Below are 72,089 nucleotides of genomic sequence, written 5' to 3'. Positions count from 1 at the left end.
TGAGATTTCCTGATCTGATTTACTGTTATTAGTCGTGACGGAAAAAGGCGATAAGCTCAATACCTGATGTGAGTAATGTAATCACTAACTCACTAGGTTGTATCAATTTATTAGTTATTAATGTAACGAAAAGGCACTTAAACACTTCGCATGTATCACGCGTGGCTTTCCTCTGTTCTCCGTTCTACTCTGGGCGGTAATGATTCGTTCTCTCGTGGTATCTGTATGGTGTCCTTCTCCTCCGTAGGTATATTGAATTCATGTGTCGTTTTACTTCCAATTCTGACACTATTCCCCATTACTTCGTAATGGAGAGTTCGAATCCTGGAAGTTCATGCGAACTTCTCATCGGTGCCCTTATTAAGGTAAAGGCACTAAATGATTTCTGTAGTTTCTTTACTCCTTATCCGCTTCTTTCTCGGAATCCTCCTAATGAAATTCTGCTGGATCCTCGTTGACTCTTTTATTGATTGTTGGAGTGGCTATATTTATCTAAGTGGTTTATACGAGAATGGGAATGTCTAAAGAATCTATGAGATTAATAAAATTTTGAATTTTTATGAAGGTGATCCTTTCCGGTCTTTCTATAATCACGTAGTGTGTACAGATTATATATAATCCAGATCAAATAGACCTTCAAATTAGTGATTCTACTCTAAAACCACAACCAAACAAGGAACATGAAATAGAGTGAAAATCACATATTCTAAGTCTATAAAATCTCAACTATATATAACCTTAACGTATACACTTAGTAATTATAGACCTACCAGAAAAGATCTTTTAAAATTTCCCCAAAAGTTTATTTATGGTACCTAAAATACTCCTATAGTATTTTAATTATATGATTGATTCTTGAACTTCTTGATATATGAAGTTGATAAGTTTTCAGTTTTGGTTCTATAGCATCATAAAATACTCCTATATATTTTAAACTTTATGTTTGGTTTTGGTATTCTTCTGGTACCTAGGTAAGTTTTAGACTTGTTGCAACACTACAATCACTCGCAAACACATGTTGGACATATAGCAAATAAATATAGTTGATCAGGCTATATTGATCTCAAATACTTTTGTTTTGTTCTTCTTGTGATACCCGTTCTAGTATATGTATATATATATATATATATATATATATATATATATATATATATATATATATATATATATATATATATATATATATATATATATATATATATATATATGTTACACCCCCAAACCAGGATGGCGGAAACATTCGCGGGTGGGTGACTTCACGTAGTATCATAACAGTTGAATATTGTAAAGAAAGTAAACACAACCATCATAAATATAATAAAAACTTACATTGTTGCGTGTAATACATGTTTCAAAAGAATATTACAAATATGATGATTTAAAATGTTTTGATAATAGACGCCTTAGCGTTCCTTGTCCAAAAGCTGATGGTTACCTGTATTACTGATTCCCTGAGAAATACAAGTACTTTTGAAATAGTGTCAACAATTAAGTTGGTGAGTTCATAAGCGTTTTTGTACTGAAATTTGTATGTCCTTTAGTAAAAGTAACTGAACGTGTTTTCCAGAAAATCCAATATTTTCTACATATAGTTTGAAAAAGTTCCATAGGCTGGAGTGCAATAGTATCTTTCGTGCTCAAAATGGTGAAAGTGTATTTATACTCAAATAATGTATTTACTGAATGCATTCAAGAGTCTCGTAAATCAAACTTATTTTAATACTTCCGTGTGAGTTTTATGACCATGCTATTGACCCAGACTGCCTGTAACAACGTTCTTCAGGCGTTGCAGTGTTATGACGTTTGTCACCCCAGACCTGCCGGTCTAACTGTAGCTAACAGTTTAGGTGCGGGATTGTCAATCCCGTATAGATCTATACACAAGTATCACGCTCTCCTTCCAAGAGATTATGTTTTATAATACAGGACTTGAAATGCATACTCGAAAGTACGTTGAAGATGAGTGTCTCACAAAACATAGTATCAAAAGATTTACGAAAAGGAAAGTCTATATTTCATGTAGATGAAAGTATTTCATTTTTACAGTGTTTATGTAAAGATGTAATGAATAACTCGTAAACTATACCCATTATATTTATTCGAAAGCGTGTTCCATTTGATAACATAAACTTGGTGTAATATCAACTTTGCATGTGAAGTGTAACATTAGTATTAATGTTGTTTAACATCCATAACAAAAATCTAGATAAAGTATTTGAAAACATTTCTAACGACGTGTATTCTGAGTATGAGTTTATCTCGTGTCTCACTTGTATTCCCCCCCCCCCTAAAACATGAAAAAGACGTGAAAATGTAGGGGTATGAACTTACCTGGAAAGTGTGGTGATTTGAAGGAAACGAGTTTTTCTCGGGCATCACTTCGACCGGAAAGTGGTGTAATTCTCGGGATTCTCGGTGCTTCGGACCTTCGTCGGGGCTTGGATATGTAACCGGGGTGTCGGGGTCGTCTCCGGGTGCTAAATGTGGAGTAGAACTGAGAGAGAAAAGGGAAATGAGCAATGAGAGTCGGGACCCTCGCATGCTATTTATAGGGTGAATTCTCAGGATTCACGTCGTGAACATGGGATGGTTCACGTCGTGAGTCTGGTCTGCAGACACGACGCCCAGTGGTCTAGTTCTGGCACACATCAGTCATAGACTCACGTCGTGAGTCTCTCTTGCTCACGTCGTGAGTTTCGGATAAGGTTGGTGTGCGTGCCTCGATCTTCCGAAATTCATATCTCTCGCATACGAGCTCTGATTTCTACGTTCTTTATATCCACGCGTAGGTGAGAATATACTCTACAACTTTCATTTAGACTCCGTCGGCTAATTTTGAATTTAATTTTTAATATTATATTTTAAATAGGACGGGACAGGATAATTCTGTTAAAAATCCATAACTTCTTCATCCGATGTCCGTTTTTGTCTGTCTTCTTACCGTTGTACTACTATTGTCGAGACCTTCAATTTTCGTTTAGGTTGCGTTGGCTAAAAATCTCTCGATCTTTATTTCGAGTTTTTAGCTATCTACTACTGTTCTGAAACTTTAGAAAAATCATAACTTCCTCATACGAAGTCAGATTTGGGCGTTCTTTTTATGTATGCTCATGGTTTAACATAATCTACGACTTTCGTTTAGATACCTAAGGCTAAAAAGGTATTTTATTGAAATTTCGCGTTTTACGCTTAACAGTGTTTTACCGGTTTTGACGCGGATCTTTGATTGGTCATAACTTCTTCGTTATAAATCGGATTTGAGTGTTCTTTATTTGAACAATTCGATATCTATCATTTTATGCAACCCAATTGAGATTTTTGAACAATTTGTTTTTTACGCTATTTTTATTGATTCCAAAAATAGATTATAATACTTGACTTTAGGTCATTATATTGACTTTAAATATCGGGTTGTCACATCATCCCCCCGTTAGAGGAAATTTCGTCCCGAAATTTAATCTAAGACAGAGTTTATGGAGTAGGAAAAAGATGTGGGTACTTTTGTTTCATCTGATCCTCGCGCTCCCGGGTGTATTCAGGTCCTCGCTTGGCATTCCAACGGACCTTTACAATGGGTATACGACTTTGTTTAGTTTTTTTAATTTCCCGATCCATGATCTCTACTGGCTCTTCTATGAATTGGAGATTCTCGTTGATTTCAATTTCGTCCAGAGAGATAACGAGGGTCTCATCGGACAAGCACTTCTTTAGGTTCGACACGTGAAAGGTAGGGTGTACGTTATTGAGTTCCTGCGGTAATCGAAGTTTGTATGCCACCGGGCCGATCCTGGCAAGGATCTCGAATGGTCCGATATACCTTGAGTTTAGTTTCCCACGCTTTCCGAAACGTATTAATCCCTTCCAGGGTGAGACTTTTAGTAGTACCCGGTCCCCAACCTGGAATTCCAAGGGTTTCCGTCTTTTATCCGCATAACTCTTTTGTCTGTCTCCTGAAGCCTTCAGTCGCTCCCGGATTTAAACAATCTTCTCCGTAGTTTCCCTTATGATTTCTGGTCCAGTGAGAGTGCTGTCGGTTGCTTGTCCTCTTGCTAGTTGCGTGTTACCCACTTCAGCCCAGCACAGAGGTGATCTGCACTTGCGGCCATAGGGGGCTTTGAATGGAGCAACCTTGATGCTAGTGTGATAGCTATTGTTGTACGAGAACTCGACCAATGGTAACTGGGTGTCCCATGCATTACCAAAATCGATCACATAAGCTCTTAGCATATCTTTCCAAGGTTTGAATGGTCCTCTCACTCTATTTGTCGGTTTGTGGGTGGTAGGCGGTACTCTTGTCTAGTCTCGTTCCTAGAGATTTTTGTAGTGACTGCCAGAACCTCGAGGTGAATCTACTATCTCAGTCCGAGATAATAGATATTGGTACACCATGCAGTCGCACAATCTCCCTGATGTAGGTTCTAGTCCGTTTCTCCAGCTTGTCTGTTTCCTTTGTTGGTAGGAAGCATGCAGATTTGGATAACCTGTCGACAATCACCCAAAATGGCATCAAGTCCATCCGTTGCCTTGGTAACTTGATTTTTAAGCCCATTGCAATCTGCTACCACTCCCACTCAGGTATCTCCGGTTGTTATAGTAAGCATGCGGGCTTTTGCTCTGTAGTTCATGATAAGACTCATCCTTGGCTCATCCATCCTCACCTCATGTATAGGGGTTGTATATAATTTAAATCAACAAAACCTTCGGTTGGATGGCTCTGCCCCAAGTCCACAACCAGACAAGGAACAGGAAATAGGGCGGAATCACACATCCTACATCTTGTTGAGTCTAAATTATATGCCACTCTTTCATATACAACTAGCAGTGATAGATTAACCTAATGAGTTCTTATACTCTATTCTTGAACTTGACCTGCAGTACAAGTGGTCTTCCTCAGAGATCTCTTGGGTATGCTACGGGTGGTTACTGACTTCTGAGACTTCTTTGGTGCATTCTGTTTCAAGTTTTCTATCTATTGATCTGGCTAGAAGGTGTGGTACCCCTCGCATGGGTACTTCTGAAGTTTTGAAGTGATAGACGATATAAGGGTTTGCGTTATGGATTTGAAAATTTTCATCTGACAGCTGATTAAGGAAAAGTTCTTTTACACGGCATAAAAAGAAGTTTATGGTAAGGATTTAGACGAACCATGTCGGATGAGGATGTCGGAACTTATCAACGAAGTAGATATTAAGTTATTTTGGAAGAGATGATTACTAAGATAATGAACAATTCTACGCACATAAGTTTTCAGCGCCTTCAGTTTTATTCTGTTATTTTGCTATGAATCCCCTTTTTATTTCAAAATTTGGCGAATACTAGTAATACGAGGGTTCTGATAATTTTGAAACTATGAACTTTCATGGAATGATTCCTACTAGGTCTCTCTATCATTGCTTGGTATACACAAGTCATATATAATTAAGATTTGGTAAGACAGTTGAATGAGCAACCCTGCCCTAAATCCACAACCAAACAAGGAATAGGAAATGAGGCGGGATTACTCACCATAAATCTACAAATCTTAATTATAAATGACCCTAATGTATACACTAAGCCATCATAGCTTACCTAATAGGGTTCTTAGTTTTATATGAATGTTGTAATTTGGTTCGAATGAGAGAGTAATTTTAATTATAAATAAATTATTGGGGTTTGGAAGCGTACCAAACTATAGAAGGGTTCTTTTATGTTTCCCCATTCTCTGGGGTCAAATTCCTCCTGATCCCCCATCGTTCTTCTCTGTTGGACAGTCCCTCTTGCAATGTCCTTTCTCACCACAGAGATGACATATTGGACTTGTTCCAACGTTGGTAGTTGAAGTGATGAGTTTGACCGGAGTCCTACAGAAACGGGCGGTGTTCCCCTTCATGTTGCATCTATTGCAATGCAGTACTCGGCAGACTCCATGATGATGGTAGCTGCACTTGCTGCAGTCTGGGAGGTTTCCTAAGTACAGTGTGGTCGGTATTGGGATAGCAGGGCTGATGGGGTTATTGACTGCTCCAACTTGTTGCCCTTTTGTAGGTCCTTGAGTTGAACAACTCCCTTTCTTGTTCTCGAACTTTCGTTTCAGACTATTAGGTTTGAGGTTCGGAGTGTCTTTACAAGTAGGCACTTGTTGCTGAAATTGATTATCACCACGATCGGGATTGCCGATCGCATTTCTACTAACATTTGTGTTGTTAGCATTAAGGTGAGCCATGACAGCTGCTACGACTGAGGTGACTGCAGCTTGAAACATAGCTACATCTATCTGAAGGATTGGTGTTTTATCGGAGGGTTGGTTACGTTTCTTCGTAGGCATGATTCAGTTACAAGATGAGAAAATGAGCTCGTGAGCGATTATGGTTGGCTTTAGATGTACTCCAATAATTTATCCTAATATAAATTTTTCGTTTCGTCATACTGATCTCAAAGATTCGACCTACATCCCTATGATGCAGTCCTGGTAAAAGAGTAGAATGAAGTTTCTAGAATGGTTACCAGACGAGTGTCATCCGAACGAAGTTATCTTTGGTTGGTGGATACTACGATTCAGTTTTCGAAAAGATTTTAAAGTAATTCATAATAAAGTCTACAATAAATCGACTTATGAATTTGAGAAGTAATCACTCTTGATTGAGGTTTCGTGATCCGAATTATTGTTATTAGCCAATACAGGAAAAGACGATAAGTTCGAAACCTAATGTGAGTAATGTATTCATTTACTCACTAGGTTGCATTATTTATTAGTTATTATTGTGACAAAAAGACACTCAAACACTTCGCATGTATCACACGTGGTCCTCCTCCGTGCTCTGTTCTATTCTTGGTGATAATGATTTGTTCTCTCCTGATATTTATAGGGTGTCCTTCTCCTTCGTAGGTATATTGAACTACTGTGCCGTCTTACTTCCGATTCTTACACCGATCTCTATTACTTCATAATGAAGAGTTCGAATCCCGGGGGTTCATGCGAATGCAAGTTTTTCGTTTTGTTATGTTGTTCTCGATGATTCGACCTACATCTTTCTTATGTATCTATAGTACTGTAAAAGCATTTAAGTTATTAAGACAGAGTATTGACGTTAACATTTTAAGTTGGTTCAGGTTTTTACGCGGAGGCATCTTTTACTATAAAGATTAAAAGATGAAACGATTGTAAGACATCAAGAATGAACATGAATTTGATATCTCATAACCAAAACACTTAGTTCGATAGGGATCTTGTAAGGAATTGGAATTTGAAGTTCAATATAAGTACGACTTGTAACAAAATAATGTGAAATTGAGTGGTTATTTTTTAAAATGTAAGAAGTAAATGTCGATTGTATAGGTGTATTAAGTACATAGAGTTTGGAAAACTTGACCTTAAACAGGTCTACAATACACCACAATTCTGGGAAAATCATCGACATTAAAATGACCTACCGAAAATGGATTTTCGCGGTCGAACTGAAAAAGCATGAAAAATAACTCTAAGACATCTTCGAAGACTTAGACTATAACCAAGAGAGTAAACAGAGGGCGAGTAGAGTATGATCTACTTCATACTAGATCCGGCCCTAGATTTGGCTAACTGGTGTTCTCTTTCAAATATATGCCCATCTTGTACAACATGATGTTCTCGTAATCATTGCACTTTGGCTTGCAAAGCCGCCAGTTCTCCCTGCAAGAAATTGGTACGATCCCTTGTTGCGTTATGATTGTCTTCCAGGTTGCGAAGACGAACAACATCGACACTAGTGGTAGCCTCAATCTGTACCACTCGGTCGATGATAGCTCTTCCCTGTTCCGTGTTGTGAGAAACGCGACGAACCAGCACGGGAGGTGCTCTATCTGCTGAACCTCCGACTTCTAGATTGTAGAAGCTTCGGTCTCCTTGGTAGGGGAAATTTTGACCTTGTTCATGACTCTACCTGTCTAGGTTTATGGCCCACAGAGGCGTCGGGCCTTGAAAGTTCTGATGAGGGTTAGGGTTCTGAGTAACTAGAGGTAGATTGTAAGCTTCTGATCCGGAATCGTCGCCTTCGAGAAAGTCTTCAACAAAATCATCGTCTAGGGGAATTGCAGGCTCATCTTCTGGTTCGGCACTGAGCCAACCAACATTCCCTTGATTAGGAAAGTACAGATCTCCGGGAGAATGGAATCCAGCCATTGTTATCTAAGCGAGAACAGGGATATAAGAATTATCTAATATAATTAGTAACGGTAATTATTCATTAGTGTGACGCGTATGATGTTTTAGTTTCTCTGGCTGATCACTTCTTGGAAACCTCTCCTTGTTTCTCCTTGTCTCCTCTACTGACTACTATGATGGAGTGGTTACACCTATCTGGGTTTGTCGTGCGAGAATGGAAGTGTCTAATGAATCTATGAGATTAAGGGTAACATTATGGGGCGATCCTTAGTGGGTCCTCCTATAACCGCGCAATGTATATAAGTTGTATATAATTTAAGATTAAATAGTCCTTCGAATAAGTGATGCTACTCCAAAACCACAACCAAACAAGGAACAGGTAGTGAAGCATAGATCACAAATTCTAAGTCTATAAAATCTCAATTATATAAAACGAAGTATACACTCCGGAATCATAGACCTGCCAGTAAAGGTTTTTAGTTTTTTTTTTTTTTTTTTTTTTTTTTTTTTTTTTTTGGGGTAAGATTTTATTTATTTGACGATTTCTAGATCTAACAAAATATCGAGGTTCACACGTTTATTTCAGTTCTTATAATACCATAAAATACTCCTATAGTATTTTAAATTTGTAAGTTTGATTCTAGTGTTTTCTTTGGTACGTTTTTGACTTGTTGCTCACTACGACCATTCCCCGACATACGTTGGTCATATCTCGGACAAATATAGTTGATCAGGCTATATTTATTCTCGATCTGATTACATACCCCGAGGGCTAATCGTAGCGTCTCAACTTGCCTTAATACTTTTGTAAAATTTTGGCTATGATACTAGACCGATGCATGCATGGACTTATACTTTTATAAAACTAGCATTTTATTTTCTTAAAAGTATAGTTTGTGAAAACGTTTTTTCAGAGGGTTTTAGTCCCTTTGCATTTATAGTTTGTATATCTTATGTGGTTCGATATACTTAGTTCACTATAAACAATGCTCTGATACCAATCTGTCACATCCCCAAACCAGGATGGCGGAAACATTCGGGGGTGGGTGACTACACGTAGTATCATAACAGTTGAATATTGTACATAAAGTAAACACAACCATCATAAATATAATAAAAACTTACATTGTTGCGTGTAATACATGTTTCAAAAGAATATTACAAATATGATGATTTAAAATGTTTTGATAATAGACGCCTTAGCGTTCCTTCTCCAAAAGCTGATGGTTACCTGTATTACTGGTTCCCTGAGAAATACAAGTAGTTTTGAAAAAGTGTCAACAATTAAGTTGGTGAGTTCATAAGCGTTTTTGTACTGAAATTTGTATGTCCTTTAGTAAAAATAATTGAACGTGTTTTCCAGAAAATCCAATATTTTCTACATATAGTTTGAAAAAGTTCCATAGGCTGGAGTGCAATAGTATCTTTCGTGCTCAAAATGGTGAAAGTGTATTTATACTCAAATAATGTATTTACTGAATGCATTCAAGAGTCTCGTAAATCAAACTTATTTTAATACTTCCGTGTGAGTTTTATAACCATGCTATTGACCCAGACTGCCTGTAAAAACGTTCTTCAGGCGTTGCAGTGTTATGACGTTTGTCACCCCAGACCTGTCGGTCTAACTGTAGCTAACACTTTAGGTGCGGGATTGGCAATCCCGTATAGATCTATACACAAGTATCACGCTCTCCCTCCAAGAGATTATGGTTTATAATACAGGACTTGAAATGCATACTCGAAGGTACGTTGAAGATGAGTGTCTCACAAAACATAGTATCAAAAGATTTACGAAAACGAAAGTCTATATTTCATGTAGATGAAAGTATTTCATTTTTACAGTGTTTATGTAAATATGTAATGAATAACTCGTAAACTATACCCATTATAGTTATTCGAAAGCGTGTTCCATTTGATAACATAAACTTGGTGTAATATCAACTTTGCATGTGAAGTGTAACATTAGTATTAATGTTGTTTAACATCCATAACAAAAATCTAGATAAAGTATTTGACAACATTTCTAACGACGTGTATTCTGAGTATGAGTTTATCTCGTGTTTCACTTGTATTTCCCCTCCCCTAAAACATGAAAAAGACGTGAAAATGTAGGGGTATGAACTCACCTGGAAAGTGTGGTGATTTGAAGGAAACGAGTTTTTCTCGGGCGGCACTTCGACTGGAAAGTGGTGTAATTCTCGGGATTCTCAGTGTTTTGGACCTTCGTCGGGGCTTGGATATGTAACCGGGGTGTCGGGGTCGTCTCGTGGTGCTAAATGTGGAGTAGAACTGAGAGAGAAAAGGGAAATGAGCAATGAGAGTCGGGACCCTCGCATGCTATTTATAGGGTGAATTCTCAGGATTCACGTCGTGAACATGGGATGGTTCACGTCGTGAGTCTGGTCTGTAGACGCGACGCCCGGTGGTCTAGTTCTGGCACACATCAGTCATAGACTCACGTCGTGAGTCTCTCTTGCTCACGTCGTGAGTTTCGGATAAGGTTGGTGTGCGTGCCTCGATCTTCCGAAATTCATATCTCTCGCATACGAGCTCCGATTTCAACGTTCTTTATATCCACGCGTAGGTGAGAATATACTCTACAGCTTTCATTTAGACTCCCTCGGCTAATTTTGAATTTAATTTTTAATATTATATTTTAAATAGGACGGGACAGGATAATTCCATTAAAAATCCATAACTTCTTCATCCGATGTCCGTTTCGTTTGTCTTTTTATCGTTGTACTACTATTGTCGGGACCTTAAATTTTCGTTTAGGTTGCGTCGGCTAAAAATCGCTCGATCTTTATTTCGAGTTTTTAGCTGTCTACTGCTATTCTGAAACTTTAGAAAAATCATAACTTCCTCATAAGAAGTCATATTTGGGCGTTCTTTTTATGTATGCTCATGGTTTAACATAATCTACGACTTTCGTTTAGATACCTAAGGCTAAAAATGTATTTTATTGAAATTTCGCGTTTTACGCTAAACAGTGTTTTACCGGTTTTGACGCGGATCTTTGATTGGTCATAACTTCTTCGTTATAGCTCGGATTTGAGTGTTCTTTATATTTCTGAAAACCTTGACACGATATCTATTATTTTATGCAACCCAATTGAGATTTTTGAACAATTCGTTTTTGACGCTATTTTTATTTATTCCAAAAATAGATTATAATACTTGACTTTAGGTCATTATATTGACTTTAAATATCGGGTTGTCACAATATATATATATATATATATATATATATATATATATATATATATTCTGCATGTACTTACACTTTTATAAAATATTGTTATATTTTAAAGTATAACTATTGGTCAGAGTGTTTTTATCCTAATGTGTTTATAGTTGTATATCTTTTATGAATTGATATACTGAGTTCTCTATAAACAATGCTCTGATACCAATCTGTCACACCCCCAAACCGGAACGGCGGAAACGTTCGGGGGCGGAGGACGTCATGTCAAGTATCACAACACATGCATTATAGTAATCAAAGTACAACAACCATTGCATTAATAATGTATAAGTTTTTACATAAGTGTTTAAACATTAGATATTCAAACATCTAAAGTAGATATAGCAAAAGACAAAAGACACATCACGACACTAGGCTGTCTTCTCAAAAGCTCCGGTAGTGTACCTGTCTACTGGATTCCCTGAGAATACAAGTTATTTTGAAAGAGAGGATCAACATTTAAGCTGGTGAGTTCATAAGTATATTTTGTTTTATGGTTGCTTTAGTTTTAAGAAAGTGATTGAATTCGTTTCAGAAAATCCTATATTTTCTACTTTACAACTGAAAAGTGGTTTTAATCCCATAAAACTGTTCTGTTTAAGTGTTATTGTACTTATAACCTAATTTGACATAATTTTAACTCGCCATAAAATTATAAGAAGAATGTTTTCTGTTTTGTTTATGGAAAATGATTGATGCAATAGTATTTCTTAAAAATACACTACTGGTGTAATAACTACCCTATTATTAAATTGGTTAATTAGGGTTAAAATGTGATAAGGTTGTAACCATGCTAATTGACTAGGATGAACACGACGACCTTCTGGCGTCGAATAGTGTCACATTTGTCACCCCTTGGCCTGCCGACCAAACTGTAGCTAACATTTGGGATGTGGGATAGTCGATCCCATATAGATCTATATACACAATGCCCGCTCTCCCTCCAGGAGACTCTGGTTACAAAACGTGACATAACAAGTAAATTGCTAGGCCGTGAAGTAGTGGCTCACATTTCTGGTTAATCTGGTTTAAGTAAAGATCGAATTTTATCCTTTTCTTAACAAAGTAGTTTAAACCTGATGTACTTATATAGTAAAAATAGATTTCTCGTTTGTTTCATAAATTATACCTATTATAATTTATATGTTCTATCTGGTTAGCATGATCTCTCATGATTGTACCCCTTTGCTCAGTGTGATACAAAGGTAACGATACCGACTGAAGTAACCTTTTATATTCCTATATGTATAATATATATAATTAAGAACGAAACGACATTCGGATAAATAACTCCACCTTAAGCCCACATCCAAACAAGGAAAATGAAATAAGGCAACTCATTAGTCCTAAGCCCTTTAAGTCTTATTTATATACCTATACATATATGAACATGATTTTGACAAATATAAGTTTAAAGAGTTTATAAAACATTTTAAAAGAGTTTAACAATGCTTAAGACGAGTTTACATGACTTTAAGTCATTTTGACAGTTATTTGGTAATCTTTTATTGTTAACACAATATTTAAAAGCATAAGAAAATCTTTTGTGTGATTGATATCATAGGTAAATATTAACACAATTTAATTATGTTCAACTTGTATTCCCCCCTGTCACACCCCCAAACCGTAACGACGGAAACGTTCGGGGGTGGATGACGTCATATGTAGTATCACAACAATTGCATCATAGTAATCATAGTAAACACAACCACTACATTGAATACATATATGAAAAGGGTTTACATCTGTTTAATTCTTGTCTTTATACATCAAAAATATAATCAAAATAAAAAGACGAGACTCTATACGCTCCGTCTTCTCAAAACTGTCTACTGATTTCCTGAGAATACAAGCAGTTTTGAAAGAGTATCAGCATAAAGCTGGTGAGTTTATAAGCGATGTTTTTGTAATGAAAACCTGTTGTGTGACAACCCGAAATTTTTTTGCCTTGCAAAGCTCAGCCAGTCAAGTCAACTGAGTGTCAGACTCATTTCTGCTATCATTTAGCCTCGTTTGGAGTCCGTTTAAAGGTCCAAAGGTCAGTAAATTCAAGCATTGAGCATAGAAATGGATCGCGTACACTTCTAGCATCAAATCCGGGCCTTACACTCCAACACCAGGAGTGTATGGACGCACACTGGGTGTGCGGCCGCACACCCCTCTCCTGGAAGCACACTCACGTGTACAAAGGAGGGGTTTAGCCTTCATTCATCCCTTTTCACTCTCCAAGGCTTAGAACTCGATTTCTCTCTCAACTATCATCCAATTTTCAGCCTAGATCTTCAAGAATGTAAGTGTTCTTCACTTGATTTGTTGTTAATCCTTCCAAACTAGTAGCACTCTTAGATTTCATCCATTGGAAATCATGTTTTGACTAGATCTTCAAATCTTCATCCATTTCACCAAGAACACCAAGAACACACACTTGTTCTTGGCGATTTTGGACCTCCTCGAGCTTCCGGATCGTAAGTACTCTTCCCATAAGCTTAGAACTTGTTAAGAACACGAGATTAAGGCCTTGAAACTGCCCAGAACTCAAGAACATATGAGTGTGCGGCCGCACACACTCATGTGGTCGTACACACCTCAAACATCCCCCAAACACCATCAAAACACCTCTAAAAGCTTGTATACCGTAAATACCATTCCCCAAGCTTGTTATTTACTAGATAAGAGCCTTAGAAAACGTCTAAAACAAGTTCATCAAGGAGTGTGCGGCCGCACACACTCCATGTGGCCGTACTCCCCTTTGTTAGTGCTTAAGGGCCTCCAAAATGCTTTTCTAGCTTCAACACTTGATGAACATCAGTCCTACAAGCCTCCCTACCATTTCGAAAACGTTTTGTGCACTCTTTATCATGAGTGTGTGGCCGCACACTCCCCTGGCCGCACACTCGCCTGGCCGCACACCCATGGCCGCACACTCCTCAAAGTGGCCGTACACTCCCCTAAATTGAATCACATGTGATTCCAACACTTGGTCAAAGTGTTTCCTAGTCCCGTGAGGTGTTTATTTGCATTTGGTTGCTTGTAAACACTATATTTATGTCAATATATGCCATTATATGTCATTTATGATTCGTTAAGTCTCGGGACTTCATTCGTGGAACTTCTCATCCTTACGCACGTACTCGTTTGAAGCACCCACATCAGGTGAGTTCATACCCCATAATGAATCTTTTAACTGTTTTTTTAATGTTTTAATGGGGGGAATACAAGTTGAACACAATGTTAATTGTGTAATTGTTTGTTATAAATATTTCAAAAGGATTTACTTATGTCAGTTATAAGTTGTCAAAACATTTCAAAGACTCTTTTCAAGTTAAGTGACTTTATAGTGTAACAAAACTCCGTTTTTAAAGTACTGGCATAACTTAGTAGATAAAAGAGTCTTTTCAATAACAGTTCAAGGAAAACATTACTAGTAAACTATAACAGGTATAGTTTAGAGTCAGTTCATACACGAGTCAGAACACACTATTATGAGAAACAATACACACTATACATTATACAAAAGAGTATACTATACGCTAGTACATAGTGAACATTACTACACTATACAAACATTTGAATACTATAAATAGAATGTGACATACTACTTCTCGATACGACACATCATTGTGGTATCACCTTGTAACCAGAGTCTCCTGGAGGGAGAGCGGGCATTGTGTGTATAGATCTATACGGGACAGACACTCCCACCCCCCGATTGCTAGCTGTCCCAGCCGTTAAGGCCAAGGGGTGACAGAATGTTACCTCACTACATATGACACCGGAGGGTTATCAGTTATTCAGCCGTCGATCAGCATGGTTACATACGAGTTCACATTCAAACCTTTAATTAACCAAATAAGAATTAAAGGCAAAACAGACTCTCCGAGGCGTATTGTTCATTTAATACCACCTGGAGTCTGCATTTCATTTCTTTAGACTCCCCGAGGTGTATTGTACATTTAATACTACGTAGAGTATGTATTTTACTACTTTAGACTTCCCGGGGTGCATTGTACATTTAATACTACCTGGAGTCTGTATTTTATTACTTTATAGCCAGCAGTGTCACTGCTGAGGTAAAACATTATTTTCCCTATTACATTTACTTTGTGATCTTCTCACATATTCATTAATGTATAAACTATATTTAGTTAATGATAGTCTCACTTGGGAAAATACACACTCATACAAGAAACACACATACATAACATTTGATGCCTCGGTAGAAGGCTACGTTTAGTAGAAAGGACCATAATGCTAACCTTATGATTCCTTAATGTATACATCAAAGGATACATATATATATTAATAGGATCCGACAGATAATAGGATGTGTGCTCTCCGCTTCATTTCCTGTTCCTTGTTTGGTTGTGGGCTTAGAGCAGATTCACCCAGTCTATTATCTATTCGATTCTAGATATATATGTCCAATATACATTGAGTCATCATAAGGGTACCAGGTATGGGCCAAGACATAGGACACATAATCAATGCACAGTTTTCTAGTACAAAACACATTTTCCAAATTAGACGTTTGGTATACAAAACTAGAAACTTACCAGTTAAGGGTTTAATCCATTTTATTAACCCAATATATACTCAAAGGACCTTCGGTGCCTAACTCTATAATACTTTAGTTTATACAGCACGGTTATATATCATTAATACCCAATAGGTAGTTGGATGAGTGATTTCCACCTTACTTCCCGTTTCTTGTTTGGTTGTGGGCTTAGGGCAGATTCACTCAATTAACTATCTAGTCAATATTAGATCATATATATCTAGTATAAACTAAGTGCTTATAGGAGTAATCACTGTGGTCACCATTTCACTATAGGAAATAAGGGCCTTCTTAAAGAATCTTTTCATTCAAATACAAAGGAACTATTACAGTTAACTCCGTGAGTACCAAGAGGATACACAAGGGTTATGTACAATAAGGATCTAACAACCAATGGGATGTGTGTCATCTGCCTCATTCCCTGTTCCATGTTTGGTTGTGGGCTTAGGGTGGATACACACAATCGATTGTTTGTTTACTCTGAGTTTTATGTAACTTGTATCCACTTAGTACACATAGAAAGGATTGTAGAGTCATTTTTACTCATCTTTCATCAAGGCAAGAAATATAGGATTTCCTGGAGGAACAGGCGAACTTTTCTAAACAAAACTTACAACTTACTACATTTTACTAAGCTTTCTACAACTACTTACATCACTAAAATCTTATGAACTCACCAGCTTAATTGCTGATCAACTCTTTCAAATAACTTGTATTCTCAGGAGCCTAGTAGATAGGTACTCGTGCTGGGAATTCAGAAGATGGAGCAGTATAGCTTCAAGTCTTGTTTGTTATTTGCTTATCTGTTCTATGTTTTGTGTGCACTCACTTTGTAAACACTTTCTTTCTAATGAAATGGTTGTTCATTACTTTGCTTACTATGATGCATGTCTTGTGATACTAAACATGACGTCCTCCACCCCAGAACGTTTCCGTCGTTCCGGTTTTGGGGTGTGACAGACTGGTATCAGAGCATTGTTTATAGTGAACTAAGTATATCAACCGATAAAAGATATACAATTATAAATACAAGGGGGCTTAAGTGCTGTGGATAATGGTATAGTTTAACAGTATAACGATAAGTTATAAAAATATACCTACTTGCTTATACATGTACATACTAGACCGAGTATCACAAGAAGAACAGAACTAAAGTAGTTAAAGGTTGAACACTGTCGTCAAACCTGAACAGTTATGTAATCATAGCTAGGATAAATATAGCCTGATCAACTATATTCATTCGAGATGTGACCGACATGTGTTTGGGAGTGATGTGGTGTTGCAACGGTCTTAAAACTTACCTAAACACCAGTCGGGAGAATACTAGATCAAGTACATTAGAGTTAGAATACTATAGGAGTATTCTATGATACTATAACGCGATAACAAGTTTGAAACATACCAAGAAGATAACATTTAAAATACTATAGGAGTATTTTTGGCACTATATAAAGAACATATGTGATAACTTAAAAGACTCTTACGGGAAGGTCTATAGTCTGGCAATGTATAGTTCCAGGGTTATATATAATTAAGATTTTATAGACTCAGAATTTGTGATCTACACTCCACTACCTGTTCCTTGTTTGGTTGTGGTTTTGGAGTAGGATCACTTATTCGACCGTCTATTTAATCTTAATTTATATATACAACTTGTATACATTGTGCAATTATAGGAGGACTCTGTAAGGATCACCCCATAATGTTTCACTTAATCTCATAGATTCTTTAGTCGCATCCATTCTCGCACGACAAACCCAGATAGATACGACCACTTCCTCATAAGTAGACAACAGAAGAATTCAGGAGGAACAAGAGCCAGTTCACGAGAAGTTTTCAAAGAGGGATCAATCGAAGTAACCAAAACGTCTTACACGTCAAACTAATAAATAATAATCATGGTTAACTAACTGAGCGAGTGGAAACACTGCTCACATTATGTGTTAGGATTATTTCCCTATATGCAACTGGTAACAGTTATTCAGGTAACAGATATTCATTCGAGGATAGCCATTTCAAATTCATAGAGTTTATTTGATATAGACTCTTTTATTGAATTGTTGCTAGTACCCTGTGGAAGTCAGGACCTGATACACTCAGAACTAGGATAACTTTGTCTTTTCAGCTCTCGACTTGTGTCCATTGCTATAGACTTATTCCATCTCATCTTTGTATTCTTTTAGCAAAGATGCCTCCTCACAAATCGAACAGACGCACTATTCCGATAACCACAACTCAACCGCCACTACCCCCGCCACAGTTCGACCTAGCTGCTTTTCAGGCAGCGGTAACGGCAGCAACGACAGCCGCCCTGACCCAAATTCGCGCAAGTGGTATCAGTGGATCTGGTAGCGGTGCTCACATGACCAACCACGGAGATACCCACGAACACCCAAGGGAATGTTCGTATAAAGACTTCATGAAATGCAAACCCAATTCCTTTGATTGGTTGTGGGCTTAGGGTGGATACACACAATCGATTGTTTGTTTACTCTGAGTCTTATGTAACTTGTATCCACTTAGTACACATAGAAAGGATTGTAGAGTCATTTTTACTCATCTTTCATCAAGGCAGGAAATATAGGATTTCCTGGAGGAACAGGCAAACTTTTCTAAACAAAACTTCCAACTTACTACATTTTACTAAGCTTTCTACAACTACTTACATCACTAAAATCTTATGAACTCACCAGCTTAATTGTTGATCAACTCTTTCAAATAACTTGTATTCTCAGGAGCCTAGTAGACAGGTACTCGTGCTGGGAATTCAGAAGATGGAGCAGTATAGCTTCAAGTCTTGTTTGTTATTTGCTTATGTATTCTATGTTTTGTGTGCACACACTTTGTAAACACTTTCTTTCTAATGAAATGGTTGTTCATTACTTTGCTTACTATGATGCATGTCTTGTGATACTAAACATGACGTCCTCCACCCCAGAACGTTTCCGCCGTTCCGGTTTTGGGGTGTGACATGTTGATGACTCTGTAAAAATGTTCGCATGTTTCCATGAAAATCCAATATTTCCTTTAGTAAGAGTGAGATAATATCAGTTCTATCTATAACCACTTAGTTCATGCTAGCCACGTATAAACGAATATCGAACAGACAGTTGGTTATATGGATCTGCCCTAAGCCCACAACCAAACAAGGAACAGGAAATGAGGCGAAAACCACATATCCCACAGTCTATCGAGTATTCTTCATACGTAACCCTGATGCTTAAGCTAAAGAGTTATAAAACTAACTATGAATGTTTGTTATTGTATCCGGTTGTAGTATATAAAACATATTAGTTTGTATGTTTGGTTACTACTAGATGTATTGTACGATGGATTTTGTATGAAAAACCTATGTGTACAATGTTCTGTTTGAAAACCCTGGTTATCACTGGTACATATAGTAAGTTTTGTTTGAAAAACTCTAGCTACCACCAGTGTGTATAATAGTTTTATTATTTAAATAAAATTGTGTATTGTATCTCTGGAATCCCCCAATGTAATGTATAATAGTTCTATTAATTAAAATAAAACTAATGCAGAATGAAATCTCGTAAACAAAGGTTAGTTTATACTTATTGTGAGTCGTATAACCATGCTTCATATGACCTAGTGACCTTTACGACGTTCTTCAAGTGTCGGTTAAATGTCATTTGTCACCTCAGGCATGCCTGCCTAACTATAGCTAGCAGTTCAAGTGTGGGATGGTCAGTCCCGAATAGATCTATTCACAAATCTCACGCTCTCCCTCCAGGAGACTCTGGTTATAATATGATAGGATTTAATTCAGTACACCTAAGGGTACAGTTTTGAAGTAGAGTCTAACAATTCTGTATAATCTACTTTACGTGTAATTCTGTATTGTTCTCTTGTATTTGAATCCGTTGAATACAGTATAAGGTAATAATTATACTTAAATAATTATTAAATATTGTACTCCTGTAGTAATGTATATCATAAACAATAACTCTGATACCAATCTGTCGCACCCCTAAACCGGAACGGCGGAAACGTTCGGGGGTGGATGACGTCATATGTAGTATCACAACAATTGCATCATAGTAATCATAGTAAACACAACCACTACATTGAATACATATATGAAAAGGGTTTACATCTGTTTAATTCTTGTTTTTATACATTAAAAGTATAATCAAAGAAAAAGACGAGACTCTATACGCTTCGTCTTCTCAAAACTCCAGGAGGTACCTGTCTACTGATTTCCTGAGAATACAAGCAGCTTTGAAAGAGTATCAGCATAAAGCTGGTGAGTTCATAAGCGATGTTTTTGTAATGAAAACCTGTTGATGACTCTGTAAAAATGTCGAACAGACAGTTGGTTATATGGATCTGCCCTAAGCCCACAACCGAACAAGGAACAGGAAATGAGGCGGAAACCACATATCCCACAGTCTATCAAGTATTCTTCATACGTAACCCTGATGCATAAACTAAAGAGTTATAGAACTAACTATGAATGTTTGTTATTGTATCTGGTTGTAGTATATAAAACATATTATTTTGTATGTTTGGTTACTACTAGATGTATTGTATGATGAATTTTGTACGAAAAACCTCTGTGTAGAATGTTCTGTTTGAAAACCCTGGTTATCACTGGTACATATAGTAAGTTTTGTTTGAAAAACTATGACTACCACTAGTGTGTATAGTAGTTTTATTATTTAAAGAAAACCGTGTATTGTATCTCTGGAATCCCCCAATGTAATGTATAATAGTTCTATTAATTTAAATAAAACTAATGAAGAATGAAATCTTGTAAACGAAAGTTAGTTTATACTTATTGTGAGTCGTATAACCATGCTTGATATGACCTAGTGACCTTTACGACGTTCTCCAAGTGTCGGTTAAATAACATTTGTCACCTCAGGCATGCCTGCCTAACTGTAGCTAGCAGTTCAGGTGTGGGATTGTCAGTCCCGAATAGATCTATTCACAAATCTCACGCTCTCCCTCCAGGAGACTCTGGTTATACTATGATAGGATTTAATTCAGTACACCTAAGGGTACAGTTTTCAAGTAGAGTCTCACAATTCTGTATAATCTAGTTTACGTGTAATTCTGTATTGTTCTCTTCTATTTGAATCCGTTGAATACTGTATAATGTAATAATTATACTTAAATAATTATGAAATATTGTACTCCTGTAGTAATATATATCATAAACCAAATCTGTCATAGTTTATATGTTTAGCAGTGTATAACTCTGAATTCGTAAAAGCTGTGTATTGAAAACCCCAAAATATACCTATTATAGTTTGCATGTATATTGTGTATTTGGTTCGTATATTGATATGAAAACTATGCAAATATGGTTGTACGTTGAAAACGTCCCTTATGCTCAACATAGTACAAAAGGGATAAAATATCTAAATATTTTATAAAAACGTGGAAATCATTTGTCTGTATCAATTGCATAAGTTTTATACTTGTTAAAATCGTTTTGTTTTAGTTCACAAAATCATTTGTGTTTGGCTTGTATTCCCCCTTGAAAACGTTTAAAAACCATAAAAGTGTAGGGGTATGAACTCACTGTTAGTAGTGTGCAAACGTCGAATCAATGAATTGGAATGATGACCCACGAGTTGTAGCGTGTGCAACTTAACGGAATCCTAATAACAATTAAATACATTTATGTATTTAAATTAGTGATTTCGCTAGATAAAGTGTAGAAAAACACTTGAGTTCGGTTAAGGAATGTTACCGGGACTTAATCGAATCGAGGAAAGCAGGATTTTAGTCAAATACACCACTTAGGAAGTGTGTACGGCCGTGTACAGGGTTTACGGTCGTGAACAAGTGTGCAGCCGTGAACAGGGTGTACGGCCGTGAACGTTGTACGACCCTTGAAGGAGTACGGCCTTTGAAGGTGTACGGCCGTAGACTGGTGTGCGGTCATTGAACTTGAAGGTGTACGGCCGTACACTCAAGAACAAAGATGCTGATTTCGATGAGAAACATGCTCTAGATGCTCTGAAATGACCCCGAATGGTGTTTTTCGATGCTTTCCGAAAGAATAAAGGTGCTTTTAGGGGTGTACGGTCAATAGTCTAGAGAGAGAAGGAGAGAGTGTCCGTTCAGAAAAGTGTAAATGAGGGGGTTGGGTCTCATATTTATAGGGGTTGTCGTTGGTCGGTGGTGGGGTCCACCCGACGCCGTCCGTAAACGAGTGTACGGTCGTACACGGGTGTACGGACGTGAACTCAAGTCCGGCCGTGAACTCGGTCTTGTTCGAAGGAATTACCGAAATTTCACGTGGTTTTGGTTCCGACTCGAATATAGAACTCAAAATATATGATTAAATGATTTTCCAAACCAAAGGAAGTTGACGGAACCCAATAAAATAAAATTTTATTAACGAAAATTAATTAACGGAAACTAGAAAAAGGGTTCGGGTTGTCACCCCCCCCCCCTTTAAAAGCATTTAAAACCATATAAAAATGTATATTATAGGGGTATGAACTCACCTTATGTTGGGGATTCGATTCAAGATTCGATATAAGATGATAAGTTTCACAAGTGAAGTCCCGAAGCACAAACGTGTCCTATTTAGCACATTAAGACATATATATGTATACATTTAGTGAATCTAACCTCAAAATTGTAAAGGAAACAATATATGGTGTAAGGAATACTTACACAAGAAGTTTTAGAATCGAAAATGGAAGGCTGAAAAGGGGTTCACAGCTAGCTTGATGGGTTGACAGCCCCATGAAGAGTTCACGGCCCAAGGATGATTCACGGCCCTAAGAATGGTTCACGGCCCTAAGAATGGTTCACGGCCCTAAGAACGGTTTACGGCCCAAGAACATTTGAAGATCTTGATAACAGATGATGAATCAAGGTTGAAATCAAAGAACTTCACATGAACAACAAGAAAGGAAAGTGTTTCTTACGATTTTGAGGAGATGGGAGAGTTCTCGGGTATGATACTTGAGAGAGAAGGGAGTGTTTTCGGCCAAGAAATGAAGAAGTGAATGGAAAATGAATCAAACTCATATATATATATATATATATATATATATATATATATATATATATATATATATATATATATATATATATATATATATATATATATATATATATATATATATATATGTGGAGTTCACGGCCAAAGGAGAGTTCACGGCCGTGAACCTCACTTGGTGGGGTTCCTGGCTCGGATGAAGTCCTTGGTTCACAAGTGATTCACTTCATAACATACAACCCTTAAATATACTAGGTTTAGAAACCTATAAATTAAATACCCTTACTATATTATGATAATAAGAGAATAAGTTTGACCTTTTATTGATATTATTGACTTACAAGATAGCAATTACAGGTTGTCACACATAACGCAACAAGGCCATGCTTGGCGCAACAACATACTCCTTGGCGCAATAGGAGTACCTCATGGCGCAATAGAGATACCCCATGGCACAAGAGGGAGTAGATTTGGCGTAAGAAGGAGTGCCCTTGGTGCAATAGTATCCTTCGAGGACCAACCCTTCAACAGATGGCAGAAAAAGGTCCCCTTTGTTGCTCCATATCACTCCTAAGTGCTCCAAATCTCTTCTAGGTGCTCCAAACCTCTTTCTACATGATTCGATCCTTTGGCACTTGAGCCGTTCCTTTTTCAGACGTTCCATTCCTTTCTCAGATGATCCATTCCTTTGTCACATGCTCCATAAACCTAAAGTGCTCCACTGTGATCTAAGTGCTCCATGTTGGACAAGACTACATACCCCAACAGTTATCAAAGTAAGGTGACTTTCCCATTCATATTTATGAATCATGGATTTCAGTTAGGATCGCTAGGTTCGGTAGAGGAGATAGTAACGAATGATTTCGAGGATGAAATTTAATTCAAGTGAGGGAGAGTTGTAACACCTTGTTTCAAGGTGTTTCATAATGCGGGGACATGACCCGAATATCAAGTATCATAAGGCTTCAAGCTTTATGAAAGAGAGATTTAGACCCATTTGGATGTGGGTAATGTAGATTCGGTGATCTAAGAGTTCAGTTTTGATTTAGAGTCAAATGGTAAAACAGGAAGTGGTGCTTCAAACTTCTTTTATGAATTATGGATTTTAGTTCGATGTATTTTAATTCCAAAATAATTTGATCGGGTTGTAGAGTTCCTCAATACCTTTCTGTGAATATAAAGATTGTCGAAATCGGAGTTGAAACGAAGAAGTTATGACTGTTTGAAGTTAGGAAGGTTTTGGGACTTAGTTTAGTACGTTGGGCATACTTGGAGTACGCTGGGTGTACTAGGCATACATGGAGTACGTTGGGCGTACCTGAAGTACAATGGGTGTACTAGGCATACATGGAGTATGTTGAGCGTACCTGGAGTACGTTGGGCATACGCGATCAGTGCCTAAACTCTATTTTCGTGGTTTGAGCCCTATTTAAGCTCCTTAACTTCCCCAAACCCATTCCATTCTCAGTTTCCACCTCTCCAATACCCTCCCATGAAAACCTAACCCTAGTTTGATCCTTTTGAGCAAAATAAAGTCTTTTGAGTGACTTGAAGTGTTCTTGGAGCATTTTGGAGAAGAAGGAGCTCATTTGAGAATTGTTGTTTGCATTGGAGCTTGTAGATACAAACTTTATTTACCTTGATCTCTCTTCTAGAGGTATAATGTTTGAATCTTGATGATGCATTTGTTAGATCAAACTAGTTTTGGATGTTATGATCTTTTGGTCATTTTAGTTCATGAAGTTTAGATCTTGAAAGTTTGTGACCTTGTTATGGATAAAGTTGGGAACTTTATACATCTAAACATCATTGTGATTAAGATCTGAAGGTTGGAGACTTGGACTTAATGGATTATATTGAAAAAGATGCATTTTCGGTCCCTTTGATAACTAAAGGCTAGATCTTGGTGGTTTGTACCATTGGATACTTTATCCATTATGGAGGTTTTAGGATCCATAAAAATGTAATATTGATCCTTCTATTTCTTCCATGCAAGTGCCATGATGTCTTAATGGATTTATAAGTTAAGATTTTGGTTTTTGGAACTTTTCTAGACATGGAAAGTCATAAAGGTGGAAAATTTATGACTTAGAATGATGTTGTGGGACTAGATCTGAGTGTTGGATGAAAGGACTTAAGAGATTAAGCACTTAATGGAAAAGTGCCATCTGACTGAGTATGTTGGGCGTACCTTTCAGTATGCTACGCGTACTCATATGGAGTCCCGTTTCTGGATGGTGAGTACGCATGGCGTACGAGTTGAGTACGCTATGTGTATTAATCCTGAAGTTTGACTTGTTGACTTTTACATCCATTAGTCGTTGACTATTTAAAAAAGTTTAACCTTGGGTCAAACTTGGGGGTTTTGGGCTTTTAATTAAGATTTTATCTGGTTCTGGTGTCTATGGATTCGCGGGTGCAAGGAGTGCAGAAAAGGGATCGTGTTGTTGTGTTTCAGGGTTCTTCGATTCAGGCGAGTCTTCTCCATGTACTTGTTAGTCGAAGGCACCAATACTGGCTCATTAAATTGTGTATGTAGGATGCTAGCTGTCTTTATGGCTCTTGCATATTTGTATGAGCATGTATGGTAATATATATATATATATATATATATATATATATATATATATATATATATATATATATATATATATATATATATATATATATATATATATATATTTGTGTGTGTGTGTGTGTTGACTAGCTAGGTCTTGCTTGTTGTTACTGTGATATATGATATCGTGTACTAAGATTGCTGATAGTGTCCAGGGTTGCTGATAACCCACCAGGCATGTTGTTTGCCCACTGATGTGACAACCCGAAATTTCTAACTTATGTATTCTTCATTTTTATCAAAGTTAGCCTCGTGTTTGCTATTTTGTAAGGAAGTTTTGGGTCTATATAAGTGCATGAGGCTTAGTATAATCAAGATATGAGTCTTAGGAAGGGTTAGAATGTGTGTAGCATCGCAAAAACGGGCCAAACACACCAAGCAAGGTGTGTGCGGCCGCACACCCGAGTGTGCGGCCAGCCAGCCGCACACAGCCAACCGCACACCCTCCTAGCCTCATACTCCAGCCTATATAAAGGACCCTAAGTCAATCTTACACCCTTTTCCCACTCCTTCAAAACTGGAACATTTTCTCTCAAGAGTCCTTCAAGTTTTCTTCTCCAATCGACAATACAAGTAAGTAAACATCCTTAGATCATTACTACAACACATTAGAGAGCCTTTTCCTCGAGTTTGATCCATGAAATCATCATCATAGATGATCTTTATGTGTGTACGGCCACACACACATCATGTGTGACCGCACAAACATCTTTTGGTCCTAAAATGGACTTAAACACTCATCTAAGCATAACATCGGCCAAAAACACCTTCTTAGGATCATCACAAAGCCTTGGAAAATCGATTTGGACACATTTGTATGGGAGTATACGACCGCACACAGGCCTGGCCGCACACACCTGGCCGCACACGCCATGTGCAACCGCACACACCCTTTTAAGGGTCCAAAATAGCAACAAACTCCCATTCCGACAAAGAAATGGTCAAAACACCTTCACTAGAACATTCCTAAGGCTTGGAAACACGTTTTTGACACACTTCATAGTGAGTGTACGGCCGCACACAGGCTTGGCCGCACACACACAAAACCCATGATTTGGTGGCCTTACAGTCCAATATAAGGCCATACACCCCTTATGTGCAACCATATGAGTTGGTAACACTAAATTCTAAGTGTTTTTATGTCCTTAAGGCATGTCCCTACCACCATTAGGGGTTATATACATTAATATATTCATATATGTGTAATTATATGTTAAATAGGATTCGTTTGTGCTCGAGACTCCATTTGACACCCAACAATCTTGTATCGATCTTCCATCCGAACCACTCACTACAGGTGAGTTCATACCCCCTAAATCAATCTTTGAAATGATTTTAAATGCTTTTATGGGGGGGGGGGGGGGAATACAATTTGAAGCATTCTAGTTATTGCATTAATCATAAGTGATTAATACCTAGAACAAACAAGAAGATTTTCCTATTACTTTCAAATTGTTATCAAACTTATGGATTTCAAACACTTCAAAACATTTTATTAAACTCTTTTAAATGCTAAATCCTTTATCAAAATCTTTTAAACTTACATTATTGTCAAACTCATATCTATACAGATATATTTATATAAGTAAGGTTTGAAGGACTTAGGACTGATATCTCACTTTATTTCCTGTTCCTTGTTTGGTTGTGGACTTAGGGTATCTTGTTATTTGTCTGAATGTCGTTGAAACTGTAATTATATATCGTATATATGTGTTAGGATATAAAAGCTTTCACTTCAGTTCAGTACCATTGGGTAGCAAAGGCATACATACAACAGTACTAGTTAACTATAATAGGTATAGTTAAGAGATCACTACCCATTATTTCTATTTCAACGACACGTGCAAGAGTCAGTACAGTTACGAGTCATTTCATACATACTATAATGAGAAACAATACATACTATACACTATATAAGAGAACATACTATACACTATACAAGAGGATATACTATACACTAGTGCAGAGAAAACATTACTACACTATGACATACTATACAAACATTTGAATATGATAATCAGAATGTGACATACTACTCCTCGATACTACACTACATTGTTGTATCACTTTGTAACCAGAGTCTCCTGGAAGGAGAGCGAGCATTGTGTGTATAGATCTATACGGGACAGACACTCCCACACCCCGACTGCTAGCTACAGTCCCAGCCGACAAGGGCGAGGGGTGACAAAATGTTACCTCACTACATATGACACCGGAGGGTCATCAGTTATTCAGTCGTCGATCAACATGGTTACATACGAGTTCACATTTAAACCTTTAATTAACCGACTAAGAATTAAAGGAAAACAGACTCCCCGAGGTGTATTGTACATTTAATACCACCTGGAGTCTGCATTTTATTACTTTATAGCCAGCAGTGTCACTGCTGAGGTAAAACATTATTTTCCCCTATTACATTTATTTTGTAATCATTTCACATAAATGATGGCTTAAGCTATATTTTTATAATGATAGTTTCACTGGGGAAAACTCTCACATTTACAAAAGAACAAACATACAAATAGTCGGGTCTTGGTAGAAGACTACATTTCAGTAGAAAATATAGGATTTTCTAGGGAGTTCAAACATTTACAAACAGCTACGAATATTTATACTACATTGTTACAAACATTTTTCATTCAAGCAATGACACTAAATACTTATGAACTCACCAGTATTTTATGCTGATACTCTCTTTCAAAATAACTTGTATTCTTAGGGAACCAGTAAGACAGGTATACCCATGCAGCTTTTGAAGGACGAAGTGGATCCAAGACTCGTCTTCATTTTGATTGTATATTTTTGGTGTCATTTAAACTTACAAAAGAACACACTTGTACTTAACTATTATATTAATTCAATGGATGTTGTTGCTTGTCTTTACTATTATGCATTGTTATGATATTGTATATGACGTCCTCCACCCCAGAACGTTTCCGTCGTTCCGGTTTTGGGGTGTGACAACTGAGACTGCTGATAGTCTCCAGGGTTGTTGATAACCCATCAGGCGTGCTGATTTCCCACTGTGACTGCTGATAGTCCCTAGGGTTGCTGATAACCCATAACTATTTATTTGTGTTGTGTTGTGTATGGTATTTTGGGGAAAATCACTAAACTTTGTGCTTACGATTTGTGGTTTACATGTCTTAGGTTTTTTTATATTAAAGGAGGGGCACGTCTCGATTACATCGCATCAATTGGGGACTTGTACACATGATAACTTTTAATGATACTCTGATAAATGTTTTAAGATCCTGTAGTTGTGAATTGAATAAACTCTTAAAGTTTTAAATTGAAAATTTTGGGTTGAAATTTGGGGCGTTACACAATCGTTAATAATGAATACTAAGAAATGATAAAAAAAGTTTTTTTATATAATATATGACTGATATTACAAATACATAACTCAATAACAATTTAAAATAATAATATTCAAAATGGAAACAAAAAATAAAAATAAAGTTTTATGAATTTGAAAATACTTCTTTATACATAGAGCATCACACAATGTTAGGGTTTAATAGCTTTCAATAACAACAATAAAAATGAAGCTAAATTGCAATCATATAAATACATATAATTAATTATGGAAACAATTTAATTCCTTAAATATTTGGATAATACATATCAATTCAAAAAAATCGATGACAGATGATATGTTTACCTGATATATATATATATATATATATATATATATATATATATATATATATATATATATATATATATATATATATATATATATATATATATATATATATATATATATATGCAAAGATTCAACCCTATGCTAGGTGTAGGAGGAACTTGGACTCAGGGTATAAATGATCTATCTGGGGCGTAGGTCGAGTTATGCAAGACCCCAAAACAAAAAACATAATCCTTGGGGTTTTGAGCCCTATTTAAAGGATCTAACCCTTTGAGACCCTTCCATTCTCAACTTCCAAACTCCCAAACGATCTCCTTAGATACCCTAATCCCCATTTGTGAGTTTTGAGCTTTAAGCTTGTTTTGTGTTCACTTTTGAAGGAAGAAGGGCATTGTAGATGCACTTGGAAGCTTAAATCAGTGTAGATCCAGAAGTTTCATCCACTCATCCATCTAAAGAAGGTATAAAGTTGCCACCTTGATGTTGTTTTGTGTTACGTCTAATTATGCTTAAGAAATTCATGCTTTTGTCCCCATAACCATGGTTTATATGAGTATGAGCTACTCTAGACCATTTTTGTATCATTTCTAGACGTTCTTATGGTTGTTAAGTCATAAAAATGAGAGCTTGGTTACTCTCATCCATCCATCCATGTGTTCTTGAGAAAAAGATGACTTTGAGGACCTAGGTTTTGGATTTGTGCTCCTTGTGGCCATGCAAATGGATAAAGTCAGAGGCTTTTATCCATTAAGAAATTAATATGATTTTGATCTAGGATAAGGAAGAGTTGATGGTTTTTATTAAGGACTTAATAATTAAGTTAGGTTATAAGGTGCCTACGTAGGGTGTAAATCTCCTTACATTGGGCATAACACTGATTTTCCTTGTCCTTGCCTCCTTAGGCTCTACCTAGGCGTAGAGAGTTGCTACGCTGAGCGTAGGCTGACTGGAAGTTGACCGTTGAATTTTTGACCGTTAACCATTCGTTTTGACCAAGTTTGACTTTAGGTCAAATTGAGTATTTTGAAATTTAGATTGAGGCTTGGTCCCTTTTTGTTGTATAGGTGACCTGTAGAGATGGTTATCGGATCATGATCATTACTGTTATCTTCTAGACTGAGAAGTGATTTCTCTCACTATACTCGTGGGTGGAAGGCACCAATACCGACCCACTAGATTGCTTTATTTATTCTTGTGTATAGGATTTTGTTATGTTATAGTGGTATGTTACATTGGTAGACCTGTATGATTACTTGTACTTGCTAGTTTTGGTTGTTTGTTTGCGTATGTCGATATAGTGAGGGGCAATCCAGTCTGCAGATTGCGGGCTAAGGGCAATCTAATCGGGAGACTATGGGCCAGGGGGAAATCCAGTCGGGAGACTGTGGGCGCAGGGGCAATCCGGTTTTATACTGTGGGCCCGATGTGCATGCATTGTTTATATATTATTATGTGTGGTATTTTGGGTGAACTTGCTAAACTTTGGCTTATAGTTATTGGTTCAATGTTTTCACGTACATCAGATGATAGGGGTAAGGCAAAGGCGTGACCATACACATCCTCATGTTGATTTATGTTTTGAGAGATTTTGATACTCTGATTTTATGGATTTGATTTGAAAACAATGGTTTATATCTTATAGTTTTGTGGAAATGTTTTATCAAATGAAAAAAAATTATCATGGTTTTTGGGATATTACAAGTTGGTATCAGAGTCCTGGTTTAAGAGAATTGGACGAACACTTGTGTGATTCCCGGCTCAAACTATGGAACTACAGAATAATTTTTAATAATTAAATCTAAAATAAACAAAGGAGAGGATGTGATATGTACAATCAGCCGAAGCCAAGGAAAGTTATTCCCCAAGATACCCACACTTGTTTGTGTGCATTAATGATGTGTTTGAGTTGCGTTCTAGAATTGCCTGATTTATGATGCCTCATAGCCTAGGAGAACATTTTGATATGCTATATGGAACTGACATTACTACTATGGTTGCTTAGTGTATGCATCATAGTTGTAAATAACTAAGATTTTATAGCCTGAGAATGTTTGATTTAGCCTTATTTCATGTTCCTTGTTTGGTTGTGGGCTTAGGTTCGAATCAATTATTGGACTATCTATTGAATCTAGTGTTATGTGTGATTAGCATACATAAGGCGGCTACAAGGTTCGTGGAAGTTTCATGAGTTGGTTTGTTTATGAGGGGGGGGAGCATATGGAGAGATTGGCTACTCTTGAGAGAGTAAGTATAGGGCGTATGTGTATTCTATTTGCTTAGGCCTTATGGTCGGGAAGTTCATGACGATCCTTTAAGACGAAATACGAATAGGTATGGAAGGTAGTATGCACCGTACTACTGAAAGCACATGTCCCGTATGCATGTCAAGGAAGTCACGATTTGGGTTAGTGGTCAAGTAGTGGTGTGATAGGATATAATTTGATTATCTGATTCATTGTAGTTTATTTCCAGTATGATGACTACGGGAGGTTCTGGATCAGGAGCTGGCAGCCTGGAGAGGTCAGGATTGACTGATGATGAGATTCTCAAGATGATCATCACTTAAGTGACCATGGAAATTAAGGCGACGATCCTGAAGATGTTTGGATTTCTCAAGACCGTTATGATTGAGCTTTTCGATGAACGTTATGCAGCCGTCACTGAGGCTGTTGTTGCCACAGCTACTGCCGCCATTGTTGTTGTGGGAGTTCAAGGGAGAGGGACGGTGCAGTACTGGGACTTCAACAACACGAAGTCCCTGGAGTGCGAAGAGGTTAAAAACTCGATAATTTCTATGAGGTGGATATCTGATTTGGAGGGTTTTTCTTCACATGCTCGTGCCCAGAGGACCTGAAGGTCAAGTTCACCTTGAAGCTTATTTGTTTGCATGTGAAGGATTGGTGGGAGCCGGTGACTGGTGCTTATTCTCCTGCGGAGAAGGCCGTAGTGACTTGGGAGAAGTTTTATAATATGTTATGCGTTGAGTATGTTCCCCTGCTTGAGAGGGAGAGATTATCCCAGAAGTATTTGTCGCTGAAGCAGACGACATAGTCGGTGACATAGATCACCAAGCTGTTTACTGAGAGAGCACTTTTCTACCTCGAGTATGCTACTTCGGAGCAGGTTCAGATACCCCGATAATTGAGCAGCTCAAGACGAAGATCCATGAGCTTTTATAGACTCATAGGTATAGCTCTCTCTGGGGGATGCAGTCCATCGCTCAGAAGCGGGAGATTGAGATTGAGACCCAGAGGAGGGAGAAGTGGCAAACCCCAGTTCAGACTCAGCCAACAACGAAACGATTTAAGCATACTGATTCACGATATGGCAAGTGTAGGAAGATGCATGAGAGGGTATGTTGATCAGCGACAGCATGCTGCAATTGCGTCAGGTAGGGGCATTATGTGTGAGATTATCATAATCAGGCTCCGCCACCGAGCACCAGGATTTGCTATCATCGTGATCAGTTTGGCCATATGAACGCCAACTGTCCGTTACTTGTTGCGAGGTCGGTGCAGGCACCGAATCCGGCCACTCTTCAGATCACAGACGGGTGCCAGGGGAGGGTTGAGGCCTCGAAGGCATGAGGTCGTTTTTTTCATCTCATAACAGAGGAGGCATGGGTGGCGCCTGATGTCATTATTGGTATGTAGTCATTCATTATTCTGTCGAGTTATTTCCTATATGCTTATGCTTGTATTTCTGATAGGTACCTTCTTAATGAATTCCTTACCTGCTCTTGTGCTTTTTGACTCGGGTGCGAGTTGGTCTTTTGTATCTCATTCCTTCTATTGGGATTTTGATATGACCCTTGGGGAGTTGGAGTGTCCGTTGCGTGTTTCCATCGCCAACGAACCCAAGGTTTCTACTTTGAGTGTTTTTTTGTGATTGTACTTTGGAGATCTTCGGGGTGTCCTACCTGATTGACTTGATTCCCATCCCATTTTAGATACATATCAGCATTTGGTTCTCATTATGTATCATTTTTATTACTACACCTGCTAGTTGGTTACTATTTATCTTAGCATTTTATTAATGTATTTGTATCCCTGATATGGGCATATTTAGTTATAAAATTCATGCATTATCTTAATACTTTATTTTGTTTTTGTCTCAAATATTGAACAAAAGGTACTTAATTACTTTAAAATTTCATTTTCAACAACAAAGACATGCTCGGAAGGAAAAGGAAGCGGAACTAGCAATTGGAAGCTTGAAATTTGGATTTTGAACAAAGAAGGCAAAATTAAAGAAGAACTCGACGAGTTTATCCTAAAACTCGATGAGTTGATATGAAGAATCCCGACAAAATAGTGCCTTGCCGTACACGCGAATTTAGTGAAAAACTCGGCGAGTTTGGGTCCTCCAACTCGACGAGTTGCGCCCATTTTCAGAATCTATATAAGGATGGTTTCTGTTCGAAACTCTAACATTGACTGGAGACTTTTAGCAACTTTTGGAGGCCAGAGACATTCTCAAGAAGCTTTGGAACTCAGAATTCGACTAGAGTCTATTTTTGAAGAGATCAAAGGCAATTAATCATTACATTTCTCTTAATTATTTGTGTGAATCATGTTTACAACATTAGATTTCGAGTTTATGTGTTTATTTGCTAAAGTTATGGGCTAAAACACCATACTTTCGTTTAGAGTAGATAATCTTATGAATATGGTTTGATTAGTGGCTTTAGATTATATTGATTTGGTTATTTATCTTGTTAAGCTTGTTAAAAGCTCCTTATGTGTTAATGACAATTATTATCTGTTAATGACAAAGTATATTGAGTTGTATGAACATCTGCTTGATTACATGAATCTTATGGTTTTGTGAAAACAAGATTGTATGCCTAGTGTTGTGAACATAACATAGGGTTAACTAGAGCATAAGTAAATTAATATGTGAGCATGTGTGATGTCCAACCACATATGAGTTAATTAAACCATCCAATTTGATTAACTATTATTACAAGTCTTACTTGATTCAAATGGAACACTAGTAAATTCTTTGATTTAATCACTTGATTACTGCTTGAATTGATTTATTTTCTAAAGGATTAGTAATAGTGAACATGAACCTAAACATATTAGAAATTGGTAATTAATGATATATTAATCCATTGCACTTGCCACGAAATCAACCATAGGAATAAGTGAATCGAATCTAAATGGATGTCTCTTTAATCTTATTGAATCTAGTTGTCTTTTGCTTATCTTTTAGTTGTTAATTGTTCTTTTCTAAGTGTTTAGTAATTGTTTAAGTTTCTAGTCTTGCAAAACTACAGAAAAACCCCTTTTTAATTATTATTTTGTTTAGATAATATTAGTAATATTTTAAATGTTTATCGTTCCCTGAGTTCGATACCCTACTTGCCTATACTAAACTACTAATCGATAGGTACACTGCCTTCCATGTGTTTGTTTTTGTGTTTAAGTTAGTTAGGATTAAAAATAGTACATTCCACACGTATTAATCCCTCATCATTTGCGAGTATTTAGGGAGAGATTGTTGGAGCATGAAAATTCTCTACAAATTATGAGTAATAATTAGATTATAATATTCCCTTTATGATTGTAAGATTCTCTTTTACTCTATAAATAGAGGGAATGGTCATTAGTTTTTGTGTACACCAAAATGTAGTCTTTCTAGTTAGAGAGAGTGGATGGGGTTCTACCCATCCAAAAGAGTTCTTCATGTCATATTTTTAACTCTTTCTTTCTTTCTTTCTAGTTAATATCAGATTACTCATATCTTTGTGCTCTTCATATATTTCATTATTTTTCATTCTCAAGATCTTATTATTCCGCACAAGTCGATCTTCAAAATGGGATCCTACACCATCCCGATGGGGGATGTGTGCGTGATCGCCGGGATGGACTGGTTGATCAAGTTTGGAGTCATGATCGTCTGTGAAAGACAATTGGTGGTGGTTTGAGGCTGATAACTAACCATTTATGGCGAGGGTACCAGGGTTGGATCAACTTTTTGTTCGACTGCCAAGGATCGGTTGTATATCTAACATGGATGTTCGGGTTATCTACCTTATGTGATCGACACTCTAGTTGAAGGGAGGGTTTCGGATTTAGATGTACCAGTGGTCAGAGAGTTTCCAAATTTTTTCCTAGAGGATTTACCCGATGTGCCTCCCATGAGACAGGTGGAGTTCATGATCGATTTGATTCCCAGTGTGGCCCTTATTGCTAACGTGTCGTATCTCCTCGCACCACCAGAGATGCATGAATTGTCCTCTCAGCTTCAGGAACTATTAGGCAGGCAATTTATCAGATCGAGCAGTTCACCCTGGGGAGCACCGCTTTTGTTTGTGAAGAATAAGGATGAGTTTCACCGTATGTGTATAGATTATCTGGAGCTGAACAAGTTGACAGTGAAGAACCGTTACCCACCTCCTAGGAATGATGATCTTTTAGAGTAATTGCAAGGTGCGTCTTGGTTCTCAAAGATTGATCTGGGGTCGGGTTACCAGCAGATGAGGGTAAAAAAGGAGGATGTAGAGAAGAAAACATTTTGAACTCGGTATGTTCATTATGAGTTCGTGGTGATACCGTTTCGGCTCACAACACACCGTCAACATTTATGGACTTGATGAACTGGGTATGCATGTCGATGCTCGACCGGTCAGTCATTGTTTTCATCGATGATATTATTGTCTACTCCAAGACCAGGGAGCAGCATGGGGAGCATCTGTGGGCGCTACTTGGGGTACTGAGGCAGGAGAGGCTTTATGCCAAGTTCTCCAAGTGTGAGTTCTGGTAACGAGAGGTCCAGTTTTTGGGACACATCGTCAACCAAAATTGGATTTTGGTCGATCCAGCCAAGATTAAGGCAGTTATGTAGGAGGTCCCGAAATCCCCATCTGAAATCAGGAGTTTTATGGGGTTAGCAGGTTATTAGCAAAGGTTCATTCTTGACTTTCCAAGATTGTCATTCCTCTAAATCGCTTGACGAAGAAGAGTGTGGATTTCCGTTGGGGACCTGAGCAGCAACCTGAATTTGAGACGCTGAGACAAAAGTTATGTGAGGCCCCGCTATTAGCCCTTCCTGAGGGTGTCGAGGATTTTGTGGTTGTTAGAACAAAGTTCTGGTCGGATCGATAGATTCTAAGCAGAAACACAATTAAAGACGTAACGAATAACACAATAATGGTTTAACTGATGTCGAATGATTAAACTTTAGCACCTCAGACGAGCTCGATTAAGAACTTCGACTGTAGAGGTGTTTAGGGTTACAAAGCAATAATAACTATAATCACGTTAGTTTCTAAGGCATACATGCATGCACTATTTATAGCTAAACCCTACTCAATAATCACGGATGGACAAGCCCAATCCGGATATACAATACTAAGCCCATGACGCAACATAACATACCCAACAATCTCCCCCTTTGTGTCAATGGAGCCGAAAGCTCAGTTCGGTTGAGCTATAGAAGACTTCTTGACAGTCATGAATACCTTCGGTATGATGGCCAAAAGAGTATGACGAAAAGTGATATACCACCGAAGCATGTCCATGAAGTTCTTCTTGTCTGCCTCAGAATTCTGCTTACACCGATGGATGATACTAATTATGTGCTCTAAGCAGTCCGTTGAGAACAGATGCTTGTCAACAAGAGCGAAAAGACATATGTTGGCTTCTCCTCTTGTGAACATCACTGTGAGATGTTTAGAATCAATTTGACCCATCTTCATTTTATTCACATCTCCAGGTTTTGCAGTTGGCTTTACAGTGGGTTTCTTCTTCAAAGCTTTAGCTATCTCCTGATCCATTGAAGCTACTTCATGGATATAGGAGGCCAACATCCTCTTTAGATGATCTAGAATCGGCTCATATTCTTTCGCATTGGTGAGCAGTATGTTAAACAACAAGATCCAATCATGAGGATTCAAGTTTGGAAGATCTGCCAGGGATATAATCGAAACCGAGTTTGCTGAACCTCGGGTTATTTTGAAACTAACATTGATAAACTTCCCTGCAGGCGAAGGTTTCAGCACCTTGACAGTTATAATCTTCTATGCACTCCATGTCAGGTACTGAGGCTGACCGAACTTGAGATAAAAATCGATGAGTTCACGATCAACCTGAGGGTGAGGTGAGGGAACTTGAACAGTCGAATCAAGGCAATGAAAAGTATATGCCTTTCGTGTTATAGGCATATCAAACTGTAAGTCCCTCGAATTCTCACAATCAAAAGAAGCTACAGGTTCCAGCCAGTATACGCTCGGAAACTCTATTGCTTCTTTGATGAGCGTTTCTCTAGGCCAAAGAGGAAACAAGGCCTTTTTGCAATTTAAGGCATCTTGCTCTTATTTGTTCTTTCGCTCCCTCTTTTCTGCTTCCTTCGCAACCCGAAGGGTTTCATCCAATTCCTTATCCCTTTTCTTTCGTTTCAGGGCTTCGGCGATTGTTTCCTCTTCATCACTATCATCAGCAAGTCCCTTCTTTTTATCTTGATTACAAGAACCCGAAGCTTCATTACCCTTCGGTTTGGCTTTGACAGTGACCTTCGGTTGAGTTGTTTGAATACCTTCTCCCCTTTGTTTTGGAGGTACGAATCTCTCCAAAACACCCTTCATTTCATGTAAGAGTGCAAGGGCATGAAGAAGCTTGGAAGTCAGATGATTCCTGATGGTCAGAGTAAGTATCGGATCATGAGCACTAAGAAGATTGGTTAGCATATTCGTTACATTACCAGCACAACTCCGGAATACAGCTCGCTCAGTCTTCAATAATGAAATCTCCCTTTCAGCTTGAGCCAATTGAACTTTCTGAACTTCAATAGTAGAGGCTTGTCGTGCAAGATCCTCCATTAATGCACTCTCATTTGCTAAATCAGCCTGGAGTGTTTCAAGGCGAGAATTCACTGAGCTAAGTAGAGAAGTGTTCTCAGCTTGAATGGAAGAACGAACATTCTCAAATTTAGCTTGCTCCTCTTGAACTGACTTAGATAACGAATTAACTGAAGCGTTCACTTTAGCTGGATTTGAATCAGCATGACCTTTGAGGGATTCGAGAAAAATATGAGAACTGTGAACAAGTTCTGCAACTTCAGTAGTGGCCTTCTTGCAAGAAGAAGTGGAAGCTTCAACCGCCTTTGTTGATTTGTTTATAGCTCCAGTATATTGCTCAAAAGCGGTGTCCAGAAAAGCTTTGAGCACAACATCGTTATATGTTTTTGTAGAGGCAAGCAATTGATCAAGTTTCTCATCTAGACTCTGCACTTGTTGTCTGGTGACAGGAGCCTCTTCATCTTCGTCTGTTGGAAGCCGATAAGGACTGTAATAAGTCGAGTCAAACTCAACATTATCATCACCGAGAGTATCACCAGAATCGGTTGAGGGTGAGGGTGAAAGAGGTTTGGAAGTAACCGGAGGTTCGGTTTCAGTATTAGCCCCCGTATTAGATACGTTGACGTTTACTAGAGGATCGGTTGTTGTGGTGGTGGGAGTAGTTGTGGTAGTTGCTTGTGAAAAGATGGGAGGTGGTAAAGGAGTTGTCGAGATTGGTATGGTACTAACTGGTGGTGGTGGTGGAATAGAAGTAACCGAAACTGGAACAGTGGTTTTCGGTGGAGATGGAGGAGTTGTTGGAATCTCGTCATTAAGTGGTTCAGTTGGAGTTGGAGAACGAGGAGGTGTATTACCTCTCGGTGAACCACGATGCCGAACTTCCTCTTCTTCATCTGCCGATCGCTCCTCATCATTGTCTAAGCTTGAAGGAGAAGGACTTTTTGATTTCTTTTCCATCTTTTTAACCTTCTTTGGAGCCGAAGAATCACCCTTTTCAGCCTTTCGCTTTTTAGACTTGTCAGCTTTAGACGAAGGACCTTCGGTTGTCACTTTCTTGGTATTTTCCCTTTTGCCTCTGTTGGCTGGCTTTCCACAGCTTCAAAAGCAGCTTGCTGTTCAGGAGTCAGTTCTCTTGGTCCTTTAGGAGGAAGCTTTCGGTAGTCGGCCATCACTTTACTTTCGGCTGACACACACTTGTACATCGTCTCAGGTATTGAACCATTATGGGAGAACTTGGTGGCATCGGAGAAGATGATCTTCTTCGTATGAAAAGTTGCCACAGAAGAGACCAATGCATCCTTCATGACTGGAATCTGCAAAGTATCAATGGCCCTGCGTGTGACGATGGTCCAGAAACATCCACAAGAAATCTCAGAATGTCTCGTCGAAGTGTTGAGACTTTGTACCAATTGCGACCAAATGATCGACATGTAATCGAGATTAATTCCATTGTAGAGACCATAGAGAATGGTCAGAAAACCCTTACTGGTACCATCTGACCCAGCAACCCTCTCCGCTAAACCCTTGTTGAGAAGAGTAAGCAATCCATTCCATTGTGGCGGCAAACACGATTTCTTAATCTTCGTCACTGTGGTAAGAACATTAGTGTATCCCATCTCGTAAAGCATCGTAAACAGTTGGGTTGTAGTGACGAAATCGGGAGAGATAACAGAGGAATCGACATCAAGCTGTAACAGGGAACAGAATCGCCCTTTCGAAATTGATGCCTTATGCGAGAAGATTTGAAAGTAGATCCTCTCCTTCTTCTTGTCATAGGTTGCAGTACAATAGACTTGAAAAAGAAGAGACATTGGGACAGATTCCACTTGTGTGAGTGCGATAACCAGATGAGAGTATTTGAGACATTCAACAACCTGTAGCATGTAAGAATCATACAGAAAGGGGTTCAGTTGAATGATTATGTTCTAATTGGGTTTGATCATGAGCAATGAGGACGAAGCAGTTTGATCTTGAACAGATGAGGAATCCGCCATTGTTGAGGTAAGGAAGAAGATGAACAGTTGCAAATCACCTTGTGTATTTGAGAGAATTTGAAGAATGTAAGAAGGTACAATTTGTGCGAGAAACCCTTTATATACCGTTGCCAGGAGAGAGAAATAATCTTCGTGATGATGATACGATCACTGAAACGCCGCCTGAAAAAGCGCGATGTGACAGCTTGGTTTCCCCAGATAGACGTCAGCAAGCGTGGGTTTAGGAACCGTTCAAATTCACGCGCCCAAAATCTTATCCACATATGGTCTTTTCAAATTCACCTTCGCTCCAGATGTGATAAGAACCACTTTCGCGCCTAAAAGAAACTTCAAACGAGCCATAAGAAAGATCAACCAGAATTTTGGAAAATCACAAATTATTTTCGTGCAAGAGTGTGCCAAAAATTAAGAAATAAAGCAAAATGTGTATAGGATGTGAGTGATGTCTGTTAGAAGACATAAAACAGATGATTCTGGGCATGAATCTCTTCCTTCAAAGTCAAGAGAGACTTGAAGTGCTTGCGTGGTTTCCCGAGAAAATACGATCGAGTGCTTGTAAAGAAACACCGAAAGGGTTCTTTTAAATAATAGTCTAAGGGTGGCTTATCTTCAACCGAACATCGATTCTTAACATAAGATCGAACGTTGGATGAAGTACTTGTGAGACCGATATGGTCTGTTGAACAAGTAGGTTGGATATAATTTGTTGTGACTAAAGATGTTGTAAAAATCTCAAAAACAAAAACAAACTGGATCTTGTTGGGAAGAAATGCCTTGGTGTTAGACAATTTCATAAAAGACCACTCAAAAATAAAATGAGATTTCGTTAGGTAACAAGTAAGATCTTGAATATAAAGATTCACCGTCAATTCATTGTTGGTGTTGGATTTTGGGTCTCACTTAGCACGTGGTGTACGTATCTAAGATCATAAACACAGATTTTATGCAACCATAAACCTCAGTGGTAAAAGCTGAGAGTCTCAAGGGTTACAGTGTTGAACCGAAAGTTGATGGAGAATGTAAAGGAGGTGGTTAAGGAACCGAAAGTACCTCTGCTATATAAACGTGACAAAGCAGAAAACTCTTAACTCATTTGAGAAGAGTAAGGTAGCTCATGACATGAGTGGATTTACCAGCCTAATTGGGAAGAAACGATAGGAATAAATCGATTCATTAAGGCCTTGCTCTTAGTCTTAGAGGCTTCGGTCGACATGCAGCAGCATGCTTCTAGGGACACTTAACTAGTTCATATTAAAAGAATCATACCTGCCTTAGCTCCAAATTATGTTGCAATGAAGTACTTGCGACCTAGTAAAGAGAACAAGCAAACAAACAAACCACACAAACAAAACAAACAAAAAAAATAATTAAGAAACAAAATAAAAAAAACTTTTGGAAAAATATTTTTGGATTTTTGAAATTTCTGAAAAAAAAATAATAAAAAACAGAAAAATAAACAAAAAGAAATTAGCATAAAACATTCCAAAAAAAAGTCTTGAAATAGAGTAAGAAATAGACTTAAAAATGAGTGTACAAAATATACAGCCGAAACCAAACCGTAAAAGAATGAAGCGAAATAAGCTGAGCGTTCGGTTCATTTCGGTTCCCTAAAATTCCGGAGCCGAAATAGACCGAGCGTTCGGTTCATTTCGGTTCCCGAAATTTATGGAGCCGAAATAGACCGAGCGTTCGGTTCCCGAAAAATCCGGAACCGAAATAGACCGAGCGTTCGCTCTATTTCGCTTGTCTAATTTTCAGAGAGAGATTTGAGGATTCGGTACCGACTCTGCTTCCATCATTCCCAAACCTTGTAAAATTTTATTGAAGCTTGCTTCTGGTAAGGCTTTAGTGAATATGTCAGCCAGTTGATCAGAGGACCGAACGAAATGTACTTCCACTTTCCCATCTTCTACATGGTCCTTGATGAAATGGTATCATAGTGCAATATGCTTTGTCTTTGAGTGTTGCACTGGATTGTGACATATTCTAATCGCGCTTTCTGAGTCACAATAGAGAGGTATTTTCATCATACTTAGTTCGTAGTCTCTTAGTTGGTTTTGTATCCATATCACTTGAGAGGTACAAGATGCTGCAGCTATGTACTCAGCTTCGGCTGTTGAAAGAGACACGCAGGTTTGCTTCTTGGACTGCAGGTTTTTCCAAGAAATTGGCATCCACCAGTTTACAGTCAAGGAATTGGCATCCACCAGTTGTGCTCTTTCGGTCCAGTCCACATCCTCCAAGATCGGCGTCAGAAAAGGCTTGAAAAAAAAATCCAGATCTAGCAGGGTACCAAAGACCGAGAGAAGAGGTTCGCTTCAGATAACGGAAAATGTTTTTCACTGCCACCATGTGAGGTTCTCATGGATTTGCTTGAAACCTGGTGCAATAACAAACAGAAAACATAATGTCTGGTCTACTAGCCGTTAGATACATAAGAGACCCTATCATTTGACGATAGAGTGTTACGTCAACAGCAGGTTTTTCCAAAGACGGTGTTAACTTTGTGCCAAACGCCATAGGAACCTTCACTTTCGAATCACCCGTCATACCGAAATTTGCCAGCAAGTTCTTCATGTAGGCCTCTTGGTTGATAAAAATACCTTCTGGTCCCTGTCTTATATTCAAACCAAGGAAAAAATTAATCGGACCCATTGCGCTCATTTCAAATTTAGTCTCCATCAACTTCCTAAATTCAGCCGTTAAGCTAGGATTCGTGGAGCCGAAGATGATGTCATCGAAATAAATCTGAACTATCATTAGATGTTCGCCTTCTTTCTTTCGGAAGAAGGTTGGGTCAACCGAACCTTGCTTGAATTTTGACATTTTAAGAAAGCGAGTTAAAGTTTCATACCAGGCCCTCGGTGCTTGCTTCAGACCATATACAACTTTATCTAACACATAGCAGTGTTCAGGGTATTTCTCGTTCACGAACCCAGGTGGTTGCTCAACATACACCGTTTCTTCTAGTTCTCCATTCAAGAACGTACATTTCACATCCATTTGGAAAACTTCAAAGTTTTTATGAGCAGCGTATGCCAGAATGATTCTGACCGATTCCAACCTTGCTATAGGAGCGAAGGTGTCCTCATAGTCTATCCCTTCTTCTTGGCAGTATCCCTTCACCACCAACCGAGCCTTATTGCGTATGACGTTGCCCTCTTTGTCCAACTTATTGCTGAAGACCCATTTTAAGTCGACCACTGAAGCATCCTTTGGAGTGGGAATCAGCCTCCAAACTCGATTACGTTCAAAATCATGGAGTTCATCTTGCATAACTTGTACCCAATCAGCATGATCAAGTGCAACATTAACCGTCTTTGGTTTGACTTTGGAGACAAACAAATTAAACATACAGAATTCAACATTAGAGAATAATGCAGTTTGTTTCGCTTTCAATTGAGAACGTGTGAGAACTCGCTCAGATGATTCACCAATTATTTGTGCTTTGGGATGATCTTTAGTCCATTTCGTTAGAGGAAGGTAATTAGGGTCATAGGCTGGATCCAACTCTGCATTTAATTCTTCTTCAAGTTCTGATTGATCACCTTCGTCATTTATATTCTCATTCTCCCCCTCAAATGGCAAAGCGTATCCCTTGTCAAGTTCAGAATTCTCCTCCTCTGTTGGAGTTGGATACTCCCCCTCGACTGGACTTTTATGGGTTGGGGATGGAGTTGGATTCTCCCACTCGACTGGACTATTGGTTGTTTTTGGTGTAGATGAACCCTCCCCCTTGAACGGTGAGCCGTTGTTTTGTGGGTCAGTTGAGGGTTGACCATAGGAGGTTCATTTTCCATTTCTTTTGCAGCTTCATCAATGATCTTTTTCAGATTGTCGATTTTCTTGTCTGCTGCTTTCGCCTCCGAGTGTGCAGCCTTCTCTGGTTCATCAAATAGCCTTATGTACTCTGCAAACAGGTTGGAAATTAGAACCGAGACTTGTCCTGATTCAGGAAATATTTCCCCCAAGGCACTTTTGCTTCTTTGGACTTTCTTCATGTAGTTGTCATCAAAGGTTACATAGTATGTCTCTTCAATACGTTTGGATTATTTGTTCAAAACTCTGTATGCCTTTGAAGTGAGTGAATAGCCAAGAAAAATTCCCTCATCAGCTTTGACGTCAAACTTGTTTCGGTTTTCTTTGGAATTGAAAATGAAGCACCTTGAACCGAACACGTGGAAAAATTTAACGTTGGGCTTTCGATTGTTCAGAATCTCATACGGAGTGATGAAGAATCGTTTGTTGAGTAAGGATCGTTTCTGAGTATAGCACGCGGTTGCAACTGCATCAGCCCAGAAGTATAGCGGAAAAAAGCGAAGCTTAGCATGGTTCGGGCTGCCTCACATAAAGAACGGTTTCGTCTTTCAACAATCCCATTCTATTGTGGTGTATAGGGAGCCTAGAAGTTGTGAGTTATCCCCTTGTCAGCCAGAAAATCCTCAAAATCTTTATTCTTGAATTCAAGCCCATTGTCGCTTCTGATATTCCTCACCAGCTTTCGCAGCTGCACTTCCACTTTCTTGATAAACGTTTTCAACTTGGGAGTCGCGTCTGATTTCTGTTTAAGAAAGAAAACCCAGGTGAAGCGTGAAAAATCATCGACTATGACAAGAATGAACTTACAACCACCGAAGCTTTCGATAGCCGAAGATCCACATAAGTCAATATGCAGAAGTTCAAGAGCTTCAACAATCTGTGTATTGATACGTGTAGGATGGCTCTTTCTGCTTTGTTTGCCCATCTCACACGTTGCACATAGGTGTTCCTTATCAAACTTGAGAAGAGGAAGGCCTCGAACATGATCACCAAGCACCAACTTATTAATGTCTTTGAAGTTCAGGTGCGATAGGCGTCGATGCCACAGCCAGCTTTCATCAGTGTTCGCCTTTGACAGCAGGCATATTGCTGGTTTTCCTCGAATTGGGTTGAGATTTAAAGGATACATCTCTCCCTTGCGTTTAGACTTCATCAGAACTCTTTTGGATTGCTTCTCAATTATTTCTGATCCCTCATCATCGAATGAAACCTTCAAACCAGTTCCCACAACCAATTGTGATACACTGATGAGGTTGTGCTACAACCCTTCCACCTAAGCTACTTTTCGAATCGAGAAGTCTCCGTTGGTTATCATTCGATATCCTTTGATTGTACCATAAGAGTTATTTCCATACTTCACACATCCACCATCCTTAAGGGACCGAAACTCCCTCAGCTCTTCCCTCCTTCCTGTCATGTGACGCGATCAGCCACTGTCTATGTACCATTCGTCATCGAACTGCGCGTCACTAATAACCTGCAAATTCAAGCAGATTTAGGAACCCAAAGTCTCTTGGGCCCTGGTGAGTCTTTTACAGAGAAAGGAATAGCAGTAGAAATATCAACCAAATAAGTTCTTTTGATTAGAGTGGTTTGGTCTTTTCTTTTGATGGTATACACCTTGATTTTGTTTTTATCTTGTTTAAATTGTGGTGTATTAGATGGTGTGTTGTTAGATGGTTTTGGAATATTCTTTTGAATCCTAGGGTTAGCTGACTTTTTCTTATTATTGATATCAGAATCTGAATCAAGCTTTCCCTTTCCTTTGATGTCCTTAACTGAATTCGGTTTTCTTTGGGAGTAGGAAGGACCGAAACTTGACTTTCGGTTGTTAGCCTTGACGTTGTGACCGAAACTTGACGTTCGGTTCTGAGCGCTGGTGTTGGAACCGAAACTAGATGTTCGGTTCTGAGCTTTGGAATAGTAGGAGCTTGGACTAAAATTTTCTTTTCCTTTTGGCTTTTCATTTTCTTTGACAATTGACTCTTTCTTGGAAGGAACGTAGTTGGGGTTTTGAGATTGCCAATACCGTTTTCGCTCATTCAGATTTATCATGTATCTCTGATTTCTTTGGCGTTTCTATTCAGCTAACTGCTTTTGAGATTTACGAATATTAAAGCTTGATTTTGGCTTCTCCTTTTGAGTTTCGGTAGTCTTGGAAGGAACATTCGGTGTTTTCTTTGGTTCTTCAGGTATCTCTTTTGTTCCACTTGTGCTTGGTTTGTCAAAACTTGAGGGTTTGTTGATAGGTTCAGCAACATATCTACCTTTTACCCTCTATTAGGTTCGCTCTGATAAGCCGATGGTTTTGTCTGCGTTATCAATAGGGGCTGACCAGAAATAATCGTCGCACCCTTCAGCATTGTCTGTGTCGACCAAGATTTTCAATTCTGCTATTTGTTTTGCAGTGACCCCTGTAACAGCATATACCTGATTTGGCACAATTTGAACCTTTTGATAAACCATTGCTTTCTCTTTGAGTTTCTGTGGCTTGTCCATTGACAGGCGAGCGTATTCAACCGAGTTTTCAGATATGAGGGGTTTCTCATTCTCGGTTTCGCTCTTCATAAATTCAGAGCAATCAACCACATCCTCTACCGAGATTTCGCTCATCTCACTTTCCTCATCAAATTCAGACGTGTTTTCTAAGCAGAAACACAATTAAAGACGTAACGAATAACACATGAATGGTTTAACTGATGTCGAATGATTAAACTTTAGCACCTTAGAAGAGCTCGATTAAGAACTTCGACTGTAGAGGTGTTTAGGGTTACAAAGCAATAATAACTATAATCACGTTAGTTTCTAAGGCATACATGCATGCACTATTTATAGCTAAACCCTACTCAATAATCACGGATGGACAAGCCCAATCCGGATATACAATACTAAGCCCATGACGCAACATAAAATACCCAATAGTGGTGGTTTGTGATGCGTCAATCATGGGTTTAGGGGAGGTACCCATGCAACGGGGCAGGGTCATTTTGTATGCATCCAGGAAATTGAAGCCTTATGAGGTTAGGTATCTGATGTATGATTTGAATTTGGGGGTCGTAGTATTTTCCCTCAACATTTGGCGACACTATCTCTATGGGTTTCGTTGTACCATCTACAAGGATCACAAGAGCTTGAGATATCTTATGTATCAACCAAATTTGAACATAAGTTAGCACAAATGGCTCGATGTAGTCAAGGATTATGAATCTGAGATTCGTTATCATCCAGGGAAGGCCAATATGGTCGCCGGCGCATAGATCTGCAAGGCGGATAGTGCTCCAACTTGAGGACTCTATTTGAGAATGATCATTGACTCCCCACTCTTGGATTCGATTAGGGAGGCTTAGGCCGAGGGAATCAGGATGGAGAATTCAAAGAAGGAGAAGATCAGGGGCCAGATTGGCAGATTTGCCACTGATAGTCGCGAGCTTATAACCAAGTGTGGTCGAGTGTGGGTCCTAGTTTTTGGGGGGCTTCGACAGAAAGTGATGGAGGAGGCACACAAGTCTAGGTTCTCGATCCACCCTAGATCTACAAAGATGTATCGAGACTTGAGACTTAGCTATTGGTGGCCATGCATGAAGTGAGAGATATCATGGTATTTGGAGAGATGCTTGACATTTCGGATGATCAAGGATGAACACCAGAGGCCGCATGGAAAGTTGCAGCCTTTGGAGGTTCCCATGTGAAAATAGGAGCAGATCACCATGGATTTCATCACCAAATTGCCAAGGACGGCCACGGGATTTGATGTTATATAGATTATGGTTGATCCCCTGACCAAGAGTACTTATTTTCTTGCTCGCCATGGTATACCAGTTTCTATTGTATCTGATCATGATGTACAGTTTACTTCACGGTTTTGGTAGAGATTTCATGAGGAGTTGGGTACGAGACTGCATTTCAGCAATGCTTACCACCCTCAGACTGATGGTCAAAGTGAGCAGACCATTCAGATCCTTGAGGAAATGATGAGGGCTTGTGTTATCGATTTTAGCTGTAGCTGGGACTCCTACCTTCCCATAGTTGAGTTTTCTTACAACAATAACTATCATTCTAGTATTGGTGCACTGTCATATGAGCTTCTATATGGGAAGATGTAACACCCTGTTTCGAGTCGTTTCATAATTTTGGACCGTGACCCGAAGATCAAGTATCACAAGGCTTCGGGCTTTAGGGAAAGAGAGGTCTTAGAACCATTTGGATGAGGGTAATGTAGAATATGTGATCCAAGAGTTTGGTTTGTGCTTTGGAGCCCAAGGGTAAAATCGGAAAAGCGATGTTTCCATGGATATAAAGATCGTCGAAATCGGAGTTGAAACACAGAAATTATGACTGTTTGAAGTTAGGACGGTGCGTACGTGGAAGTATGTTGGGCGTACTATGGTATCTAGGAGTATGCTAAGCGTACGGGATTAGGGCCCAAACCCTATTTTCATGTATTTATCCCTAATTAAGCTCCTTAACTTCCCTAAACCCATTCCATTCTCAGCCTCCACCTCTCCAACACCCTCCCTTGAAACCCTAACCCTAGTTAGAGCATTGTGAGCAAAAATAAGGTGTTTTAAGTGCTTTGGAGTGTTCTTGGGGCATCTTGGAGAAGAAGGAGCTCATTGGAGAAGTGTTGGTTTCATTGGATCTTGTAGATCCAGACTTTTTTCACTTTGATCTTTCTTCTAGAGGTATAAATTTTGAATCTTGATGATGCATTTGTTAGATCAAGCTAGTATTGGTTATTATAAGCTTTTGGTCACTATAGTGCATAAAGTTTAGATCTTGAAAGTTTGTTACCTTGTTATGGATAAAGTTGGAAACTTTATCCATTTAAACATCATATTGATTCAGATCTAAAGGTTTGAGACTTGGACTTAATGGATTAAGTTGAAAAAGATGCTCTTTTTGTCCCTTTGAGACTTAAAGACTAGATCTTGGTTGTTTTGACCATTCTAATGGACAAAGTTAGGAACTTTATCCATTATGAAGCTATTAGGAACCCTAAAAATGTAATATTGGTCCTTAGTCTTCCTTCATGCATGTTCTAAGATGTCTTAATAAGTTAAGAAGTTAGTTTTTTAAGTATTGAGCACTTCCTATCCATGCAAAGTCATAAAGTTGGAAACTTTATGACTTAAGATGTTATTTCGGGACTAGATCTGCCTTTGGTCAAAAAGACTTAATGGAATAAGCTCTTAAAAAGAAGAAGTGAAGTTAGCCAGCGTACGTTGGGCGTACATTGGCGTACGCTGCACGTACGCGATGATCTTGAGTATGCCAAGCGTACAAGATGAGTATGTTGGGCGTACTCAGCTGAGTAAACTCATATGGCTTTTGAACTTTTGACTTTTTGACTTTCGACTTGACTAGGATTTTGACTAGGTTGAGCTAAGGGTGTTTTGGGTATGTTGGGCTGTTGTCTTAGTTTTGGTCATTATTTGTTGTAAAGGTGATCAGTATAGTTGGTATTTCGAGCAGCGTGTGGTTGCAGCTATTTCGTCGGACTGTGAGGTGAATCTCTGCATTGTACTCGTGGGTCGAAGGCATCAATGTCGACCCGCTAGGATCTATTATGTTGGTTGTCTTTATGACTCTTACATGATATGTTGGGATAGGCCCATTGTATGTCGGGCTAGGCCCATTTGTATGTTTGGTTGGGCCCATGGATCAGGAAGGGCTATGCCCAATGTATGTTATGTAGGATGCAAGTTATCTCTATGACTCTTGCATTTGTATGTTGGGTTGGGCCCATTGTATGAGGGATAGGCCCATTATGAATGGTTGGGCTCAATGTGAGGGCTAGGCCCAATGGTATTTGGTATTTTATGGAACTCACTAAGCTTTGTGCTTATAGTTTTATGGTCATGGTTTCAGTTACTTACGGTTTGAAAGGGAAGGGCTCGGCTTGAGCGCAGCCCATCTACCCATGTTTCCACAACTAGATGATTTTTAGGATTGTACTATGATAACTGTTTTTATTTTGAAATACTTTTGAATGATTGGAAAAAAGTATAATTGGTGTTTCTGGTTGAATTGAAAATGAAATTTTTTCCTTATAATTTTTGTGACGATACAAGTTGGTATCAGAGCCTTGGTTTGATGGATTCAGACACACTCTTAGGTGTGACTGAACTCAAATTGAGGAATTGGTAATCCTTTAAAAGATAACAAATTTCTAAAAAGACTTTTCTAAAAAAAAGGGGGTGTGATGCGTGCAATCGTACGAGCTCAAGTAAGTGATTCCCAGAATACCCATACATGTTGATATGTTATATGATATGAATGTTTGTATGCCACACCCCCAAACCGGAACGGCGGAAACGTTCGGGGGCGGAGGACGTCATGTATAGTATCATAAAAAATGTATAATAGTAATCAAAGCAAACATAACCATTACATTGATAAAATATAGTATTTACATATGTTCGATACATAGTTTGTATGACATCAAAAATGTATAGCAAAAGTATAAAAGACGCGACTCTATGATCTCCGTCTTCTCAAAACCTGCGGGTGTACCTATCTACCGGTTCCCTGAGAATACAAGTGGTTTTGAAAGTGTATCAACATTTAAGTTGGTGAGTTCATAAGTATGTTTTTGAAATGGAAAGCTTGTCTTTGTTCTTTGAAAATGTTATCGTATACTTCCAGAAAATCCAATATTTTCTTTAGTGTATGAAATGTAGTCTTAAGCCTTAAGACAAAATGTATGCAGTCACGGTATTCTGAAATTGTGAACTGTGTTCTGAAATAGTGAATTGTAGTCTGATATAGTGAATTGTAGTCTAATAAATAAAACTATGTCATAAATGTGTCTTGAAATTGTACGTTGTACTAGTATACTCTGTACTAGAAAAGTAGTGTACTGTAGTAGTGTCTGTAGTAGTGTTTGTACAAAAACCTTATTGTATGAGTGCCTGGAATCCAGCAGCTATAGTGTAAAATAGTGTACTATAGTTTTATTATTTAAAATAAAACCTTGGAAGTAGTGTTAATCCCGTAAACAAATGTTTTAGTTGATACTATTGTGAGACAGGCGTCGGTATGTTATGACATTTGTCACCCCAGGCCTGCCGGCCTAGCTATTGCAAGCAACTCAGGTGCGGGATTGTCAGTCCCGTATAGATCTATACACAAATTCACTCTATCCCTCCAAGAGACTCTGGTTATAATTTATAGGACTTAGAACCGTACCCTAGTGGGTACCCCGAAGTAGTGCCTCACAACCCTGTATTAGCTAGTTTACGTGTAGTGTAGTAGTGTTCTCTTGTACTTGAAACTGTATGTATTACCTTGTAGTAGCCTACTTTGTAATGTAAATAATTATACTTAAATAATTATTTAGTAGTGTATCCTTGAATTAGTGAAATAGAGTAGTATTCCATAAACCATACCTATTATAGTTTATATACTTGTTTCGGTATAGTGTTCATGAACTTGTAAAATAGTGTAGTGTTTCACAAAGTATACCAACTATAGTTTAGATGTATGACCTGTAATAAACCAAATCATTTGCAATTTAACCGTGTGTATAAAATAGTAGTGAAAGATTTATGGAAAGTACCCTTTTGCTCGACATTCTTCAAAAGGGTTAATATATATATATATATATATATATATATATATATATATATATATATATATATATATATATTGATAAATGCAGTGATAAATCGGTTTCAATCAATTGCAAATGGTTCAAAAGGGTTTTGAAATCGTTTGCATGTTAACACAAGAGTCCTTGTGCTAAACTTGTACCCCCCCTAAAAACATTGGAAATAGTGAAAACGTAGGGGTATGAACTCACCTCTAGTGTGTGTTCGAGTCTGGATCGCGAAACTGTATAGATGATCATCGGGCTAGCATATGTGGATAGAACGGTATCCTAATATTATTTAAACACGTAATCGTATTTAAATTAGCGAAATAACTAATTAAAGTGTTAGACAACACTAATTTTATGTAAGGAATAATTACCGAGAATTATTTGGAGTGTTGATGAGGCTTTTGGGTCTAGCCTTCAGCGAAATCCTTGATTTCGGTCTTAAAACCTCAACCGAGAACCAGGTTCTCGGTCTAAAGGTATTCTCGGTTATAAACTAGTTTTCGGTCTAAGCAGTTTTCGGTCGGCTTGAAGATTTAAAGGTTGTTCTTGGTGTTCTTGGTGTTCTTAGTGTTCTTGGTGTTCTTGGTGAAAAGTATAAAGATTTGAGGGATTTTTCTTGAAGGTTTGAAGGTTCTTGTATGATACGTGAGAGAAAAATGGGAGTGTTTTCGATTGAACAAGTGGGAAAATGACTTATTTTTCGGGGGGAAATATATATATCGGTTGGGTTTTCGGCCGGTAAGGCGTTTTCGGTCCGGGGGTTCTCGACCGAAAAGAGGTTTTCGATCCGAGGGTTCTCGGTTCCAAAGGGAAAAATGATGATTTTTAAGTGTATTTTATACCAAATACTTATATAAAAACATCATTTATATAATTTAAATCATATTCTATCCCTCATGAATTTAACGAAATAAACAAAACTCGAATTTCATTTATAGAGTTTGACTTTTAATGACTTCAAAATAACGGATTGTTACAATATCCCCCCGTTAAAGGGAATTTCGTCCCGAAATTCTTCCTATAGAGATTACATCATGGACTAGGAAAAAGATGTGGGTACTTTTGTTTCATTTGATCTTCTCGCTCTCAAGTGAATTCAGGTCCCTGCGTGGCATTCCAACAAACCTTCACTATTGGTATGCGACTTTGTCTCGTTCGTTTGACTTCCCTGTCCATGATTTCTACTAGTTCTTCCATAAATTTAAGACTCTCGTTTATCTCGATTTCATCGAGTGGAATCACAACAGTCTCGTCGGATAGACATTTATTTAGATTTGACACGTGGAAGATAGAGTGTACGTTGTTATGTTCTTGTGGTAGACAGAGTTTGTAAGTTACTAGGCCGATTGTAGCAAGAATCTCGAATGGCCCGATGTATCTTGGATTTAGGTTTCCACGCTTTCCTAAGCATATCATGCCCTTCCAAGGTGAGACGTTCAACAGAACGCGGTCACCCACCTGGAATTCCAAGGGTTTTCGTCTCTTGTCAGCGTAGCTCTTTTGTCTATCCCTAAAGGCTTTTAGTCGTTCTCGGATTTAGACAATCTTTTATGTGGTTTCTCGAATGATTTACGGGCTAATGAGAGTGCTATCAGGGACTTGCCCTTTAGCTAACTGCGTGTCATCTACCTCAGCCCAGCACAGAGGGGATCTCCACTTATGGCCATAGAGGGCTTCAAATAGGGCAACCTTGATGCTAGAGTGGTAATTATTGTTGTATGAAAAATCGACAAGTGGAAAATGTGTATCCCATGCTTTACCAAAGTCGATCACACATGCTCTCAGCATGTCTTCTTGTGTTTGAATGGTTCTCTCACTCTGTCCGTCAGTTTGTGGATGGTAGGCTGTACTCATGTCCAGCCTAGTTCCCAAAGATTTTTGTAATGACTGCCAAAATCGCGAGGTGAATCTACTGTTTCTATCCGAGATAATAGATATGGGTATACCATGTAGTCGTACTATCTCCCTGATGTAAGTTCTGGTCAATTTCTCCATCTTGTCTGTTTCCTTTATTGGTAAGAAGTAAGCGGATTTGGTTAATCTATCGACGATTACCCAAATAGTGTCATGACCATCGTTTGTTTTGCGCAACTTGGTTATGAAATCCATTGTAATCCGCTTCCACTTCCACTCATGTATCTCCGGTTGTTGAAGTAAACCTGAGGGCTTTTAATATTCTACCTTGACTTTGGCACAAGTTAGGCACTTGCCCATGTAGGTAGCAATCTCAGGTTTCATGTTTGGCCACCAATAGAGTTTCTTGAGATCCAGATACATCTTATTTGAACCTGGATGAATGGAGTATTGAGTTTTGTGGGCATCATTCATGACAACATCTATGTAGCCACCAAACTTCGATGTCCAGATCCGGTTCATGAAGTAACGAACTCTGTCACCCTTGATTTCTAAGTTCTTCTCCATTCCTCTTCAGGCTTCATATGCCACATTATCCGGCTTCAAGACTTCTAGTTGAGCCTATTTTATCTGTGTGGATAGATGTGAATGGATTGTCATGGTTAGTGCCTTCAATCTACGACCTATGTACTCCTTTCAACTAAGGGCATCTGCTACTACATTGGCTTTGTCGGGATGAGAGCGAATTTCACATTCGTAATAATTGAGTAGTTCTACCAATTGTCGCTGTCTCATGTTAAGTTCTTTCTGGTCGAAGATGTGTTGGAGGCTTTTGTGATCGGTGAAGATCGTACACTTGGTACCGTAAAGGTAATGTGTCCAGATTTTTAGTGCAAAGACTACAGCTCCCAACTCAAGATCATGAGTGTCGTTGACTGTGTGTGCCTTTAGTTGTCTCGAGGCATAGGCAATAACCTTTCCTCGCTGCATAAGCACACAGCCTAGCCCCTGATTGGACGCATCACAGTATACTACGGAATCTTCTGTCCCTTCTCGAAGAGACAAGATAGGTGCGCTGCACAGGGCTTGCTTCAGTGTTTGGAATGCAGTGTCTTGTTTCTCTCCCAAGCTAAAAGTTACACCCTTCTAAGTCAGGGCAGTAAGAGGTTTAGCAATTCTAGAGAAGTTTTGTATGAAACTGCGGTAATAGCCAGCAAGTCCTAAAAATTGGCGGATCTCTGTTGGCGTTCTAGGTGCTGACCAGTTCTCGATTTCCTTTATTTTGGATGGGTCCACGTGTATTCCTTCTTCGCTAACCACGTGACCAAGGAAATTTACCTTCCTAATCCAAAACTCGCATTTTGAGAATTTAGTGTAAAGCTTTTCGCCCTTAAGGTTTCTAAGACTTGTCTCAGGTGCCGGCTATTTTCTTCTTCATCTCGTGAGTAGATGAGTATATCATCTATAAATATTATCACGAATTTGTCTAGGAAGGGTCGGCACACCCGATTCATTAGATCCATGAATACCGCGGGTGCATTGGTTAGAACGAAGGGCATCACTACAAACTCGTAGTGACCATAACGAGTTCGGAATGCCGTTTTGGGAACATCATTCTCATGAACTCGTAATTAGAGATACCCCAATCTCAGGTCGATCTTTGAAAAGTAACTGGCTCCTGGAGTTGATCGAAGAGGTCGTCTATACGTGGAAGAGGGTATCGGTTCTTAATGGTAAGCTTGTTTAGTTCGCGGTAATCTATGCACTTTTGGAAATATCCATCCTTCTTCTTAATGAGCAGGACCGGTGCTCCCCAAGCTGAGAAGCTTGGTCTAATTGATCCCTTACTAAGTAGTTCGTTTAATTGGCTGGATAATTCTTGAATCTTTGTCGGCGCTAGGCGATACGGGGATTTGGCTACGGGGGTAGCTCCAGAAATAAAGTCGATTTGGAACTCGACTTGGCATTCAGGAGGAACTCCTGGAAGATCTTCGTGGAAGATGTTAGGGAAATTACAGACTTCGGAAATGCTCTCGAGGTCTGTTACTTCTTGTTTTTCATTGAATATGTGAGCTAGGAATGCGTGACACTCTTTGCGTAGGTATTTTTGGGCTTTGACGCAAGAGATGATGCGAAGGTTCGTACTAGGTTTGTCACCGTAGATTGCGAGGGTTTCGCCATTTGGCAGATTGAGGCGAACGACTTTTTCGTAGTATAGAATATCAGCACGATGGGGACTTAACCAGTCCATGCCGATGATGACATAAAAGCTTTTTATGGAGACCGGCATAATGTCGATTGGGAAAGAATAGTCGTTTAGAGTGAGGGTACAGCCTATGAATATGTCGTTAGTGCTCTCTTTCTTCCCATTAGCCATCTCGACAGTGAATATTTCGTTTAGTGATTTGTGGTTTGTGTTTAAATAAGTGTTTGAATTTATGACTAACAAAACTCCTCTCCGCACCACTATCAAAGAGAATGCATGCATAAGAGTTATCGAGGGAGGAACGTACCCGTGACTACGGTGGGATCCGCTATTGCCTCCTCCTGGCCCATTGCTAGCACTCTTCCTGTGTTGACATCATTTCCAACTTTAGGGAAATCTCTCTTGTAGTGCCCGATTTCACCACACCCATAGCATACCTGATCTACTCTAGCTCCGGGGGTCTGGGCATTAGGTTGCGTAGGTGTCTTACAGAAGCGGATTATATGCCCCTTCTTGTTGCAGTTGGTGCATTGTATCTCCCGACAAGGCCCGTGGTGGTGGAAGTTGCATTTGTTTCACTTCGGTAGATTACCAGAATAGCAGGTAGGAGGTGCTGGAGCAGCAGGAGTAACAACAGGAATGGTAGCAGCGTAGACTGCCACTATTTGCTATTTCGTTGAGGGCTCTTGCGAAGACTTGCCCTTTCGTTTGTTCCAGAACTTCTTTTTTCTGCCACTCTTTTTGGGCTTTTCGCGAATGGCTGTTACGGAGTCTTAGCGATCTCTGTGATCCACTAGTGTCTGCGGAAAACGCTTAGCAGTATCGAAAGTAAGTATATTAGCAACTAAAACATTTCCTTGAGTCGGGGGAGTTAATCCCCATATGTACCTCTCCATCTTCTTACTCTCCAGGGTGACCATCCCGGGACACAGAAGAGACAGGTCATTGAACCTAGCAGTATAAGCAGCGATATCGGAGTCCTTCATCTTCACACTCCAGAGCTCCTGCTCTAGTTTTTGCATCTCGCCCCTCGGGCCGTTTTCTGCTAGCATTAGTTATTTCAAATAATCCCAACTCATAGCATTGGCTATCGGGAGAGTCAGGTACATGAATTGGTTGTTCCACCAAGTGAGGACTCTGTCTGTGAAAGTGCATGCTGCAAATTTCACCTTGCTAGACTCGGGGCATGCATAGATTTCGAATATTGATTCGGTTTTCTCGAACCAACGTGTTAAAGCAATGAAACCTCCAGTGCCATCGAAAGACTTGGGTTTAGCGTTCGTGAAGTCCTTGTATGAACACTCCCTTGGGTGTCTCACATTGGGTCTACGCAAATAAGTAAACAATCGCCAATTTCGTTTATAGCAACACTTGTAAAGAATTTTGTAGAGCGTGACTCACATTGGGTCCCTCTATAGTTACCTAGTGCACGAATTATGTATAGCTATCAAGGTCTAAATGTTCTTGTTCTAGTTTTGTAGAATCATATAATACTCATATAGTATTTTAATTTAATGTTTGGTTATAGAGTTTATCTTGTATGTATTGTTGGTAAGTTTTAGACTTGTTGCAACACCACTATCACTCCCAAACACATGTTGGTCGTATCTCAAATAAATATAGTTGATGAGGCTATATTTATCCCAGATATCATTACATAATTGTCTAGGTTTAACTGCAGTGTCCAACATCTAAATAATTTTGTGTAGTTCTTACTATGATACTGTTTCTAGTATGTATGTATGTTTGTATACTTCTATAAAATACTTAAATTTTAAAAGTATACTTTTAGTCAGAGCACTCTAGCCCCATTGTGTTTATAGTTATATATCTTGTAAGGTTTTATATACTTAGTTCACTATAAACAATGCTCTGATACCAATCTGTCACACCCCAAACCGGAACGGCGGAAACGTTCGGGGGCGGAGGACGTCATGTATAGTATCACAACAATTGTATAATAATAATCAAAGCAAACACAACCATTACATTGATAAAATATAGTATTTACATCTGTTCGATACATAGTTTGTATGACATCAAAAATGTATAGCAAAAGTATAAAAGTCACGACTCTATGATCTCCGTCTTCTCAAAACCTGCGGGTGTACCTGTCTACCGGTTCCCTGAGAATACAAGTGGTTTTGAAAGTGTATCAACATTTAAGTTGGTGAGTTCATAAGTATGTTTTTGAAATGGAAAGCCTGTCTTTGTTATTTAAAAATGTTATCGTATACTTCCAGAAAATCCAATATTTTCTTTAGTGTATGAAATAGTCTTAAGCCTTAAGAAAAAATGTATATAGTCACTGTATTCTGAAATAGTGAACTGTGTTCTGAAATAGTGAATTGTAGTCTGAAATAGTGAATTGTAGTCTTATTAATAAATAAAACTATGTCATGAATGTTTCTTGAAATTGTACGTTGTACTAGTACACTCTGTATTAGAAAACTAGTGTACTGTAGTAGTGTATGTAGTAGTGTTTGTATAAAAACCTTATTGTATGAGTGCCTGGAATCCACCAGCTGTAGTGTAAACTACTGTACTATAGGTTCATTATTTAAAATAAAACCTTTGAAATAGTGTTAATCCCGTAAACAAATGTTTTAGTTGATACTATTGTGAGTTTCATATAACCATGCTTGATATGACTAGTGGCCTCTACGACATTCTTCAGGCGTCAGAATGTTGTGACATTTGTCACCCCAGGCCTGTCGGCCTAACTGTTGCAAGCAGCTCAAGTGTGGGATTGTCAGTCCCGTATAGATCTATACACAAATTCACGATTTCACTCTAGGAGACTGTGGTTATAATTTATAGGAATTAGAACCGTACCCTGTTGGGTACCCCGAAGTAGTGCCTCACAACACTGTATTAACTAGTTTACGTGTAGTGTAGTAGTGTTCTCTTGTACTTGAAACTGTATGTATTACCTTGTAGTAGTGTACTTTGTAATGTAAATAATTATAATTAAATAATTATTTAGTAGTGTATCCTTGAATTAGTGTAATAGAGTAGTATTCCATAAACCATACCTATTATAGTTTATGTACTTGTTTCTGTATAGTGTTCCTGAACTTGTAAAATAGTGTAGTGTTTCCCAAACAATACCGATTATAGTTTAAATGTATGTTCTTGTATTGTTTATTGAACTTAGTAAAATACTGTATCGATTCACAAACTATACCAATTATAGTTTAGATGTATGTCACACCCCAAAACCGGAACGGCGGAATCGTTTGGGGGTGGAGGACGTCATGTACAGTATGACAACAATGCAAATTAGTAAACAAGCAACAACATCATCCATTGCATTAATAATATAATTTCATACAAGTGTGTTCTGTCAAGTTCTATAGACACCAAAAATATATACATCAGAATTAAGAGATGAGTCTGGAACGAACTCCATCTTCTCAAAACTTGGCTCCGGTACCTGTCTACTGGCGACCTGAGAATACAAGTTATTTTGAAAGCGAGTATCAGCTTTAAAGCTGGTGAAATCATAAGTATATTAGTGTCGGTGTTTGTATGAAAGCATTTGTAAGATGTTTTTAAAGTATAAGTTTTGTAAAAGTTTGTATTTGTTTGAACTCTCCTAGAAAACCCTATGTTTCCTACTAACAGTAGCCTTCTACCAAGGCATCTAGTGTCTGTGTGTGTGTCTCTTGTAAGAGCGTGTATTTTCCCAAATCTGACTATCATTAACCAAAAATATAGTTCTTACATTATTATTTATTGTGTGAATATCACAAAGTAAATGTAAAGGGAAAATGACATAGTACTGTAGTGTTGTATTAAGTAACTACTGTTGTACTAATTACTTTAAACCTATTGTTATTTAACGTACCATGTGATCGGCCTGTATCCTGCTACCGACTCTAGTAAAACGGCAATGTAAGATGTCGTAGAAATGACGTTTGGCACCCGTAGACTTGCAAGTCCCACTGTAGCGAGCAGCAAGGTGTAGGATAGTCAATCTAGTATAGATGTATACACAAACTCATACGCTCTCCAATTAAGGAGATTCTAGATACAAAAACAGTCATGGCAGGTAGTGTCATGCCCTGCTTAATGGCTCACATAAATGTAATAATGTATATGAATGTGCAAGTTGTATTGTATGTTCTCCCTCTGTCTAGCCTGTATGTTCTCTCTGTATGGTATTGTTTGTTATCTCTTTCTCTGTGTGGTATTGTTTGTTATCTCTTTCTCTGTATGGTATTGTTTGTTATCTCTTTCTCTGTATGGTATTGTTTGTTATCTACTATGTATGGTATTGACCCATGTATGAACCGACTCTTTGTATGTTTCATTGATCTAGTAATAGTATTAGTATCTTCCTAAACTACTCCTATAGTAGTTTACTAGTAATGCATGAACATGTTTGTATACCCTTGCTACCCAAAGGTATAGAACTGAATGAAAGACGAAACCTTTTATATCTATATACATATACATAATATATAACTAGGATTCAAACGACCTTCGGACAATTAACCTTGATACCCTAAGTCCACAACCAAACAAGGAACAGGAAGTAAGGTAGACTAGCAGTCCTAAGTCCTTTCAATCCTACTTATATAACTATATCTATATAGATACACAGAATATAAGTTAAAAGGGTTTAATAAAAGTATTTGATATGAAAAAGAGTTTGTAAGACAGTTTGAAGTAAAACAGTTTGGTAACACAGTTTGAAAAGTAAGAATCCACTTGTTTGGTAGCTATTAATCACATGTAATTGATATAATAACTATAATTGTTCAACTTGTATTCCCCCCATAAAAGCATTTAAAAACATTTAAAAGGTTAATTAAGGGGTATGAACTCACCTGTAGTGATTGGTTTGGATGAACTGAAAAAATAGGATTGCTAGGTGTCAAGTGAAGACTTTTACACACACAATGATCCTAGTTAACATATAATAACACATAATGTATCCAATTAGTCTTTAAACAACTAATTAACAAAGTTAAGACATCCTAGGACAAGTTAAACACCTTATATAGGTGTTATAAGTGCTAAGGATTGCATCTAAGTGTTGTAGGACATTGCTATTGAGCTTAGGGTTCAAGGGAAACCCTTACATGAGTTTACACTTTATTGACCCTAACTCATTGAGTTTACGGTCGTAAACCCATGAGTTTACAGTCGTAAACTCAAGCTTTCTTGACCATGAGTTGTTTTGAAGCTTTACAAGTCCTTAGAAGTGTTTCCACTTGAAGTAAAAGCCTATGGAAGGGATTAGGGCACCATTTCACTCCTAAATGGAGTTTACGGCCCTTAGACCATTTCCCTTTGGGTTTACGGCCGTAAACCCTTATGGATTATGGTATTTTGATGTTTTCAAGTTCTTAACATATCAATGAAGGGATCCATGCTAGTTACTAAGGCTTAGGAGGGACTAGGGCACACTTTGGTACCCTTTTTAGGGTTTACGGCCCAAGAACATCTTGGACCGTAAACACCTTGATCTTGGTGTTTCTTTGATGATTTCTTGTTATATGGAAGTGTAACAAGCCTTAAGATACTCTAGGATAGAAGTACTTACAAGATAAAGGCTTGAAATGCACCAAAAGTCCAAGAACACTAGTGTGTGTTCTTGGTGAAACTTGAAGATTGAACCTTTTGGAACGATTTCATAGATAGAAGTGTGTTAAAACACTAGATTATGTAATATAACCACTTAATAGGACTAGAAACACTTACTAGATGAAGATCTTGAAGAAATCTTTGGATGATACTTGAGAGAGTTTGAGATTTGTTCTTGAAAGGTGGAAAAATGGTAATAAATGACTAAGTGTAACTTATATACCCCCTTCCTTAGGGTTTACGGCCGTAAACTCCTTGTTTAGGCCGTAAACTCTAAACTTGTGATGTGTCGGGACTTTATCGTTGCACAATAAACCCTAGGGCATCCTCTCTCCTGATATCTCCTGAAGTGTTAATCCTAAAATACTCAAACTTATTCCAAAAAGTCTGAAAATTAGCAGTAACTGTTTTGACTTCTAATGAATTGAAATATTATATAGAATAGAAATTTCGGGTTGTCACAATGTATGACCTGTAATGAACCAAAGCATTTGCAATTTAACGGTGTGTATAAAAAGTAGTGAAAGATTTATGGAAAGTGCCCTTTTGCTCGACATCCTACAAAAGGGTTAAAATATATATATATATATATATATATATATATATATATATATATATATATATATATTTTGATAAATGCAGTGATAAATCGGTTTGAATCATTTACAAATGGTTCGAAAGGGTTTCGAAATCGTTTGAATGTTAACACAAGAGTCCTTGTGCTAAACTTGTATTCCACCCCCCCCCCCCCAAAAAAAAACATTGGAAATAGTGAAAACGTAGGGGTATGAACTCACCTCTAGTGTGTGTTCGAGTCTGGATTGTGAAACTGTAGAGATGATCCTCGGGCTAGCGTATGTGGAAAGAACGGTATCCTAATATTATTTAAACACGTAATCGTATTTAAATTAGCGAAATAATTAATTAAAGTGTTAGACAACACTTATTTTATGTAAGAAATTATTACCGAGAATTATTTGGAGTGTTGATGAGGCTTTTCGGTCTAACCTTCACTGAAATCCTTGATTTCGGTCTTAAAACCACAACCGAGAACCAGGTTCTCGGTCTAAAGGTGTTCTTGGTCAGGAACTAGTTTTCGGTCTAAGCAGTTTTCGGTCGGCTTGAATATTTGAAGGTTGTTCTTGGTGTTTTTGTTATTCTTGGTGTTCCTGGTGAAAAGTATGAAGATTTGAGGGATTTTTCTTGAAGGTTTGAAGGTTCTTGTATGATAATTGAGAGCAAAATGGGAGTGTTTTTGATTGAACAAGTGGGAAATGACTTATTTTTTGGGGAAATATATATATATCAGTTGGGTTTTCGGCCGGAAAGACGTTTTCGGTCCGAGGGTTCTCGGCCGAAAAGAGGTTTTCAGTCCGAGGGTTCTCGGTTCCAAAGGAAAAAATGTTGATTTTTAATTGTATTTTATACCAAATACTTATATAAAAATATGATTTATATCATTTATATCATTTAAATCATATTCTATCCCTCATGAATTTAACGAAATAAACAAAACTCGAATTTCATTTATAGAGTTTGACTTTTAATGACTTGAAAATAACGGATTGTTACATTATCCCCCCCGTTAAAGGGAATTTCATCCCGAAATTCTTCCTATAGAGAGTACATCATGGAATAGGAAAAAGATGCGGGTACTTTTGTATCATTTGATCTTCTCGCTCCCAATTGAATTCAGGTCCCCACCTGGCATTCCAGCGAACTTTCACTATTGGTATGCGACTTTTTTTCATTCGTTTGACTTCACTATCCATGATTTCTACTGGTTCTTCCACAAAGTTAAGACTCTTGTTTATCTCGATTTCATCGAGTGGAATCACAAGAGTCTCGTCGGATAAGCATTTCTTTAGATTTGACACGTGGAAGACAGAGTGTACGTTGTTAAGTTCTTGTGGTAGACGGAGTTTGTAATCTACTTGGCCGATTCTAGCAAGAATCTCGAATGGCCCGATGTATCTTGGATTTAGCTTTCCATGCTTTCCGAAGTGTATCATGCCCTTCTAAGGTGAGACCTTCAACAGAACGCGGTCACCTACCTGGAATTCGATGGGTTTCGTCTCTTGTCTGCATAGCTCTTTTGCCTATCCCTAGAGGCTTTCAGTCGTTCTCGGATTTGGACGATCTTTTCTATGGTTTCTCGAATGATTTTCGGGCCAGTGAGAGTGCTATCAGGGATATGCCCTTTAGCTAACTACGTGTCGCCTACCTCAGCCCAACACAGAGGGGATCTTCACTTACGGCCATAGAGGGCTTCGAACGGGGCAACCTTGATGCTAGAGTGGTAACTATTGTTGTATGAAAACTTGACAAGTGGAAAATGGGTATCCCATGCTTTACCAAAGTCCATCACACATGCTCTCAGCATGTCTTCTAGTGTTTGAATGGTTCTCTCACTCTGTCCGTCAGTTTTTTGATGGTAGGCTATACTCATGTCCAGCCTAGTTCCCAGAGATTTTTGTAATGACTGCCAAAATCACGAGGTGAAGGTACTGTCTCTATCCAAGATAATAGATATGGGCACACCATGCAGTCGTAGTATCTCTCTGATGTAATTTCTGGTCAATTTCTCCATCTTGTCTGTTTCCTTTATTGGTAGGAAGTGAGCGGATTTGGTTAATCTATCGACGATTACCCAAATAGTGTCATGACCATCGTTGGTTTTGGGCAACTTGGTTATGAAATCCATTGTAATCCGCTCCCACTTCCACTCAGGTATCTCCGGTTGTTGAAGTAAATCTGAGGGCTTTTGATATTCTACCTTGACTTTGGCACAAGTTAGGACTTGCCCACGTAAGTAGCAATCTCATCATTCATGTTTGGCCACCAATAGATTTTCTTGAGATCCAGATACATCTTATCTGAACCTGGATGAATGGAGTATCGAGTTTTGTGGGCTTCATTCATGACAACATCTCTGTAGCCACCAAAACTTTGGTGTCCAGATCCGGTTCATGAAGTAACGAACTCCGTCACCCTTGATTTCTAAGTTCTTCGCCATTCCTATTAAGGCTTCATCTGCCACATTATCCGGCTTTAAGGCTTTTAGCTGAGCCTCTTTGATCTGTGTGGACAGATGTGAAAGGATTGGCATGGTTACTGCCTTCACTCTACGACCTGTGTACTCCTTTCGACTAAGGGCATCTGCTACTACATTGGCTTTTTCGGGATGATAGCAAATTTCGAATTCATAATCATTAAGTAGTTCTACCCATCGTCGCAGTCTCATGTTAAGTTCTTTCTGGTCGAAGATGTATTGGAGGCTTTTGTGGTCGGTGAAGATGGTACACTTGGTACCGTAAAGGTAATGTCTCCATATTTTTAGTGCAAAGACTACAACTCCCAACTCAAGATCATGAGTGGTGTAGTTGACTTCGTGAGCCTTTAGCTATCTCGAGGCATAGGCAATAACCTTTCCTCGCTGCATAAGCACACAGCCTAGCGCCTGATTGGACGCATCGCAGTATACGACGAAAACTTATGTCCCTTCTGGAAGAGACAAGATAGGTGCGCTACACAGGGCTTGCTTTAATGTTTGTAACGCAGTGTCTTATTTTTCTCCCCAGCTAAATGTTACAGCCTTCTGAGTCAGGGCTGTAAGAGGTTTAGCGATTATGGAGAAGTTTCGTATGCATCTGCGGTAATAGCCTGCAAGTCCTAAAAATTGGTAGATCTTTGTTGGCATTTTGGGGGCTGAGCAGTTCTTGATTGCCTTTATTTTGGAGGGGTCCACATGTATTCCTTCTTCGCTAACCACGTGAACAAGGAAATTTACCTTCCTAATCCAAAACTCGCACTTTGAGAATTTAGCGTAAGGCTTTTCCGCCCTTCAGGTTTCTAAGACTTGTCTCAGGTGTTGGGTATGTTCTTCCTCACTTCGTGAGTAGATGAGTATATCATCTATGAATACTATCACGAATTTGTCTAGGAAGGGTCAGAACACCCGATTCATTAGATCCATGAATACAGCGGGTGCATTGGTTAGACCGAAGGGCATCACTACAAACTCGTAGTGACCATAACGAGTTCGGAATGCCGTTTTGGAAATATCACTCTCATGAACTCGTAATTGGTGATACCCCGATCTCAGTTCGATCTTTGAAAAGTAACTGGCTCCTTGGGGTTGATTGAAGAGGTCGTCTATTCGTAGAAGAGGGTATCGGTTCTTAATGGTAAGCTTGTTTAGTTCGCGGTAATCTATGCACATTCAGAAAGATCCATCCCTCTTCTTAGTGAACATGACCGGTGCTCCCCAGGGTGAGAAGCTTGCTCTAATGAATCCCTTACTAAGCAGTTCGTTTAATTGGCTGTATCATTTCTGCATCTCTGTCGGCACTAGGCGATACGGGGTAGCTCCAGGAATCAAGTCGATTCGGAACTCGACTTGGCGTTCAGGAGGAACTCCTGGAAGTTCTTCGGGGAAGATGTCAGGGAAATTACAGACTTCAGAAATGCTCTCGAGGTCTTTTACTTCTTGTTTTTCGTTGACTACGTGAGCTAGGAATGCGTGACACTCTTTGGGTAGGTATTTTTGGGCTTTGACGCAAGAGATGATGCGAAGGTCCGTACTGGGTTTGTCGCCGTAGATATGGAGGGTTTTTCCATTTGGCAGATTGAGGAGAACGGATTATTCATAGCATAGAATATCAGCACGATGGGGACTTAACTAGTCCATGTCGATGATGACATCAAAGCTTTTTATGGAGAGCGACATAAGGTCGATTGGGAAAGAATAGTCGTTTAGAGTCAGGGTATAGCCTATGAATATGTCGTTAGTTCTCTCTTTCTTCCTGTTATCCATCTCGACAGTGAATGTTTCGTTTAGTGATTGTGGTTTGTGTTTGAGTAAGTGTTTGAAGTTATGACTAACAAAACTCCTTTCCGCACCACTATCAAAGAGAATGCATGCATAAGAGTTATCAAGGAGGAATGTACCCATGACTACGGCGGGATCCGCTACTGCCTCCTCTTTGCCTATTGCTAGCACTCTTCACGTGTTTCCAGCATTTCTTGCTTTAGGGCAATCTCTCTTGTAGTGCCCGGTTTCACCACAACCTTAGCAGGCCTGACCTACTCCAGCTCCGGGGGTCTGGGCATTAGGTTGCACAGGTGTTTTACAGAAGCGGGATGTATGCCCCTTCTTGTTGCAGTTGGTTCATTGTATCTCCCGACAAGGCTCGTGGTGGTGGAAGTTGCATTTTTTGCACTTCGGTAGATTACCAGCATAGCGGCTGAGAGGTGTTGGAGCAGCAGGAGTAACAACAAGAATGATAGCAGTGTGGACTGCCACTATTTGCTGTTTCTTTGAGGGCTCCTGCGAAGACTGGACATTTCGTTTGTTGCAGAACTTCTTTTTGTTGCGACTCTCTTTGGGCTATTCAGGAATGGCTGTTACGGAATTTTGGCGATCTCCATGATCCCCTAGTGTCTGCGCCAAACGCTTAGCACTATCAAAAGTAAGTGGATTGGCAGCTAAAAAAATTCCTTGAGTCGGGGGAGTTATGATGGGTTTTGAGCATTCTAACACTTCCTAAGTGTACATGCAACCCTAATAACCTTGGATCTATGTTTGTCTAATAATCATGCAAAGTTGAATTCCAAGGTTATATTTCTATCTAGCATACATGGGGAACATTTTTAACTTGAATGAAAGATAGAATAACTTACCTTGTTGTTGATTATGATCCTTGAAACCTTGTGAGCCTAGCACCCCAAGTGTGATGCCTCAAATGCTTCACACAACACCAAATGCAAAGGAGTAAACTTTGAGAGAATCTTACACTTGCAAAATCGGCTCTAGCCCTCTTGTTTCTTATGTGTAGCCGATTTTGGTGGAGAATGGGTTTCTTATATAGTGTTGACACATCTAGGGTTACACCATGTAAACCCTAATGTGTCATGACTCTTCATTTCCATGACCCATGGGTTTGTAACTCCCATGGAGCATCCATGGAGCATCCTATGGGTGGAACCCAACTTGATAATCCATGGAGCCTCTTAGCCCACTATATAAGATATGGAAGACTTACATAATCTACCCATATATTTAATTAGTTATCTTTTGATCACTTAATTAATTCTAAATTAATTCTTGATCAAACTAATTAAATAATATTATTAATATATTAGAACTTATAATATATTAATAAACCATAAGTGTTATTTCTCTCATTTTAGTTTATCCAATTACATGGTGCCATGCAACCCAAATGGACCATGCCGGGTCGGGTCAAGTACATACCAGAAATAGTTATGGACTTAGACACCTTATCCAACAGTCTCCCACTTGGATAAGTCTAATAACTATAACTGCAATACTTCAGGAACCGATCGGCAATTGTAGCTCTTTTAAGGTCTCTCGGAACTTAGAAGATGATGATACGCCATTTAAGATAAGTGATCATATAATCCTCTGTTCCAGATATCAGCCGGACAAATACATGGAACAGTGTCTTACTTTGTGTCCAGAAGTTTGTTTCCCGATTTCCGATTTGTTTGACATAGAACTCAATTGAACACATCAACTTAGTTCTGACCGGGCCCGGTACATAGGTCAAAACAAAATCATCGAGGGGCCCAGATATCAGCTTCTAATCCAAGAAGGAACAGATAAACTTCGACTCATATGTTTGTTCTACTACTCATTGAATTATACACAAGAGCACGTTTTATAACATCGAGTTACCAATGCGTTTTCGTACAATCAATGCATAACCAACTCATAAGTAACAAATCATATATCTAGGTTTGAAGACTTATATGATATTACCGTCTCACGATCACTCGATATAAATTCCATGAAGTGATTCCAGTGAGCGTGGGTTGAGTCCAATGCTTAGAACTTATGAGCACTCATGAGTGTTGTAGCCATGTCCAACAACTTAGACCTCTGCAACCAATCATGACAGTCTTGATTCATACCTACTTCCGACATATGACCGACTGTGGAGGTTCAAATAATATGATATACCAAACATAATTATTCTGGAAGTCAAAACATGCAAAAGAAATATAGTAAACGATCGACAAGAGATAGCAACACTTTACTCATAAATAAAACACCTTTTATTCATCATCTAATGTCAATTACACTTTACAAATTTCAAGGTTATCTAACTACTAAATCTAATATCATCCTTCAGCCCTATGCTCCGAGCATGCTGGAGATGCTTAACCCGAGTCAGTCCTTTCGTGAGGGGATCTGCTAGATTCTCATCCGATGATACCCTCTTTGCCACGAGGAGTCCATCTTCTATTCGATGTCTGATGAAATGGTATTTTCTGTCGATGTGTCTGGATCTCCCCTGGTCCCTTGGTTCCTTGGCTAAGGCAACTGCACTTTCACTATCACAGAAAATTTCCATTGGCTCTTTAATAGCTGGTACAACTCCAAGGTCTCCAATGAAGTTCTTCAGCCATATCGCCTCCTTTGCTGCCTCGCTAGCTGCTATATACTCTGATTCACAAGTTGAATCAGCCACTGTCTCTTGCTTGGAACTCTTCCAAGAAATTGCTCCTCCATTTAAGGTAAAGACCCAGCCTGACTGAGAGTGGAAATTATCCCTATCAGTCTGAAAGCTAGCATCACTATACCCTACAACTCTCAAGTCTTCACTCCCACCGAGGGTAAGCACCCAGTCCTTAGTCCTCCGTAGGTACTTGAGGATATTCTTTACCGCAGTCCAGTGTGCCTTGCCAGAGTTCCCCTGATACCTGCTAACCATGCTCAAAGCAAAGGCTACATCAGGTCGAGTACACGTCATAGCATACATGATCGATCCTACAGCCGAAGCATAAGGTATTCGACTCATTTCTGCTATCTCAGCCTCAGTACTAGGGCTTTGTGTCTTACTCAATCTGGCATTACTCTGGATGGGTAACTCTCCTTTCTTGGAGTCCTGCATGCCGAATCTCTTCAACACCTTATCCAAGTAAGTATTCTGACTAAGTCCAATTAGTCTTTTACTCCGATCTCTCAAGATCCTTATCCCTAGAATATAGGCAGCTTCTCCTAGGTCCTTCATAGAGAAACACTTCCCAAGCCAGGACTTAACTTCCTGCAGAGTTGGGATGTCATTTCCTATGAGTAGTATGTCATCCACATACAATACCAAAAAGCTAACTATACTCCCACTAGCCTTGACATATACACAAGATTCATCTTCACTCCTAGAAAAGCCAAATTCCTTGACTTTCTCATCAAAGCAAAGATTCCATCTGCGAGGTGCTTGCTTTAACCCATAAATGGATTTCTCAAGCTTACACACTCTATTAGGGTAGTCTGTGTTGACAAAACCCTCTGGCTGACTCATATAAACATCCTCAGCCAACTTTCCATTAAGGAAAGCGGTTTTGACATCCATTTGCCATATTTCATAGTCATGAAATGCGGCTATGGCTAACAGAACCCTAATACACTTAATCTTGGCCACTGGAGAAAAGGTCTCATCATAATCAACTCCCGGAGTTTGTGAGAAACCCTTTGCAACCAGTCGTGCCTTATAAGTGTGTACATTACCATCCATGTCGGTCTTCTTCTTGAAGATCCATTTGCACCCTACAGTCTTACGACCTGGTACATTCTCAACCAAGTTCCAAACTTGATTGTCATACATGGACTGTATCTCGCTGTCCATTGCCTCTTTCCACTTGGCTGACTCAGGGCCTGCCATGGCTTCCGCGTAACTGTTAGGTTCATCCAGACCTATCAGTGTCTCAGCACTGATAAGTGTATCACCTTCCGCAGTAATATGGAATCCATAGTAATGCTCAGGTGCATTCCTAACCCTTGTGGAACGCCTCAGAGGTACAGACTTGTCAATTGGCTCAACAGAAGTTTCCTCCTCAAGTTGAGTGCTAGGGTTTGAAGTTCCTTCACCACTTGACTCTTGAATTTCTTCAAGGTCAACTTGCATCCCACTGTCTCCTTGGCTTATGAACTCTCTCTCTCGAAAGAAAGCCCTCCTAGCTACAAAGACCACATTCTCACTAGGTCTGTAGAAGAGGTAACCAAAGGATTTCTGTGGGTAGCCGATGAAAATACACCTCTCACTTCGAGGTTCGAGCTTATCATGAGTCTAGCATCTCACGAAAGCCTCGCAACCCCAAATCTTAATGTGGTCTACTTTGGGTACTTTACCATTCCACATCTCATGAGGAGTTTTGGCAACTTTCTTTGTGGGAACTAGATTAAGGATATGGGCGGCAGTCTCTAAGGCATACCCCCAAAATGAGATTGGTAGCGAAGCTCGACTCATCATGGAACGAACCATATCCAACAAGGTTCGATTACGCCTCTCAGCTACACCATTCAACTGCGGTGTCCTGGGAGGTGTCAATTGTGAGACAATCCCACATTCCCTAAGATAGTCGAGGAACTCTGAACTAAGATACTCACCACCTCGATCGGATCGAAGCATCTTAATGTTCCTGCCCAATTGATTCTCGACTTCCTGTTTAAACTCTTTAAACCTCTCAAAAGTCTCTGACTTATGCTTGATTAAGTAGACATATCCATATCTACTGTAATCATCAGTAAAAGTCAAATAATAACGATTAGCATCCCTTGTGGCATGTTTGAAGGGCCCACACACATCCATGTGTATAAGATCCAACAAACCTTCACCCCTCTCACAAGAACTTGTGAAGGGTGACTTTGTCATTTTTCCAAGTAAGCATGATTTGCAACTATCATCTGACTTTAGGTCAAATGACTCCAATACTTCATCCTTTCGGAGTTGGCCTATGCGTTTCTTGCTTATATGTCCAAGACGACAATGCCATAATGATGCTTTATCCAAGTTATTATCATTAACAGAATCAATACACAATACATTATTTCCTAAGTTATCAACCACAGATACAGTTTCATACACACCATCACAAGGTAATGCTTTAAAATAAAGAACATTATTAAAGAAAGCATTAATCGAACCAACTTCATTATCAAATGAAAAGGTGAAACCTTGTTTATACAATGCATGAAAGGAAATAATATTTCTTGCCATTTCTGGCGAATAACAACATTTATTCAAATCTAAACTAAACCCACTACTTAGCTATAAAGTATAAACTCCAATCTTGGTGACAGGTAAAGCTTTCCTATTCCCCATGATTAAGTTTATTCTTCCATGCTCCACATTCTCACTTCATCTTAGTCCCTGCAAATCAGAACAGATATGAATACCACAACTGGTATCAAGGACCCAAGAGTTAGAATGGGGTGAGTTATTAGATAAGATAGTGTAAATACCTGCATGGTTGGGTTTAACTTTCCCATCCTTCACATCTTGTTGGTACTTTGGGCAGTTCCGTTTTCAATGTGACTTTTCATGGCAATAGAAGCATTCAGCCTCTTTAGGGTCAGAAGAAGGAGTGACAAAACCTTTCTTGGTTCCACTTGAAGAAGAGCCATCAAGGGTCCTAGCCTTGGTACCCTTCGAAGAGCTCTTCCTCTTCTTCCCTCTACCTTTCCCGATTGCCAAAACCGGGGCGGAGTTTGGAGTAGGAGTGTTAACAACCGACTTACCCTTAAGACCTGTTTCTGCGGTCTTAAGGAGTCCCTGAAGTTTTCTGAGTGTGACCTCTTCCTTATTCATGTGATATGTCATGCGGAATTGATCATAACACGATGGTAAGGAGTGCAAAATGATATCTATTGCAAGCTCCTCAGGGAAGTTCACATTAAGCTTCAGCAACCGATCCACATACCTTTGCATTTTCTGCATGTGGCTCGTGACGGATTCCCCGTCCTTCATCATGGTTGTTATGATAGAGCATATGATTTCATACCTCTCTTGTCGTGCACTTTGATGGTATCTTTCCATCAGATCTTGGTGCATTTCAAAAGGGTATAAGTCCTCATAGGACTTTTGGAGTTCCGCTGTCATGGTGGCCAACATGATGCATGCCACTTTTGTAGCATCCCTTTCATGTGCCCGGAAGCAGTGGTTTCATCAATCTCCTTAAGCTCCTTGTCAAGGACATATTGTTTGTCCTCGTAGCGGGTAATCATCCTGATGTTTCTGATCCATT

The sequence above is a fragment of the Lactuca virosa genome, chromosome 3 (genome assembly GCF_052849685.1).
Source record: "Lactuca virosa cultivar CGN04683 chromosome 3, Lactuca_virosa_CGN04683_v6, whole genome shotgun sequence".
NCBI classification, from domain to species: domain Eukaryota; kingdom Viridiplantae; phylum Streptophyta; class Magnoliopsida; order Asterales; family Asteraceae; genus Lactuca; species Lactuca virosa.
The sequence above is the reverse complement of the archived record's forward strand: the minus strand, read 5'-3'. Positions refer to the sequence as shown.